The sequence below is a fragment of the Triticum aestivum genome, chromosome 3B (assembly GCF_018294505.1).
Source record: "Triticum aestivum cultivar Chinese Spring chromosome 3B, IWGSC CS RefSeq v2.1, whole genome shotgun sequence".
In the NCBI taxonomy this organism is placed as follows: Eukaryota; Viridiplantae; Streptophyta; class Magnoliopsida; order Poales; family Poaceae; genus Triticum; species Triticum aestivum.
Window position 1 is genome coordinate 686,216,537 of NC_057801.1, and position 72,089 is coordinate 686,288,625.

Here is a 72,089-nt window from a genome sequence, read left to right on the forward strand (position 1 = left end):
AAATTCTATAGTGCTCCCACTCACTTCTTTGGAAATACAAGTTTCTCATAAACTTTGTACAAACCCAAAATCTTTGATCATCATCAAAGCATACATTCCAACTCCGAGATGCTCACTCCAGTCCTTAGAAGGATCGCTGGAGCTAGCATACCTTTTAGCATCCTTAGGATCGACAAAAACTTTCTGATTGTATTACCTACAATCTTTCCTCACGAAAACTGGTAAGGAAACTCGTTTTGATATCCATCTGCCAGATTTCATAAATACAGCTAATGCTAACATGAATCCGACGGACTTTAAGCATCGCTACGGATGAGGAAATCTCATCGTAGTCAACTCCTTGAACTTGTGAAAAACTTTTCGCCACAAGTCGAGCTTCATGGACGGTGACATTACCATCCACGTCCGTCTTCTTCTTAAAGATCCACTTATCTTAATGGCTTGCCGATCATCGGGCAAGTCCACCAAAGTCCATGGATCCGTTCTCGGATTTTATGGCCTCGAGCCATTTATCGGAATCCGGGCCCACCAACGCTTCTCCATAGCTCGTAGGTTCATTGTTGTCCAGCAACATGACTTCCAAGACAGGATTACGTACCACTCTGAAGTAGTACGCATCCTTGTCATCCTACGAGGTTTGGGAGTGACTTGATCCGAAGTTTCATGATCAATATCATAAGCTTCCACTTCAATTGGTGTAGGTGCCACAGGAACAACTCCCTGTGCCCTGTCACACACTAGTTGAAGAGACGGTTCAATAACCTCATCAAGTCTCCACCACTCTCCCACTCAATTCTTTCGAGAGAAACCTTTCCTCGAGAAAGGACCCGATTCTAGAAACAATTCATATTGCTTTCGGATCTGAATTAGGAGGTATACCCAACTGTTTTGGGTGTCCTATGAAGATGCATTTTGTCCGCTTTGGGTTCGAGCTTATCAAGCTGAAACTTTTTCACATAAGCGTCGCAGCCCCAAACCTTTAAGAAACGACAACTTAGGTTTCTCTAAACCATAATTCATACGGTGTCATCTCAACGGAATTACGTGGTGCCCTCTTTAAAGTGAATGTGGTTGTCTCTAATGCCTAACCCATGGACAATAGTGGTAATTCGATAAGAGACATCATGGTACGCACCATATCCAATAGGGTGCAACTATGATGTTCGGACACACCATCATACTATGGTGTTCCAGGCGGTATTAATTGTGAAACAATTTCCACAATGTCTTAATTGTGTGCCAAAACTCGCAACTCAGATATTCATCTCTATGATCATATCATAGATATTTTTATCCTCTTATCACGATGATCTTCCAACTTCACACTGAAATTACTTGAACCTGTCAATAATTCAGACTCGTGATCCATCAAGTAAATATACTCAACATCTACTCAAATCATCTGTGAAGTAAGAACATAACGATATTCACTGCATGCCTCAGCACTCATTGGACTGCACACATCAAAATGTGTTACTTCCAACGAGTTGCTATCTTGTTCCACTTTACTAAAAGTGAGGCTTTTCAGTCATCTTGTCCATGTGGTATGATTTGCATATCTCAAGTGATTCAAAATCAAGTGAGTCCAAACGATCCATTTGCATGGAGTTTCTTCATGCATATATACCAATAGACATGGTTCGCATGTCTCAAACTCTTCAAAATGAGTGAGTCCAAAGATCCATCAACATGGAGCTTCTTCATGCGTTTTATACCATTATGACTTACATGGCAGTGCCACAAGTGGTACTATCATTACTATCTTATATCTTTTGGCATGAAAATGTGTATCCCTACGATCAAGATTCAATAAACCATTCCTTTAGGTGCAAGAGCACTTATTCAGGTTTAATACTAATCTTGATGGTAGAGGGAGCGTGCGATGTTAGATCACATCAAACTTGGAAACACTTCCAACACATATCGTCAGCTCACCTTTAGCTAGTCTCCGTTTTATTCCGTAGCTTTTATTTCGTGTTACTAACACTTAGCAACCGAACCGGTATCTAATACCCTGGTGCTACTAGGAGTACTAGTAAAGTACACATTAACATAATGTATATCCAATATACTTCTATCGACCTTGCCAGCCTTCTCATCTACCAAGTATCTAGGGTAATCTTGCTCCAGTGGTTGTTCCCCTTATTACAGAAGCACTTAGTCTCGGGTTTGGGTTCAACCTCGGGTTTCTTCATTGGCGCAGCAGCTGATTTGCCGTTTCATGAAGTATCCCTTCTTTCCCTTGCCCTTCTTGAAACTAGTGGTTTCATCAACCATCAACAATTGATGCTCCTTCTTGATTTCTACTTTCGTGATGTCAAACAACGCAAATACCTCAAGGATCATCATCTCTATCCTTGATATGTTATAGTTCATCACGAAGCTCTAGCAGCTTGGTGGCAATGACTTTGGGGAACATCACTATCTCATCTGGAAGATCAACTCCCACTCGATTCAAGTGATTGTTGTACTCAGACAATCTGAGCACAAGCTCAACGATTGAGCTTTTCTCCCTTAGTTTGCAGGCTAAGAAAATCGTCGGAGGTTTTATACCTCTTGACGTGGGCACGAGCCTGAAATCCCAATTTCAGCCCTCGAAACATCTCACATGTTCCGCGACGTTTCGAAAACGTCTTTGGTGCCTCTACTTAAATCATTTAACTGAACTATCACGTAGTTATCAAAACGTGTATGTTCGATGTTCGAAACATCCACAAACGACGTTTGGGGTTCAGCACACTAAGCAGTGCATTAAGGACATAAGCGTTCTAGTGTCCGCATAATCGCTACTGTCAACTTTCAACTATATTTTCTCTAGGAACATATCTAAAACAGTAGAACTAAAGCGCGAGCTACGATATAATTTGCAAAAGGTCTTTTGACTATGTTCAGGATAATTAAGTTCATCTTATGAACTCCCACTCAGATAGACATCCCTCCGGTCATCTAAGTGATTACATGATCCGAGTCAACTAGGCCGTGTCCGATCATCACGTGAGACGGACTAGTCATCATCGGTGAACATCTTCATGTTGATCGTATCTACTATACGACTCATGCTCGACCTTTCGGTCTCCGTGTTCCGAGGCCATGTCTGCACATGCTAGGCTCGTCAAGTTAACCCTAAGTGTTTTCGCTGTGTAAAACTGTCTTACACCCGTTGTATGTGAACGTAAGAATCCATCACACCCGATCATCACGTGGTGCTTAGAAGCGACGAACTGTAGCAACGGTGCACAGTTAGGGGAGAACACTTCTTGAAATTGTTGTAAGGGATCATCTTATTTACTACCGTCGTTCTAAGCAAACAAGATGCATAAACATGATAAACATCACATGCAATCAAATAGAGTAGTGACATGATATGGCCAATATCATATAGCTCCTTTGATATTCATCTTCGGGGCTCCATGATCATCTTGTCACCGGCATGACACCATGATCTCCATCATCATGATCTCCATCATCGTGTCTTCATGAAGTTGTCACGCCAACGACTACTTCTACTTCTATGACTAACGCGTTTAGCAATAAAGTAAAGTAGTTTACATGGCGTTCTTCAATGACACGCGGGTCATACAATAAATTAAGACAACTCCTATGGCTCCTGCCGGTTGTCATACTCATCGACATGCAAGTCGTGAATCCTATTACAAGAACATGATCAATCTCATACATCACATATATCATTCATCACATCCTTTTGGCCATATCACATCACATAGCATACCCTGCAAAAACAAGTTAGACGTCCTCTAATTGTTGTTTGCATGTTTTACGTGGCTGCTATGGGTTTCTAGCAAGAACGTTTCTTACCTACGCAAAATCACAACGTGATATGCCAATTGCTATTTACCCTTCATAAGGACCCTTTTCATCGAATCCGTTCCGACTAAAGTGGGAGAGACTGGCACCCGCTAGCCACCTTATGCACCAAGTGCATGTCAATCGGTGGAACCTGTCTCACGTAAGAGTACGTGTAAGGTCGGTCCGGGCCGCTTCATCCCACAATACCGTCGAAACAAGATTGGACTAGTAACGGTAAGCATATTGAACAACATCAACGCCCACAACTACTTTGTGTTCTACTCGTGCAAAGAATCTACGCAATAGACCTAGCTCATGATGCCACTGTTGGGGAACGTAGCAGAAATTCAAAATTTTCCTACGCGTCACCAAGATCTATCTATGGAGAAACCAGCTACGAGTAGAAGGAGAGTGCATCTACATACCCTTGTAGATCGCTAAGCGGAAGCGTTCAAGTGAACGGGGTTGATGGAGTCGTACTCGTCGTGATTCAGATCACCGATGATCCTAGTGCCGAACGGACGGCACCTTCGCGTTCAACACACGTACAGCTCGACGATGTCTCCCACGCCTTGATCCAGCAAGGAGAGAGGGAGAGGTTGAGGAAGACTCCATCCAGCAGCAGCACAACGGCGTGGTGGTGATGGAGGAGCGTGGCAATCCTGCAGGGCTTCGCCAAGCACCTACGGGAGAGGAGGAGGTGTCACGGGGGGAGGGAGGCGCCAAGGGCTCAGGTATGGATGCCCTCCCTTCCCTCCACTATATATAGGGGCAAGGGAGAGGGGGGAGGCGCAGCCTTGCCCGTTACTCCAAGAAAGGGGTGCGGCCAAGAGGGGGGGGGGAGGAGTCCATCGTCCCCAAGGCACCTCGGAGGTGCCTTCCCCCTTGAGGACTCTTCCCTCTAGGGTTCCCTAGGCGCATGGGCCTCTTGGGGCTGGTGCCCTTGGCCCATGTAGGCCAAGGCACACCCCCTACAGCCCATGTGGCCCCCCGGGGCAGGTGGCCCCACCCGGTGGGCCCCCGGGACCCTTCCGGTGGTCCCGGTACAATACCGATGACCCCGAAACTTGTCCCGATGGCCGAAACAGGACTTCCTATATATAAATCTTTACCTCCGGACCATTCCGGAACTCCTCGTGACGTCCGGGATCTCATCCGGGACTCCGAACAACATTCGGTAACCACATACAAGCTTCCTTTATAACCCTAGCGTCATCGAACCTTAAGTGTGTAGACCCTACGGGTTCGGGAGACATGCAGACATGACCGAGACATTCTCCGGTCAATAACCAACATCGGGATCTGGGTACCCTTGTTGGCTCCCACATGTTCCACGATGATCTCATCGGATGAACCACGATGTCAAGGACTCAATCGATCCCGTATACAATTCCCTTTGTCTAGCGGTATTTTACTTGCCCGAGATTCGATCGTCGGTATAACCGATACCTTGTTCAATCTCGTTACCGGCAAGTCTCTTTACTCGTTCCGTAACACATCATCCCGTGATCAACCCCTTGGTCACATTGTGCACATTATGATGATGTCCTATCGAGTGGGCCCAGAGATACCTCTCCGTTTACACGGAGTGACAAATCCCAGTCTCGATCCGCATAAAACAATAGATACTTTCGGAGATACCTGTAGTGCACCTTTATAGTCACCCAGTTATGTTGTGACGTTTGATACACCCAAAGCACTCCTACGGTATCCAGGAGTTACACGCTCTCATGGTCAAAGGAAGAGATACTTGACATTGGCAAAGCTCTAGCAAACGAACTACACGATCTTTGTGCTATGCTTAGGATTGGGTCTTGTCCATCACATCATTCTCCTAATGATGTGATCCCGTTATCAACGACATCCAATGTCCATAGCCAGGAAACCATGACTATCTGTTGATCACAACGAGCTAGTCAACTAGAGGCTCACTAGGGACATATTGTGGCTATGTATTCACACGTGTATTACGATTTCCGGATAATACAGTTATAGCATGAATAAAAGACAATTATCATGAACAAGGAAATATAATAATAACACTTTTATTATTTCCTCTAGGGCATATTTCCAACAAGTGGTGCTTAGGAGAAGCTCTGCGTCGGTAGCTTCATCAACATCGTCATCACGCTGTCGTGCTGAGGGAACTCTCCCTCGAAGCTCTACTGGATCGTGAGTTCGTGGGACGTTACCGAGCTGAACGTGTGCAGATCGCGGAGGTGCCGTACGTTCGGTACTAGGATCGGTCGATCGTGAAGACATACGACTACATCAACCGCGTTGTCATAACGCTTCCGCTTACGGTCTACGAGGGTACATGGACGACACTCTCCCCTCTCGTTGATATGCATCACCATGATCTTGCGTGTGCGTAGGATTTTTTTTTGAAATTACTATGCTCCCCAACAATTTTGTGTCCCAAGAAGTAACTAGCATGGTGGAGGAATTGATTTTATTGGCATATAGTTAACACTTTATTGTGTACCAACAAAATATGATGATCCAACATAATCATCTATTATTTTGTCAACAACACCTGACTCACTAACATCAAATACAACTGGTGGGTCCACTGTTAAATCTTCAATTATATCACCTGGGTCCACTTCTTCATGTTCTGCACTTTTTGTTAACCGGTGCTTGTTTTATATCTAATTCCCCCTCTTTAACATACAAACACAATGTCTGACTGCTTTTAAATTTCTTTATCATCTCATCCACTTCAGTGTTGTTTCTGATGATAGTAATCCCTTGCAGCCTTGTGCCATCCTTCCTCAAGTAGCAAATACTGTCATCACTTCCATATCCATTTCTGACCATCACATTAAGCAAACTGCCATAACTGATGTCTCTCTCATACATCTTCACAAGGGCATATTTTTTGGCAGCATCTTTAGAAGGAAACTGAAAATATAATGACCATGGCTCCTTGGGCCTACAGAACACAAAACTTATTAAGATTCACAAAATAACAACATTTTCAGTACAGTGGCACAACATTTTCAGGCCTATAGAACACAAATCAAATTAATGACCTTTACATTTTAAGTGGCACAATAAAAACTATGACATATTCACATATAAAACAAAGTAACAACAATAAGATCTATGCCACAAGAGCCAACAAATGCAGAAAAAACTATGATACATTTAGTAATTCGGAAAAAAACAAAGAAAAAACTGCATCTTCATCTAGGCATAGGAGCTTCCTCCCCAACGAAGCAGTATTGCTAGAACTAACCCTAAGTATCCTAACTAAGCAGTATTGCTAGAACCCTAACCCAAGGTTTTTTGCACTGAGATTTACCTAGGTGGAGATGGATACACCGGGGGGCGGGGGTACTTCCTCCCCCAACAAATCTGCCGCCGCCGACGCCTTCTCTGCCTCATCCGCATACTGGGACGGCGGCGGTAGGACAACTTTTCCCCAATCCGCTGTCGAGTGCGGATCACCATCGGGGTTGGGGCCCAACTTGCCAATGGGGTGGCATTGCGGGCGGCGGCCACCGGAAGAACGACCACCGCCGCCGGAGCCGTCGAGACCTTCTCCGCCATCGCCGCCGCCGAAGCTGGTCGCCATGAGTAGAGCGGGAGGAACGCGCGGGAGGGAAACTGAATCGGGGATTGGAGGAGGAAACGGTGGGCGCGTGACCTAATACACGTGCGCGGAAACGGCGGTCACCTGCCGTCTAACGTCGTCCGTCAGCCCGCGCCACGTCGACCCAACAAGTGGGCCCGACCTGTCGGTTTTGCTGTTTCCGCGGCTAAAACGGCCAGTCAGTGCTCCGCGTTACCAATTAGTCTCAGAGTTGGTGGTTTTTTGTGACATGGCTCAAATCTGGTACTGACGTATTACCCTAGCCCCAATTGGGGTGGTTTTGGTTAAATAACTCGATTTTGTTCCAGACTTTTTATATTTATATACTTTTATAGGTTGGTTCGACTTGGCTCTTGTATGCAGTTTCGTATTTATATGGAGGGAAAAGTCCAAAACAAACCTTGAATTTGTCGGCGAAAGCTAAATCAAACCCTGAACTCTCAATCCCTGAAATCAGCACACCAAACTCTCTTATCTCGGTCTATTTTAAACCTTGGGAGGACTTAACCGGTATTTGCTGAATTGGGCCGGCCCATTAGCGGCGTAGCTCCCGCGCGCGCACTGCTCTGGGTTTTCATCGTTTTTTTGTTTTCTTTTTTCTTTCTTACACATGTCTATTTTTTCTCCGTACCCAATGTTCACTATAACGCACACATAATTTTTTTTGATAAACTTTTGATAGTTTCAAATACATTATGTACATTTTTAAATTAAATGTTTTCAAAAAAAATTGAATACATGGTTATATTTTTTTCAGATACATGTTTACATTTTTTAGTGACAATAAACATTTTATAAAACTAAACGAACACTCTTTCACATAGTTCAACATTTTTGAACTTGTAGACACTTTTTTCAAACACATGCTAGGTATATTCTATTAAGTGTAAGACACAATTTTTACAACATGCAAACAATTTTTTTACATTGTACACACATTTTTGTTTGAAAACGTCACAAACACATTTTTTTGAAACTCATGAACATTATTGAAATGCTACATTTTTTGGAATGTATGAAACATTTTTTGAATCACAGAAATATTATTATACATTGCACAAACATTTGTTTGAATTGGTCCGTACATTTTTTTAAACTTGTGATATTTTTTAGATGTCACAAAATATTTTCTTAGAATTTGTTCAGATTTCGAATTTTTTTCCTATTTTGTAATTTTTTCAAAAAGCATTCACACTTTAAAATTATGTTCGGGTTTCAGAAAATGTTTATATTTCAAAAGTGTTCGCTCTTAAAATTTTTGTTCAGCTTTCAGAAAAGAAATGCTCGCTTCATGTTTGGTTGGCCGGCCCAGACGAGTCCTTAGGCAACGATCCGAAACATTTTCTAAAAACATTATTTACAACATTCTAAAAACATTATTTATAAAATGTGACACAATTTTTGAAAATTCGATACATTTTCATAGCATGTGAAAAACTGTTAAAATTCTGAACTTTTTTAGATTTTTTTTAAATCAGAAACAGTTTTAAAAATGCGAATAGAATTTCTAAATTCCAGAAAAAATTAAAAACACAAAAGGAATTGAATTTGTGCGATAAATAGAAAACAGGAATAATTTTTAACTTCTGAAAATTTTAGAATTGCGCGAATATATTTTAAAGTTCACGATTTCTTGCTGTGTTATAGTGAGCCGGCCCAATTTCTGAGTAGCAGGTTATCCCGGCCGGGATTTTCTTATTCCCAGTGTGCCAAACAGGTCTAGGGTCCAAAATAGATCGGGATTACAAGTTCAGAGTGCCAATTTCCGGGATTCAAAGTTCAGCGTTTGATTTAGCTTTTATCTACAACTTCGAGGTTTGTTTTGGACTTTTTTCTATATGGAGCCGGGGAGAGTCCCCTGTTTTTTTCTAAAAAGAATGACTTGCGAGCTATGACGTACACTTGATGGACCTGTGACGCCTAAACAAATGCGTGTGTTTACTCCTGCCATGGAATTTCGCACCACATATGTGTGGTGTGAAGCACGATTCGAAGGTCAAGACAAGACTTGAGGTGCTGCATGCTTGCGTGGCGCCACATGTCGTGTGGAACACCGCCAAACACACCCGCGTGGTTGCATGCCATCTACGACTAATTTTGCACGGAGAAGGAACAATATACAAGTCTGCGCGCACGGCCGGTGAGCGCGGCGCTGGCGTGTCAACCCGTCCGAGCTCCGGCTGCTCCGCGAGTTCATCATTCCTCCGACTTCCGAGCAGCACGGCGGCACCCACATGAGCTTCAGGCTTCCGAGGACCGAAAGGTGGCCGGCGCCGGTGCGCCTTCCACACCAGATCCCCTGCTGTCATGTCCATTTCCTCTGTTCCAGCACCAGCACAGCAGAGTCGGGCTCGGGCGGGCGGGTCAGCGTTTTTCCTCTGAGTTAATGCGGCGGCCGCTGCTCGTCCGTCCGTCCGTCCGTCCAAGCCTTGTTGACCGTTTCTTCCACGCGCCACGGCAGAAGGGACGGTCAGCGTTCCAGTCCAGCACGAGAATTTCCAACCTAGTTGGCCGCGAAGAACGGGGCACACGGACACGGTGTACCGGCCAGCTGCACGCCACCAGATTCCTCTCCATATATATACACACACTACACGAGTCACACAAGTGGCGGACCAGCACCAGCACCAGCACCAGACTGCAATCTCTACACTCAGAACCGGGCGGCTAGATATTCCGGGAGATACGTGCGTGCGTGCGTGCTCTGTGAAGTTTCCAGAGGATCTAGATCGCAGGGCACGTTCCTTTGCTTCTTGGAAGCCATGGATGCCCACCGTCACCGCAGCTTGTTCGTCGTCGTCGTCGTGGCTGTCGCTGCGATAATCTTCACCATGGGCTTCGTGCGGTGTGCCGATGCCGCACGACCCGTGCCACCGAGCCCGGCGTCGTCCTCAACGGCGTCCGCGCTGGTGTCGTCGTTGATGGAGATGCTACCCATGGGGCCGAGCGGAGGAGGCGCGGGGCACTGATCCGCTCAAGTTGATCGCTGGCGAGAAGCGTAGTGTAGACAGGTCTAGCTAGGGAACGGATGTAACGCTGCTGCTGGCAGTTCTTTGTTCTTGGTCCTCCTTCTCTACCTGGCCATCTTCACTTTTTTTTTGCCCTACACTTGCAAGAGGTCTAGGAAGTGTCTGACATTTTATCTAAATAGTACCGTTGACATGAGCAATAGCATGATGCAACACAAACCACTAGAAAGTTTCTCCTATCCAAATGCTAAGCGTCACACGTGTGGTATAAAATATTTAGACCAAACGTGCTCATCACTCATCACCGTTCAATTATTTTGAATGAATTAAAGAGCACAGAGCTGCCACGTCATGTTTTCCAAACGTTCGGGCTGGCCACGGTCTAAGAGCATCTACGACCCGGACTTTGCAAATCCGACCCCTCAAACGCCAGTGGACGCGCCCCGACGCGTCCGCGGGCACTGATCGAACACGTCTCAAATTAGTCACTTTGCATCCGCCTCTCTCATATTTCATCCCTAGATCCATATGAAGCATGCAAAAGGAATCCTACATACTACATCTACGTACTATCCTAGCTACTTTTCATCATCGGAGATGTCCACGACGACGGTGCCGGGCGCCGGCTGGACGGGCGGGTAGGAGGGCTCCGGCTCATCCTCCTTCTGCTCGACTTCATCCATGTAGGCGAACATCTCCTCCTCCTCCACGGTCTCGTACGCCTCCATCTCCTGCTGGTGACTGACGAGGACATGTATTAGGGGTAGGGTAACAGGCCTGACCTAAAGACCCTACTCATGGACACCGTACACTTTATACTGGGCCCCTGGGCCAGATCCCCGTCCAGATGTACTGCAACTTGAAAGTCACTCGGACGGCAACAACCACTCGGAGCACGGCACTCCATTCGACGAGCTCATTCCACTCGGCTATGTAACTCACTCGGATATGCGAAGACCAATAGTCAGCGGGGCGATTTTGTTGTGGGCAGGCATTATGGCATTGATGCTCCACTTTGAAACATAGGAGGGGGGGTGGCACATTGTATATAAGCCACCCCCACCACTAGACTGGGGGCTTCTTCCACCTCTCTCTCTTTTCACCATTAGTCTCCGGACTTAGCTCAGGCATGGGGATCCGTTTCTCTCTCACACACACACATTGTAATCTCCGGATATATGCTCAGATAAAACAAAGCCTCTCCGGAGCACGAGACGTAGGGTTGTTATCTCCACCATGAGAGTCCCGAACTCGCTAAAATCACCGTGTCACCCATTTGCATCTCGATAGATCATGCTCTGTTATCCTACCCCTCTCTTCTTGTCGGAATCGTTCCCACGACAGTTGGTGCCCACCGTGGGGCATGGCGTCTATCGAACCATGATGTGAACGGTTTGTAGCAATTCTTACATCTATTCCCTATTTTACTTATGATGTGTTTCACCTTTACCAAGAACAGGGTCGTCTTCGGCCTCGTATGCGAACGCCGTTGCCGCTCCTCGACGCATGGTCACCACACGTGCGGACGAAGATGCGAAGGGATCGATCCCGTCCAGCTCCCAGAGCGGTGACATGCTGCGCAGCGCTCGCCCGCCTGGTGACGCACTTGCCGGCCCCGCGCCGCGTTCGTCGGCCCAGCGCCGTACTCGCTCGTCCCGCCGCGCGCTCGCCGGCCCCACGCCATGCTGGCCGCCGAGCGACGAGCTCGCCGACCTCGTGTCGTGCTGGCCGCCCTGCGACAAGCTCGCCGGCCCTCTCCCACATCTCCAGCGGCATACGCTGCCTCATCGCATGCGCTTGTTTCACCTGCATCGTCTGCATGGAAGAAAAGGTAACCCTCTAACCCAAGTGCAGGTCATGGGTCAGTTACCATTTCATTAAGATAATTCCCTCATTAAGCAGCCAATTAGGAGAGGGTTTCGTTACCTAATTATGGTGATTGATACCCCCGCCTTTCCCGTAAATTAATGGCTTAATTGCCCACCATTCGGTTTCCACACCGATTAATCCATGCATGCATGCACAGCCATTTGTGGTCTTTAAGGACGAGACTTGCCTGCTCCCTGCGTGTGTGCCCATCCGTGCTCCCGCATATGTGGCATGATTTGATTGGAACAAAATAAGGTCCGGCCCTACCCCCTTAAAATCAGGGGGGAGATGATTAGATTAGAAAGGAAAAAAAAAGACAACCGTAGGATGAAGTGGAAGCACGGATGGGAGCATGGGAAGGAAGCAGGCAAGCCGAATCCGGTCTTTAATCCCTGCAAAATACTAACATCCATGCATGCATGCACGACCATATGTGGTCTTTAATCCTTGCAAAATAGCGTCCGTGCATGGACACTTTAGTCCAGCAAAAAATATTCGTGGATGTACTAACTTGCAGGCTCGTTGAGACGAACAACGTGGATTGACTAGCTCGCCATTTATTCCACTCGGATGATGGTGTGGCGACCGGATCGCAGCCCAACTGTGGTTCACTCGATCGATTCACTTCATCACCATTCGGCCGCCCCGTGCGCCGCCACTAGGTTGGTCACCTTATAACCACTCGGCCGCCCTATGCGTCGTCACTCGATTGGTCACCTCATCACCACTCAGCCGCCCCGCGCGCCGCCATCAGGTTGGTCACCTCATAACCACTCGGCCGCCCCGTGGGTCGCCACTCGGTTGGTCATCTCATCACCACTCGGACGCCCCGCGCGTCGTCATTGGCTGGTCACCTCATCACCACTCGACCGTCCCGCGCGTCGCCATCGTGTTGGTCACCTCATAACCACTCGGCCGCTCCGTGCGTCGCCACTCGGTTGGTCACCTCATCACCACTCGGCCGTCCCGCGCGTCGCCATCAGGTTGGTCACCTCATAACCACTCGGCCGCCCCGTGCGTCGCCACTCGGTTGGTCACCTCATCACCACACGGCCGCCCCGCACGTCGCCATCGGTTGGTCACCTCATCATCACTCGGCCGCCCCACGCGTCGCCATCGGTTGGTCACCTCATAACCACTCGGCCGCCCCGCGCGTCGCCATCGGTTGGTCACCTCATCATCACTCGGCCGCCCCGTGCGTTGCCACTCGGTTGGTCACCTCATCACCACTCGGCCGTCCCGCGCGTCGCCATCAGGTTGGTCACCTCATAACCACTCGGCCGCCCCATGCGTCGCCACTCGGTTGGTCACCTCATCACCACTCGGCCGCCCCGCGCGTCACCATCGGTTGGTCACCTCGTCACCACTCGGCCGCCCCGCGCGTCGCCATCGGTTGGTCACCTCATAACCACTCGGCCGCCCCGCGCGTCGCCATCGGTTGGTCACCTCATCATCACTCGGCCGCCCCGTGCGTCGCCACTCGGTTGGTCACCTCATCACCACTCGGCCGCCCCGCGCGTCGCCACTCGGTTGGTCACCTCATCACCACTCGACCGCCCCGCGCGCCTTCAGACAGCTAAGTCATTTTACATTTTGTTATTTTCGTCTTCCCGAGTATTCCGTAATTCACACATCACGTTCACTCGGAGGCCACGCCACCGAGTGTACCCCCACGCTCGGTTGCTTATTTTCACATACTTGCTTAGTACTGGTTATGTGACTCCCAAGTCCAACTTCCATTTTTTCGCATACATCATTCACGAACACCATGTGTTCTTTATTTCGAGTTTGCATCGGTCCTCCGGGGCTGCAACTCAGTCGAAATACTACACTTCCATTTTATTTGAGCCAGCACTTCGACGAGTTCGAACGGATCCTTCGCTCCTTCAGACTCTTGCTAGTTAACCAGCAAGCCCCTTGCACTCCCAGCGGGTGTCTATGGGTGTTATTCACACAATTTATTTCAGCACACATCGAATTTCCTCGAGAAATTATTTCGTTGGCTTGTGCCTTTTTACACAAGTTACGCGATCACTCGACGGCCCTATGCGCCAAATTCATCGCTGCTCGGACTCGGTCACCATACCGGTCCCAGCGCACCACAACATCGACCTTGTCGCTCTCTTGACTTCAAACACATCCAGCCAACCCCTCTGTGGAATCCTCTTCACCGTATCAATGATATAGACCTCGTCAGGCATGAGACAGATAAGTCCCTTTTATAATTAAACTTCACACTTCACTCTTTTGCGAGTTTGCCTCTTTAGAGCATCACTCGGAAGCTTTTCCTCATCTTTACCCGAGTCCGACTCAATGAATTGCAAATCATCCATTCAAAACTATATTTCTCGTATTCCGACATGTCCGTTGTCGAAGACTGTAGTATGCTCGGGGGCTACGCCGCACTCGGGAGCTGCATCTCATTTGGAATGACACTCTCCTGAGTGGCCGAGGACTTCATCACCAGTCAGATCCTTCACTTCAACAAGTGCATTCGATCCGCCACTTTGACAAGTTTTATAATCACCCAGACGCTCTGCACGCCATCTTCATTCCTACTCAGACTCAGTTGTCACGCCGGTCTTGTTGCGTCGCAACCACACTACACCAAACTCATCGATACAACATTTTTGAAAGCATCAGGCTAACTCCTTCGAAGACCATTTTAGTCACTTGGCTGGACACACAACCTGTCACTCGACCAGCCCGCGCATCACCACTTGGCTGGACATGTAGTTCTTCACTCGACCACTTCGCGCGTTGCCACTCAGTTGTGCACATCATGACTCGGTCGCCCCACGCGTCGCCACTCGGTTGGGCACGTCTTCACCACTCGGCCGCCCCACGCATTTCCACTCAGTTATGCACGTCTTCATCGTTCGGCCACCTCGCACATCATGACTCGGGCGCCCCGCGCGTCGCCACTCAGTTGGTGAAAGTGCAATCATGCCCTTAATCATATTTTGATGTTGATGACAACATATATGCTCGGGACTAATCATGTTTATCAAGTATATCTCAGGATTATGTTCCAAAGACCGTGTGCATGGATCATGACTAGGGACAAAAGCATATAACCCAAGAATGGAGATACAAGATGTTGACTTCATTTATGGTTTGTTCTTGAGTATAGGGATCCCGCACTATTAAGAGGGGATCGATGGATCTAGTGAAAAACTTGCTCAAAAGCTACTATCTCTATACCTTGCCTTCGAACGTCCTGTGTTCTACGGACGTCCGGTCCTTCCTGATTGCCCGGACGTCCGGACACTTCCGGACGTCCGACACTTCCACAACAGAAGCATTTACACGGATGTCCGGAACCCTCCGGACGTCCGACACTTCCACAACAGAAACATTTCTACGGATGTCCGGAACCCTCCGGACGTCCGCCACTTTCACAACAGAAGCATTCTTACGGATGTCCGGCCCCGCTCGGACGTCCGTATCCTGTACACTGGATTGTGGGTCACACTTTTCACAACGGCCGGTCGTCCGATGGCTGTCGGACGTCCGGACCCATTTGGGCCTCCAGACGTCCGATGTTCTACGGACGTCCGGCCATCCTGTACCCAAACGGTCACTTCTTCCCACCACCTATATATATACCCTTCCCCTCCACGGGATAGGGTAGGAGTGCTCCGGCGAGGAATTGACCATTGTGATTACCCCCGGAAAAGTTTGTGAGGGTTTGGAGACCACCCAAAGGTCTACCACTAGTGGTTGAGAAACGCCTCCGTGGTGTTGTCTCAAAGGGAGAATAGGGTGAGCCTTCGTGGCGTTGGTGTGCCTTCGTGGTAACATCCACCTCTCTAACGGTGACTAGCTTCCCTCCAAGGAAGTGAACATCGGCTTACATCCTCGTCTCCCGGAGCTGCCGTTATTCCTAACCTTAACTCTCTACTTGTGGTTACTTGTCTCTTTACACTTACGTACATTATATTGTGCTTGCCTACTTACATGTTTGTGTTATTTGCTTAGTACTTTGTGCTCATGTGCAATTGTTAGGCTCATCTTCATATTCCGCATTATTGCCTAAAAATTGCCAAGTAATAATTAAAATTTGTAATTGTACCTATTCACCCCCCTCTAGGTCCATCTCGATCCTTTCAATTGGTATCAGAGCCTCGTGCTCTATTCTTGTGGCTTAACCGCCCTAGAGCGAGATGAACCCAGATGGGACTCCCCTGGTTGTAGATCCTAAGGATAAAGGCGAGGCTTCTTCTGAAGTCAAGTCCTTTACGTCTCAGGATCTAGAACGGGCCCTTGCTAAGCAAAAAGAGGAGCATGATGCTTCTCTTGAGGCCTTGGTCCAACTGAGATTAGCCACGTTGTCTGCGGTGCCTGCACCACACTCAAGTGGTGTGGGTCCGAGGCCAACCGTGCCTACATCATCACTTGGTCAACAACCTCCTAGCAATGAACACGCCAGTGTTCCTTGGCTTTATGCAAGACCTCAGGTTGAGAAACCAAGATATAATCCTCAAGGCAAACCTCCTTTACTTACTGCTACTGCCGATTTTGCTTTGTGGAAAGTTGCTATGTAGGATCATCTTCGACATGGAAACGATGAGATGCTGGAGATTATAGAGTATGGCTATCATGTGGTTGATCCAAAGAAGCCCACACCAAGAGAAATATATGACAGGAACCTCAATGACACGACAATCATGTGTATAAGGAGAGGTATGGATGAAAAGCAAAGGAGACCGTTCATACACATCAAAAGTGCCAAGGAACTATGGGAAAGTATTATACGATCCAGGACTGGCACTTCTACCCTCCGGAGTGCTCAATATGAAATTGCCAAGGGGCAATTGAAAATTTTTTGTATGGAAAAAGGTGAAAACCCCAATCAACTCCTTGAGCGTCTCATGACTCTCATTGCGGATATTGAGTCATGTGAGTGTGACAAGACACAAGATGGATTCAATATGACTAAGAGGTTTCTTGTGGATAAGTTGCTTCATGCTCTTGCTCCATATCATCATCAAATGGTGTGGGACATAAGACAACACCATACCTTCAAGGAAATGACTACAGATGACATCATATCCACCTTCCAACTATTTGAAGAGTCAAAGGCCAATGCCACAAAACATCTTGCCATGCATGGTTCCCCATCATCAAAAATCAATCTTGCATTGAAGGCCAAGCAAGTATGTGAAGATGAGCAAAGTGAAGAAGAAGAAGAAGAAGAAGATGATGAAGATGGTAATGAGATTGACTCCGACGAGGGCCCTTCGTATGAAGACATGGCTCTTTTTGTCAAGAAGTTTAGCGCCAGAAAATTCAAGGGAAGATTTCAAAAGAAGAAAGTAAGAAAATGCTACAACTGTGAAGAAACCAGTCACTTCTCCAACGAGTGCCCTTATGAGAAGAGAGAAGATAAACCAAGGTTTCCCAAGAAGAAGTTGCCAAATCCTTTGAACTCCGAGCTCAAGAAGAGAGATGGAATGGCAATGGTTGCTCAAGAAGAATCTGATCCGGATGATGTTAGTGGTGTTGCCGGAGTTGCTCAAGACTCTCAAAACACGTTGAGGTTAGTAAACAAGAGTGGTGACGTGGTCACCTACAACTACATGAAAGATTACAAGGGCAATGCTCACAAGTGCCTAATGGCAAAGGCCATGGTTGAAGAAGGAGAGGACCAAAGCTCTTCTGACAAGGTCAAGGTAACTCCATGATCAAATCCTCCCCTTTTCACACCTTCTACTCCTAGTGATGAGTACCTTGATGCGGAGGATAGCTATGAGGATGATGATCTAGATGATCCTATGATTGCTAAACTTAATAAGTTCATGTGCTCCCTCAAAGGAAATAAACTCACTATGTTTCGTATGCTTATGGAGATGGTGAGTAAGCACACCATCACCATTAAGGAACTCGAAACCCTCGTCACCGAGGAAAAGGAAAAGTGTGAAATCCTTGAGCGGAAAGTCCAATATGAGGAAGCACGAAATGATGAACTATGCTTAAAAATTGGTGCAAATATTGATGTTCACACTAATGATCTTGCCTCCTTGAAAAAGGCTATTGACTCTTGCGAAGAGTTAATGAATGATAAAAGCAAGCTTGTGAAGTCTCATGCTTCTCTATCTAAGGATTGTGAGCTTCTATCCGTGTCTCTCAAGACTAAGGAAGGAGAGCTCACCGTTCTTAGAAAGAGTTTTGAGACGCTCAAACTTACTCATCTTGAAACTTTAGCCAAGGCTTACTCTTCCCCTATTATAAATGTTGATGCTTGTGCTACTAACTCTAGTAGTGATCTAGCATCTATTCTTGAGGAAAATCATTTTCTCAAGGCTCAAATTGAGAAAGGTCTCATGACATGTGCTCAAGGGCAAAAGAATCTTGATGAGATTTTGAGCCAACACAATGAAGTGTTTGCCAAAGAGGGACTTGGGTTTGACCCTAGCACAAGCAAGAAGAAGACGTCCTCCCAAAAGTGCACAACTCCTCTAAACGAAACCTTTGTAAGAGAAGGGCACAAGGAGAAAGTTAAGGTTGTGAGTGGGAAGGCCACAAGGGGCATGCCCACTCTCAACAAGCCTAAAGAGTTCATGCTTCCTTCCTATGTACTTCGTAAGACTAAGGATGGAGAAGTCTTTGCAAAATTTGTTGGTCCTCGAAATGCATTCCGATTCTATGCTATTTGGGTCCCTAAGACCCTTGTAACTAACTTGAGAGGTCCCATTGCAAAATGGGTGCCTCTAACCAAGTCCTAATTGTGTGTAGGTAAGCTTCTCCGGTGGAGTGAAATGGGTGATTGATAGTGGATGTACAAATCATATGACCGGAGATAGCAAATTGCTCTACGATTTCATGGAAGCTATTCAACCATTCATGAGCATTATGTTTGGTGGAGGTTCAAAAGGACAGGTACTCGGGTTGGGCAAGGTGGCTATCACCAACGACATGTCTCTTGCAAATGTTATGCTTTGTCCAATCCCTTTAATACCACTTGCTTTCTGTTCACTAATTGGCTTCTGTTGGTCATGATACACTCTTTGGACTAACGGATGTGAAAGTCTTTAAGAGAGATACTCTCGAAGTGGCCTTTGTTGGAGAGTTGGATGGCAACCTTTACACGGTTGATTTCTCGAAAGAGAGCACATTCCATGCAACTTGTCTAATGGCCAAGGCTGACAAGGGGTGGCTATGGCATCGCCGGCTAGCCCATGTCGGCATGAGAAATCTTCAAGATCTCTTAAAGGGGAATCACATCCTTGGACTAACGAATGTCTCTTTTGAGAAAGATCGTGTGTGTAGTGCATGCATAGCCGGGAAGCAACATCAATCAAAGCACCCACCCAAGAACATAGTATCTACTTCAAGGCCCCTGGAGCTCCTTCATGTGGATCTTTTTGGGCCTCCTTCATGGGATAGTCTTGGTGGGAAAAAGTTTGGGCTTGTCATTGTTGATGATTACTCAAGATATACATGGGTGTTCTTCCTCAAGTCCAAGGACGAAACGAAGATCACCTTCATTGATTTTGCCAAGCAAGCCCAACGCAAGTTTGACAAAGAAATCCGAGCAATAAGGAGTGACAATGGCTCTGAGTTCAAGAACTATACTTTGGAAGAATTTATTAGTGATGAAGGGATTGAGCATCAATATTCATCTCCATACACTCCTCAGCAAAATGGTGTAGCCGAACAGAAGAACCGTACACTTGTAGAGTTGGCAAGGTCCATGTTGGATGAATACAAGTCACCACATAGTTTTTGGGCTGAAGCTGTCAATACCGCATGCCATGCATCAAACGGACTCTTCCTCCGCACTATATTGGAAAAGACTCCATATGAGCTTCTAACTGGAAACAAGCCAAATGTCAAGTACTTTCATGTATTTGGGTGCAAATGTTTCATTCTCAACAAAAGAGAACGGTTAGGAAAATTTCAATCCAAAATAATTGAGGGTATATTTGTTGGTTATGGATCAAACTCTCACGCCTATAGAGTCTACAACAAATCCAATGGATGTGTTGTAGAAACTTGTGATGTGGTGTTTGATGAATTTAATGGCTCCCATGGGGAGCAAGTTGATCTAAGTGATGTAGGTGAAGAAGATTCTTCTCAAGACATTTTGAACATGGGTGTTGGTGCACTTCTTCCTATGGAACAAGAACCTCATGATGATGAAGAAGAAGATGGAGGTCTCACACATCATCAAACTACTTCAACATCCATACCAACACAAGTTCCTAGTGTCCAACCTATACTCTTAGCCCAAGTTGATGAGGTTGATCAAGTCTCTCTTAATGATAATCATCAAGAACAAGATCATCATCAAGAGCAAGAACAAGAAAGTCCAATCATGGATGACGAACCTCAACAAATGCAACATGAACAAGAAGATCTTCCTCCACACGTGAATGATCCATATGTTGAAGATGTGGATGATGGACATGAAGTTGAACCTCGTGAAACCCTCACCTCCATCATGCCTCGAGTGGCCGGTCGTGTTGATGTTGACAAAATCCTCACCGGCATCTCGGAAGGTAGAGTCACTCGTAAACATTTGACAAACTTTTGTGCTCACTTCTCGTTTGTGTCTAGTATTGAGCCACTCAAGGTACAAGAGGCATTGATGGACAACGATTGGCTTGTTGCTATGCAATAAGAGTTGAACAGTTTTGAACGCAACCAAGTGTGGTCACTAGTCAAGAGGCCATCCACCGAGCACAATGTCATTGGAACAAAATGGATTTTCAAGAACAAGCAAGATGAAAATGGTGTAATCATCCGCAACAAGGCAAGGTTAGTGGCACAAGGGTACTCACAAGTTGAAGGTTTGGACTTTGGTGAGACCTTTGCCCCCGTTGCCCGTCTTGAATCCATTCGCATTTTACTTGCTTATGCCGCTTTCAATGGTTTTACATTACATCAAATGGATGTGAAGAGTGCTTTCCTTAACGGTCCTCTACAAGAAGAAGTATATGTGTCACAACCACCCGGGTTCGTTGATCCCTTTCACAAAGACTATGTGTATAAACTTCATAAGGCTTTGTATGGCCTCAAACAAGCACCTCATGCTTGGTATGATCATTTGAAGAAGTTTTTACTCGATGATGGTTTTGTGAGAGGGGTGATCGATCCCACTCTTTTTACTAAGAGGGACAAGGGTGATTTGATTCTATGCCAAATCTATGTAGATGATATCATTTTTGGTTCTCCTAACATTCATTTGTGCAAGAAGTTTGCGGATTCAATGACCAAGAATTTTGAAATGTCACTCAATACGGATTTGAAGTTCTTTCTCGGATTTCAAATTCAACAATTTCAAGAAGGAATTTTCTTATCTCAAGCAAAGTACCTCAAGGATATTCTAGAAAAGTTTGGTATGTCTGACGCTAGTCCATGCAAGACACCAATGCCAACCAAAATTACTCTCACTGAAGACACAAATGGTACTCCTTTCGACCCATCTACTTACCGCTCTATGATTGGTTCATTGCTTTATCTTTGTGCATCTAGACCAGACATCATGTTCAGTGTATGCATGTGTGCTAGATTTCAAGCTTTCCCTATGGAAAGTCATCATAAGGCGGTTAAGCATATTCTTAGATACCTTGTTCACACCCCAAAGTTGGGCCTCTGGTACCCCAAGGATGCTAAGTTTGATCTCATTGGGTACACGGATGCGGATTGGGCTGGAGACAAAGTGGATCGTAAGTCCACATCCGGTGCATGTCAGTTTCTTGGACGATCCTTGGTGAGTTGGTCCTCGAAGAAACAAAATTGTATTGCTCTCTCTACCGCAGAAGCTGAATACATTGCTGCCGCTAGTTGTGCAACTCAGTTGTTATGGATGAGGCAAACTTTGAAGGATTACGGTATCACCTATAGAAATGTGCCTCTTTTGTGTGCTAATGAAAGTGCCATCAATATTGCTGAGAACCCCAAAGATCATCTCCGCACCAAACACATTGATATTAGGTATCAATTCTTGAGAGATCATGTTGAAAAGGGTGATATTCACATTGATCACATTGGTACAGATTTTCAACTAGCAGATATCTTCACCAAACCTTTAGATGAAGCAAGGTTCTGTCGACTTAGGCGTGAACTTGGTATCTTGGAGCTTGACAACATTATGTGAAATCTAGTACCCATTCATGCCTGAATCTAATGCCTTGTCATGATGTAGGCATATACTTAGGGGGAGACATTCAATTCATGAATGTTCTCGCCCTACTCAATGCATAAAAAGAACCAACACTCTCAAAGTATCCATGGGTCTAGACCTATGGTGCTTTAACATGACGGAGTAGTGATTATGCACTCAAAGTTCAAGTCTTTCCGTGTCATGTCATGTCTACTCAGACATTGTGGCATTAGCCACCACTTGTAGTATATGGCTATGATTGAGTAAGGTAGGGTATGAGTTACTACATAAATAAGTTTTACTGTGAAAAAAAATTGCCTTTCTCCTCATCATGATCAGCACTTGCATTCTTGCCTCCTGTCAAAACTTCTGGCGTCGGACGTCCGTAAAATCCACTCTGGTTCCCTTAAGTTGGCCGTGGCACCGAAAATCCGGATGTCCGTAAGACTCCGAACGTCCGTCAAAAACTTTCTGTTACAATCTGTCCGGTCGTCCGAAGCCGTCGGTCGTCCCTAGAATCATCTCTGTCATCCTCTACCTTCTGTTGGTCCCGACTCCGGTCGTCCGTACTCTCCCAGACGTCCGGACCCATATTCGACTCCGGTCGTCCGTAGGCTCCGGACGTCCGGACGTTTTTACTGGCCACTATATAAACTACGCCGTAGGGTTTCTAAACTAACCACATCCTATCCACTACTTTCCCCACCGCCGCCACCGTTCCTGCCGAGCGACCACTCCCCGCAGCCGCCCGCCACCGTGCCCCTCGCCGGGGTTTCTCTCCGCCGCGGATCTGCGGCTCGCCGTTCGGACCGTCCAGCCCATTCAGCCCGGAGCTTCTCTCCCCGGCCAGCCCGTCGACCCCCTGCTCCAGCACGCCGCTCGGCTCCTCCGTGTTCTTCCTCTCAAGGTAGGGCACAACCTCCCCCCCTCATGTTCACCCTGATCTATGGAGGGGTGTTGACATGTGCCTTCCTTCTCCCCTAGGTCACGATGCCTCGGACCAAGCACTCCGCTTGCAAGCAAGTCGCCGGAGGGCCGGCTCGTTCGTCTCGTTGTGGTGGCTCCGACGACTCCCAGAAGGAAGATCGCCCTCGGAAACGTGCCGCTCGTCCTCCTAGCTCGTCCAGTGATTCCTCTTCGGAGGGGTTGGATTTTGAGGATGAGCTTGAGGAGGTGGATCCGTCCCCAATGGTTGGCGTCCGCGCCGCTGCCCCCAAGCCACGCACTCGTCGTCCAACCTTTCAACCTCCTCCTCCTCCGGTGCAACCCCACGGTGATGCCCGTCACATCTCAATTGAGCCTCCACTGTCACTAGGCCATCATGTTAAGCGTTTCAACGAGGTCCCTAAAGCTTCATATCTTAAATTGCATCGTGATGTAGATCAATTTACAGTTGTTAGGGATTCTCAAGATAGTCGCTTTCGCACAAATGTCCAAGCCGGCATCTTCACCACGATTGTCATCCCTAAAGGCTTGTCACTTCATGTTTGCATTGATCTTGAGCACATTTGCACTCATCCGGAGAAATATCCGGGAGCCATTGAGCTCATTGAGTCGTCAAATCTAGCTGCTCCATTTGCTTTTCAACACAATTTTAACCACGCTGCCATCCATCAGTTTTATGCCACATGTTACTTTGCTCCTGATAACACTGTCACATGGATGACCTCCGACACTGCACTCACAGCATCTTATGCTCAGTTTGTCACTGCACTTGGATTTCCCGACACTGGGTTCAAAATCCACAAGGATGACCCCAACCATAAGCCCAAAGGCATTGCGGTCTGTGTAGATCTCCTTAGACCCATACCATCTTTGTCTAACACTGAAAAACAAAAGGGTCTCAATCAAGTCTCCATTTGGCATTTTCCATTCAACATCATTTATCAGTGTGTCATCTGCACCATTTATCCCAAGATGGGTGACAAGGGCTCCTGCAGCAACTACTGCATTGATCTCATGCATCGACTCTTCACATCCCCTAAAGGGAAGATCAATGTTCCACACTTTCTATGGCATGAGATCCGCCTTGCTAGCTTCCAGCACAAGCGGGCTTTTCCTCATGCACCTTTTATTCAGGCTTTTATCGAGAGTGTAGCTCCCTTTCCCATTGCACGCACTCATATACATGAGAGATGGGTCATTCCATCTCACATGGCGGCTGACCATGTTCCTCTTCCTCCCGCTACTGCTAGTCGCACTGCCGCTAGTTTTCCTTCTCACGCTACTCATCCTCCTTCCAGTGCTGCCCCCTTTGGGCGCATTGCTCGTTTTCTTGGGAAGGCTCATTCAGCCATGATGAAGATGTTCACCTACCATTGCTCCCAACACCATGATGTGGTCACTCGCATGGTCACTTCCAAGAACGCTCTGAAGGCTCGTCTGAGAGACTCGGGCGTATATGATGTGAGTGACGATGAGCGTCTTCCTGCAGACCCCCCTTCTGATTTTGGTTTTCCCTCCGGTCCTAAGTGGGCTGATTTCTTCGACGAGGCTGGTGGCAGTGGTGTTCATGATGATGATGATGATGAGGATGATCTCTAATGCTGTTATGTCATTCCCCCTAGTTCTTTTCTTTGGATACTTGATGCCAAAGGGGGAGTAGGCTCCATATGCATGTTACTCTAGCTCATTATGTAATCGAACCTATGTTATGAGTAGTTTGTTGAACTATTTTATGAGTTTGTTGAACTATGTTATGAGTTTGTTGAATCTGAGATTTGGTGAATCTATATGAAGTGTAACTCTTGATTATCGTATGTTATACTGGAGGCATTAGTTTGAGGGGGAGCCCTCATCATTTTTTGTTTTAGTAGTATCTGTGGTATCACTTTGAGGGGGAGCTCGCTCGCTACTCATTCTTATTATGGTTATTGAGCTCCACAACAAATACTTCCGATTACTATTATGAGTATGCATATGAGTTGTCATCAACTACCAAAAAGGGGGAGATTGAAAGTGCAATCATGCCCTTAATCATATTTTGATGTTGATGACAACACATATGCTCGGGACTAATCATGTTTATGAAGTATATCTCAGGATTATGTTCCAAAGACCGTGTGCATGGATCATGACTAGGGACAAAAGCATATAAACTCAAGAATAGAGATACAAGATGTTGACTTCATTTATGGTTTGTTCTTAAGTATAGGGATCCCGCACTATTAAGAGGGGATCGATGGATCTAGTGAAAAACTTGCTCAAAAGCTACTATCTCTATACCTTGCCTTCGGACGTCCAGTGTTCTACGGACGTCCGGTCCTTCCTGATTGCCCGGACGTCCGGACACTTCCGGACGTCCGACACTTCCACAACAGAAGCATTTACACGGATGTTCGGAACCCTCCGGACGTCCGACACTTCCACAACAGAAACATTTCTACGGATGTCCGGAACCCTCCGGACGTCCGACACTTTCACAACAGAAGCATTCTTACAGATGTCCGGCCCCGCTCGTACGTCCGTATCCTGTACACTGGATTGTGGGTCACACTTTTCACAGCGGCCGGCCGTCCGATGGCTGTCGGACGTCCGGACCCATTTGGGCCTCCAGACGTCCGATGTTCTACGGACGTCCGGCCATCCTGTACCCCAAACGGTCACTTCTTCCCACCACCTATATATATACCCTCCCCCTCCACGGGATAGGGTTGACCATTCACTTTGAGCCTCACAAGAACACTCCTCACTCTCTCTCTCTCTCATTCATCCACACTAAATCCTAGATTCCCAAGTGTTCTAGGAGCATTTGAGAGAAGTTCTCCAATCAAGTGATAGATCCACTTCTTCCCCTTCTTTGCACCAAAGGAATTTGTGACTTGAGCAAGTTTTGAGCATTTCCCCATCGTTCTTGTTACTCTTGGAGGTTGGAGACTCCTAGGCGGTAGGAGTCATTCGGAGAGGAATCGAACTTTGTGATTACCCTCGGAAAAGTTTGTGAGGGTTTGGAGACCACCCCAAGGTCTACCACTAGTGGTTGAGAAACGTCTCCGTGGTGTTGTCTCAAAGGGAGAATAGGGTGAGCCTTCGTGGCGTTGGTGTGCCTTCGTGGTAACATCCACCTCTCTAACGGTGACTAGCTTCCCTCCAAGGAAGTGAACATCGGCTCACATCCTCGTCTCCCGGAGTTGCCGTTATTCCTAACCTTAACTCTCTACTTGTGGTTACTTGTCTCTTTACACTTACGTACATTATATTGTGCTTGCCTACTTACGTGTTTGTGTTATTTGCTTAGTACTTTGTGCTCACGTGCAACTGTTAGGCTCATCTTCATACTCCGCATTATTGCCTAAAAATTGCCAAGTAATAATTAAAATTTGTAATTGTACCTATTCACCCCCCCTCTAGGTCCATCTCGATCCTTTCAGTTGGGTATGTCTTCACCACTCAGCCACTCCGCGCGTCGCCACTCTGTTGTGCACGTCTTCACCACTCGGCCACCCCGCGCGTCGTCACTCGGTTGTACACATCATTGCCCCTCGGCCGCCTCGCGCGTCACCATCAGTTGGACATGTCTTCACCTCTACACCCCCAGCATGGGAACGACTAAGTTACTCATACGATCAAACCTCATATCACGCTCTATAGCAAGCTTACCTCTTTCGATCATCACTCGAGGGCTACGCACACCCGTTGGCCATGCTGCCCTCAAGGGTTATGCCCATTCAATCAACCCATTGATCGCATCAGGAATATCTTTCTGATCATACTTGCTCGGTCTGCCGAAAATCTATAAGGGTAGTACTGTCCACTCAGACGATCGCCCAAATCATTACCTAAAGTCATCTTCAGGACTGCAAAAGGGTGAAAACAACACTCCTCTACGGATACACTTGGCCCTATCCTAGGCTCCAAGATGTTAGTTTCACAAACTTGGACTCAGAGATGGCATGTGCTGGTTTCCCCCCGGGATAATGAGTGGCCTCTCTTTGGAGAGTCAGTCCACACACTAGCCTCGTCACTCGGGTTTCATGGCACGTCCATGTCTGACCACTAGTCTATCTCCTCCGGGAGACATACAAGTGCCACCAAGTTTTTCCTTGCAGTCAACATGCCCCGATCAGTCGGGAAGCACGTCCACTTGGATAAATACCCCTTTCATGCAAAAGGGTAAAAATGAAGCGCCCTCGCTGAATCGTACCGGCGACCTTACTCGTCGAACGTCGTTCATACAACCACCTCGTTACGCATCCATCCGATTGATTCAATTCCAGACAAAGATATTTACCGTGCCAACTGCATGGAGGTTTACCAAGAGACTTAAACCCTCTGCCAGACTCATCTAGTCCGACAGAGGCTCGGGGACTACACCCAGTGGGTGCACTCAGCGTGCCCCCACTAGAAGAGAACTCAGAAAGAAACATTTTGCTCGATGCAAACCCATCTCCACAATTACTCAACCTCCGAGTCAGAGAAGAACAAGTTCGATCAGTACCAGCTAAGAAGAGTTTTAGTTCTTGCATACCCCCGCCGACTGCTTCTCGCATACCCCCGCCGACTGCCCGCAGTCGACGGTGGTCTCGGGGACTACACCCATTGGGTGCACTCAGCGTGCCCCCACTGGAGTAATCTCCACTCGGTACGGCCTGACCAGTTCGAGTGATGAACAATAACAAAAAAGACAGGCTCTAAGACTCCCGCCGACTGTTAGTATCCACTCGGAATGGTCAGCCCGGTCCGAGTGACGGCCAAACAACAACAAAAAGACAGGCTCTAAGACTCCCGCCGACTGCCCGCAGTCGTCGGCAGTCTCGGGGACTACACGCAGTGGGTGCACTCAGTGTGCCCCCACTGGAATGGTATCCACTCGGAACGGTCCGCCCGGCCCGAGTGACGGCCAAACAACAACAAAAAAAAGACACGTTCCAGGCGTGAAGAAATTCCGAGTAATCAGTTACTCGATGCAGGACCAGCTCCAAATCACTCCAAAAAAATTGCTATAAGGTGAGTTCAAAGCTCCTCCGCGGACCCGTTTGAGCTCATTTCACTCGGACACCATGCAGTCTGGAATCCGTCAAGGCAACACGCAGAGATAAGACCGCCGAGTGACCAGAGCAAGTTCATAAGTGCCTCCGTAGCACTCGACTCATCTGGGAATACACCTCGACTCGACCCGCTCAACCTCGACCGATTCGGGGGCTAATGGCGAGGATATGTATTAGGGGTAGGGTAACAGGCCTGACCTAAAGACCCTACCCATGGACACCGTACACTTTGTACTGGGCCCCTGGGCCAGATCCCCGTCCAGATGTACTGCAACTTGAAAGTCACTCGGACGGCAACAACTACTCGGAGCACGACACTCCACTCGACGAGCTCATTCCACTCGGCCATGTAACTCACTCGAATATGCGAAGACCAATAGTCAGCAGTGCGGTTTTGTTGTGGGCAGGCATTAGGCATTGATGCTCCACTTTGTAACATAGGAGGTGAGGGGGTGGCACACTCTATATAAGCCAACCCCCACCACTAGACTGGGGGGCTTCTTCCACCTCTCTCTCTTTTCACCATTAGTCTCAGGACTTAGCTCAGACATGGGGATCCGTTCCTCTCTCTCTCACACACATTGTAATCTCCGGATATATACTCAGATAAAACAAAGCCTCTCCGGAGCACGAGACGTAGGGTTGTTATCTCCACCGTGAGAGGCTCGAACTCGCTAAAATCACCGTGTCACCCATTTGCATCTCGATAGATCATGCTCCGTTATCCTACCCCTCTCTTATTGTCGGAATCGTTCCCATGACAGTGACGGCGTCTTGCCTCCGCAGCCAACTCCAACCAGAGGGAATCAAGGATGGCCTGCTGCTCCGCTTGCAGATCCCCGTCACCAGCGTCCCCCACATCCTCCTCCTCCTCTGGCTCATCCTCCTCCTCAAAGTCCTTCTCCTCGTCGTCGTCCTCCTCTTCCAACTCCTCCTCCGGATCCACTACATCCGGAGGTAGTCCCGCGGCTATCTGGACTTCGCGCCTAGCCCGGATCTGCTCAAGGAGCTCGAGCCGGCGCTCCGGCGCCAGCGCTCACTCCTCACCCGGCGGCGTGGGGACATGGCTACTAGGCGGACAGGTGGAGTGAAAAGTGGCGGCTGCGGTGGACAGAAGGAGGAAAATGTGGATGGATGGTAGGGTCTCAGTGCCGCTGGTCATCTTAAATAGGTCGGCAATGCACTACGCGGCCAGCTGCGCCACGCGGCGCCACCGGTCCGACGGAGGAGACGAGTTTCGGACCGACGTGTTTGAGGGCGTTTCTGGCTAGGGCCCCCTCGTCAGTCCGACGTGGCGGGCGCACCCAGGCGCCCCATATCCGCCCCATATTTGAGTTGGATATGAGGGGTGCCGGTCAGTCCGGACGTTTGAGGGTCGTTTGAAAGGCCCGTCTGGGTCAAAAAATCATGACTGGAGAGTGACCAGCGGTCCGTCTGAATGTATGAAACGGGTTTGAGAAGTCCGGTTGTGGATGCTCTAACGAACGACCACGTGGCCTTATCCATTCATGTCGAGCACACTTGCACCACTCACCCACAACACCATACACACCCAGGAGTTGTCGGGCGGAGGAGTAGCGGGCCCGATGTTACTTTGCTTTGTTTATGAGAGAGTGCGGTAGGTTCTGGACAAAATGTGCAATTTATACTTTTCTTTGTTTATGAACATGCTTAGCATTTTTTAGTGGTTGTTTCGATATTGAAGAATTACCCTCAGTTTTTAAAAAACCCGTTTTAAAAATATTTTTATCAAAAAACAGCTTTTGCGAACAATCTGTTAAGAACTCACTTGTAGAAAATTTCTTTTGGATTTACAAATCCTTAAACGGCGCATGTAGAGAACCACATTTGCCTACCTTCACGGAAAAACTGGGTGAATGTGATTGCGTTTGCATGCAGGTGGGGCACATTAGGAACTAGGTTGTTGGAGTTAGGATAAACACGATTGAACTAATTTTGACAAAACCAAACAGAGTTTTAGTTTGTTACACTGCTTGACGAGTTTAAGAAAAACTAGATTTCTAAATACTCGTTAACCAAACAACCCCTTAGAGGAAAAAATTGGCTATGTTACAAGGAAAATGGGCTTAGCAGGGAATCTGACTCCTGTACAAAAATAATTACTACGTTACAAGATCTTTTGGGCCTCAGTGTAGTTGCTCGCTTAAGAAATATAAATATACTTTTTCATATGGTTTATTTGTTTAACCGTTTGGCTTTTTGGTATATACAAAAGAAAAGCAAAATCCAAAACGCTAAGGAAATTTCATACCATACCAAAAATCAAAAACCATAAAAATGATTTGGTTTGACTTATTTTGGCATGGTTTTTCAGTTTGGTTTTAAGATGCATAGTGACATGAATTCTAAAGCCAACTGGTCCATTTATTTTACAGAATAAGGTCCGAAATGTGCCCAGTATTGATATAACAAATCCATTAACCGGCTAGGGTTGCCTCAGAAAAAAATTAACAAGGCAAATAGTTTACAATCCCTGCAAAAAAAAAAAAAAGATGCAAAAAAGAAGAGAGACTAGGACTACGAGCAAGAGAGACAAGCAGAGCTAGGTGAACAGCATGCACCAGATCTGCTACGACCAGGCAAAACAACGCAAAGCTCTAAACATTGCTTGATCAACGTGAGGGCGGAAGCTGCTCTTGGAATCACTAATCACCAAGAATAACGAAGGGATCCATATCCAATCAACAGCTTATCGAAACCCCACTCGCTCAGCAGCCCCATGTCAAAAAATAGATGAACAATACCGTTGCCTAAATTTTTCCATCATTTCCTCCCAAAGCCTCCTATTCCTAAGTAAGAAGCGTCGTGAAGCCACATGCTTCTTAGTTACATGTTCTTCCGCCATTTTTTCTTTTCACATCTGCTACCACTTCACTAAGCCATTTTCTATCCTCTCGTTGCTTTGCCATAGTTATCAATCCATCGATCTATGTGGTGTGATGACATACCCAACATGAGGTGGTATAAAAAGATGACAAAAAGTACATTCAAGGTTGAGGACGTATTCATAAATGTGCAATGAAAGGCCCACATGTATATTTATTTTGTGAGACTCTTCAAGATATTTGGAGTTCTCTTGCAAAGTAGCAACCTACCATCGCCAAAAATATATCTATTCGGTTTAGGGTCACTCTGACCGGCATAATTGTTTGAATGTGCCTTGTACTCTTTTATTTATTTATAAAAGGATGCCCATTAATTTAAAGCACACCTAGATGTGCCTTAGTATTGCACATCTAGGTCATATGCCATTGATTTTACACGGCGATTTGTGCGTTTTTTTTTCATTTTTATGTTAGATTGAGCCACTTAGATGTGCAATAACTAGGGCAGATGTACATGTGCCCTAGACTTAAACTATATAAATTTGAAAAGAAATACCACAAAGATACCACCAGTATTTCGATGACACCAGTTGTTCTGTTCCACGGTGTGGAATAAGCCAGAAAATTGAAACCCCTGCCATGTGTATCGATCAACTTTGTGGCCTCAAAGATAAAATTTTATACATGCAATTTTTTGGTTGTGGTGCTAAAAAAGATTTTGAAGCCCAATATACAGAAGCATTTCCTTTGCGCTATCGATCCCAAGTCACTAAAGAAAGTTGTGAAACAATGAGTGGAAGCCATAAACGAGGCTTGACAAAAAAACTACTTTATAGGGCCTCTTTGATTCATATGAAAAGAGGATAATAACATAGGAATAGGGAATTTTCACTTAAGTGACATTGTAATCCATTTGGTTCAAAGGAACAGAGCAATTTTTTATCTCAGTTTCGAATAAAGAAACAAATCAACTTTCCTTTTAATAGTCCATGCGGACCTCTTTTTAGTCAATGTATTATTCACCCAGTGCATAATTATTGTCAAACAACAGTTTCCTAGTCATGTAGGAAGAATCATAGTGTTAACTAAACTACAAAATTATTTATGATACTTACAAGGGGTGGTCTTGATAAGAGACAACATTAGAAAATAAAGTATATGATTACCAAAACTTGTTGTTTCCCTCACAAAGAATATATTGATTCATGTATTTGCCAGGCTAGATTTTCAAGATCTCTTTTGCATTTTTTTAAAGATATTTGGATTTTACACATTCGCCTAGACTATGAGTATCCGAAACTTTTGTTGTTGTGTATATAGTCCTCATTCTTATGAAAATGATTCAGATCTATTATAAAAGTACACCGAAAGCTCAAAGCACCTCAAACACAATTAAAATTACACCGAGATACTGAGACCATCGAACGACCACTTCCACTGCTAGAACGAGCCGCCAACGTGCCGCTGTCGCCGCTCCCCTACCACAGCCAACTTGACCTTGTCAACGACACACTGTCAGCCGCCCGAGCGCCGCACCTGTGAGGACTATAAAAACCCTAACCTAAATTACTAGCCGAAGAGGAGGCACGTGGATACTGCTCCCTACCACCGGCCCCCGGAGCGGCGGGTAGAGGGGATGCGAATCCACGGGCTCGCCGGCGAAATCCGGAGGGGAGAATTTGCCCTTGCACTAGTGTGTATATGTAGTCCTTGTTGGATTTCAATTCAAACAGCAAAATTACATACTTTAAACATAGTTTGCTAGATTTATTGAATTCATGCACCGACCAACTCACCCAAAAGTCCGAACTGATGGAGGGAGGCGGGCAATATATTTCAACACTCCCCCTCACGTCTAGACTATTTTAGTCCTTAGACGTGGGATCGTTGTAGGCCGCAGAATCGTTTTATTTTAATACTGCGCTAGCAGGGTCTTGAACTCAAGATCTCTTGGCTCTGATACCATATTGAATTCATGCACCGACCAACTCATCCAAAAGTCCGAACTGATGGAGGAAGGCGGGCAATATATTTCAACAAGATTAAATATGGATTGTTATATAACAAGATTGGCCATATGCGATCAATGACATATTTTCCGCCCTGCATGAAAGAAAGTGTTTGATTGCCTCTTATTTTAGTAATATAACAATATTTAGACAACAAGACTATTCAATATATTTCTTTCTTTACTACCTGTATAAGAAAATGGGTCTATTTCTCACTTAACCTAGAAATACTTATTTGTTTCAAAGCTGACACTCTCTTTCTTATGTCTTTGTACTTGCGTGCAGTTTTAGTGTTTGGACCTTTACTGTGGATTCTTACGTCAACTTAGATATTGTTATTTTCCACTCGCTTAAGAAATAGCGAAACCAAAAGATTGTAATTCTTTTTTGTTTTAATTTGTTTTCATTTCTTGGTTTTTATGCATGCCCTTATTTATTTTCATAGGTGAACTCATGACACAATTTAAGGGATTTGTTATGATGTACTATGAATGATACGTGTATGATTATTGCCGTCTACTTGTACGAGGAATGTGTTCTCTCTCTTTTCTTTTGCGGTGAAGAGCAATGTGTTCTCATAAGTATCCACTTCATTATTAGAAAAAAAAAACACTCCAAAACTTCATTTGAATATGGTTAAAATCTGAAGTACGTCAAGACAAGACTTGTTGTAGAATCTTTCGAAGTTGCGAACCAACCTGTGCTTGGATGGTTAGGAGGACAGTGGTACCTTAAGTCTATCAGCGTTCAAGTCCTGGTGATGTGCATTCAATGAAAGGAAACGTTTTTATCGACTACGATGCGCCTGTGGTGGCTTCGTCAATCTCAAAATGATATATCAGCTCAATCTCTTGAAGATGCTTATAAAGATAGATGTGAGTGTTTATAGGACGAGTGTACGTGCGCATGTACGTGTGAGTCTGAGAAATCCTTCGAAGTTACATAGGCGGTGCACCAGTGGCGTACATGAACTACCGATCCAAATATACTTGCATGAGGCTCTGCCGTACCACAACACCTGCTTCAGGTCAAAAGATGGCCGGTGCCCGATGCACACCACCCACACCAAATCCCTGCAAAACAATAAAATCCGGTGTTGTACGGTATCATTTCCTCGTTTCCAGCACGAGCGGCCGGCTCAGCGTTTCCGTCTGAGCAATCCATCCGTCTCGAAAAACTTGTCTTACCTTTGTTAAGCAAAAATGCACTAAACCAATCACAACAGCCGCTGCAGTTCCCAGGGCACCGACACGTGCCGTGTCAGCTTTCTTGAGCGTATCTTTCATGCGCCACAATAGAACGGACGGTCAGTTCCCCGCAAAAAAAGAAAAAGAAAAAAAAAGAATGGTCAGTGTTCCATTCCAGCTCGAGAATTTCCAACCTAGTCGGTTGCAAAGAGGAACGGGGCACACGGTGAACCAGGCCGTTGTGCTACCACCAATCAATCTCTCCATACTGAGATTGGAGAGCACTTTGTTTGACTCTTCGAAGCAATGGACACTAACCGCCACCACGGCTTCTTCATCATCGTCATCGTGGCTCTCGTTGCGATCTTGGCCTTGAGCTCCATGTGCCACGAGGCGCCACCCTGGTGTCCACGATATTTTTTTAAAAACGAAGGTAAAAGATTTGCCTCTTCAATTAAATAAGGAAGAGAATAGTTTAGAATTTTTTACAACGCACTCATAGATGCGGCATGGCAACTACTCGTACACTATGATGTTTCCTAGTTTCTTTGCACCGGCGGTCACCCAAAGTTTTGCATCTTTAAAAATGTTGGTAAGAAGAATGTCGGCGGTGCGCTTTTGTGGCGGAAAACGCGGGCGTTTCTCTCGTTCCAAATTACCTAAGAAACGAGCATGGTGAAGGAGGCCATTGAGTTTCGGTTAGAAATATTATTGTCGGTTCTACTTTGCCACTACGCGTTGACGGTTTCATACAAGTGCCACTCTGGAGGTGTCCATGTGTGCAAGTCCAAACTTCTCTATGATCAATCTCTCCAAAGCCTAAGCATATTTTTTTTGAAACAGAGGCAAAAGTTTTGCCTCATCGATTAATTAAGAAGAAGAGAATTGCCTAGTTAACTTATGAAAAACCGGGCGAAAACCAATACAAACAAAGCACGAACAAACTACTCCCACGACATGAAACCCCACAACCACACAGGCGGCTTGCCAAACTCTCCAAATACACAATATCCACAAACCCCTTCACTGCTACTACGCCGAGTGACTCCCCACAAGAACACCTCGACACAAGACATCAAGCACCTCACAACCCACAATGACAACCCAAAAAAAGAGGACAAGCCGAGAGACCGAAGATCATCCATCAAGCAGCGATAGACACCTTGCTTTTGGCATCATATTTGCCTTTGCCCACCTTTTTTTGATTGCCCCTTATTGGTGTCCCCGTCAGGAGGCAAGCAATCGACCTGGCCAAACCAGGTCTAGCAACCTCCACGCTGGCTAGCAAATCACAAAGTTCCTTCGCGAAAAGAGCATATGGATTTGGAATAGGTGCCAACACAAGTGGCTCAATGATCATCCCACTCACAGGCATCACCTGCCCGACGGTTGCAGACGAGGAAAGGGCAGCAACATCTAAAACTCCATGCTCCAAGACGCTGAGAGGTAGGTTGTCTGACCCCTGACAAGGATCCACTGGTGGTGGTGAGGGCACCAGGTCCACCTCCAAAGCCTGACAAAGCTCCACGGGGGGTGGTGAGGACACACGGTCCACCTTCGAAGCCTGGAGAGAGTACAACTTGAGCTGCTCCATCAACACAGGCGAAACACGGTCCACCTCCGGAGCCTAAGCATGTAGCGACACTTGAAGAAGAGATGTGCCCCTGTTTCGATGTCCACGATAATGGAGATGTTTATTTTCGCCAAAAAAAGAGATAATGGAGATGTTTCCCATGGGGCCTGGCTAGCGGACTGGCGGAGGAGGCGCGGGGCGCTGATCAGCTCAAGCTGATCCTACCTAAACAAAAATGCAAGTTGATCCTTTTATTTTAATGTTAATAAGATGATCATTAGCGAGCAACGTAGTATAGAGAGGTCTAACTAGATAGGGCACAAATTTTCCTTTTCCGCCGGCAGTTATTTTTCCAGGTAATCCGTTTTTAGTGCCATCTTCACCTTTGCCTTGCACTTCCAAGAAGTGTACGAAGTAACAATGTAACATGATACACTTATACAAACCACTACAAAGTTGTACTTAAATGCATCAGTTTTGAGTTCTATTTTCTCACATTTTGTGAACTTCTTTTAGAAACGGTCAAGTAAAACATACACCCACGCACGCTAGCACATGCACACAATAACACGCCTTCAACCGAATACCAGGAAAAAATCACGGCATGCTAACCTTTTTTACCGCCCCGTTCAAATTGTCGACGTTCTTCCAAAACAGAGGCAAATTATCTCATGTATTTGTTAAACAGAAGAACATTGCCCAATTATTTAACAGAAAATTGGGCATAAAATAATACAAACAAGCGACATCGTCGGCGCTTGAGCACGAAAAAGGTTTTGAGAAAGAGTTATGAGAAAACCAAACCAAATGTATATGTGATAAGTGGTTATCAATTATCACCATAAAATGGTGATAGGAGTTTCAAAGTTGCTTGGTCCAGTTGTTCTATCGGAACAAGGAAGAATTGTTTCATGTTTGGTAGGTTTAGACTTTGGTGGCAAAGCGTGGTACTATATGTCGATGCATCGGCCTTTGTCTGAGTTTGCACTTACATTTATGCTTCATGACATACCGTGCTTGGGTATTAGTTAGTTATGTGAGTTTGCTTGCTCAGAGGTGAAGCTATCCTAGTGTTTGTTCTATTGTTTTGGGGAATATTATTTGTGTCTCATTCTTGTAATATGTTCTAGTGTTTTGAATGTGTGTGCGGTTGTGCACCAAAGAACTAATATCAATATGGAGTGAAGTTTTTGTAACTCATCTTACGTTTTCCCATATTTTTTTCTAGTATCAAATGTTTTCCTAGTATTTCTGACTTACATCAGGAACTATTAAGCCATGAAACAAAAGAGGCTTGTGTTTGTGTGGTATCCATCTTTTTTTGGCTTGTATTTTGCACTTATAAAAACTCAAATGGTGCATGGCTTCATACAATTAATCTAGCGTTTTAATGTACATATGATCTTTGGTGGGCTCATATCCCACTAGTGGTACCCAACGGTCAAGATAATATGCTCATTGCGCATATGATTATTGAATACTTTCCTTGGATTTGGAAGCAGAGAGCTAGCGGTCATCTTCAACCTCTAGACAGAGCCAATCACTTCCATCTCTCTAGTTGAACTCTTGGGAGGGAAATTACAATGATAATAACACAAGGACGGAGAATGAGCACACCGCATGGAGGGGTACGGTGTGCTCGTTGGGGAGGATCAATAGTTCTTGGGTACCTGGTTGCTGAAGGAATGTGATGTCCAAAGGAAGATGAGGACCAAGTTGTTGGAGGGTGAGGTGCAAGCGATCACTAGATGTAGTGGGAGCAGTCTTGAGCTTGAGAACATTACCATTTTCTACCCTATTCTTGTCAATTTTCTTCAACGCTTCCTATTCCTAGGTAAGACACATACACAACCAAACTATATGGTTCTTAGTTACATGTTCTTCTTTCATTTTGGCTTCTCGGCTCTTGACACGACTACTATGTAACACTCCACTAGACCATTTCTCTCTCTTCCTTGCGTGCTTTGGTTGTTACCACTTTGTTATACTAGTGCACCCATCACATAACTGCCATGCGTTGCTTAATCTTCAGCTTGTATGTCGCACACAATTTAATTATTGATCTTTTAACTTTGCTATGTATGGATTGTGTTTGTGTGTGTGTGAGAGAGAGAGGATAGAGAGAGATCATTGAAAAACCGACCATATTTGGGTTTACAACACATCTGTAGGAGCACGAATTATCATCTCTTCGAAAACTAGAGATTTCACTAGCGTTAGCCAGGAAACAATGTTTTACTTCTTCCATTTTAGGCTTTGAGGTTTGGTTTTGGTGCTAGCCAAATGTGTGTGTGTGGGGGGGGGGGGGGGGGGAGGGAGGGAGAGATCAAGTATCATTACAAAATGACCATATTTGTGTTTATTAGTACTACACCTCCTTTGTGCAAGTTTTGAAATGGTGGTCTTTCTAGTAAGATGCATGGTGATATACTGTGATGTGGAACAAAAGATTAGTATGATTATCCAAATTTGAGTTCTTTTTCATTGAAGATGGTAGAAATAATAATTTAGGGAGACTTTGCCTGCACGTACTCCCTTTGTAGTACATTTCCTTACAATGTTTTGCAAGCGCACAATTTCTCATTTTTAAATTAATGTCTGCTTCATGGGAATGTGAATGAATAAGTTGACTAGTATTGTCTCGTTGCGGCTCTCTTCAATTTTCCTAAGCTTGTTACTCCTTTTTAAATATACTGAAGGCACAAACAACTTGTCTGATTTTCTATTTCTTTGTTTTCTCTTTCCTTCATTTTCTTAGTACTGATTTCGTTGTTCAACAAATGACCCTATGCCCAAACTAGTTCTATTTATGGAGGGGCAATTGATTGGCTTTGACTTATTTTTAACCGTTGACAGCAACAACTACTTTGGAGCAGATGTTTCATATATAGCCTTGTATTGGACAAGCCAATTAGTGTATTGTGGTCTAACCGAGATCCTGATGCCAGGAGAAGTGGCGTTGGAAATGTGTTTGTTAAGGTAAAAAGATAAATATGTTCTTCATGTTAATATTTCTCACTCTGCATTGCCATATGTAAGTACTAACTCGATATGGTATTTATTGACAGAACTTTGGTGAGCACATTGACAATGTAATTCTTCAAGAACTATTCTCCAAGTTTGGAGAGAAATTATCTTGTAAAGTTGTTAGAAATGAGGATGGCACAAGTAGAGGCTATGGTTTTGTTCAATTTGCAGCGCAAGAGCCGGCAGACATCGCAATAGAGACTCTTGACAACTCTTACTTTGAGGGCAGAGAATTGTAAGTTAATGTTTAAGTAATACAACTAGTACATGACTTAATTTTATATTGACTATTTCTATTTTTTAACATTGCTACTTACATGATTTTGTTTTACAACGATCAATCTTGTGTAGGCTTGTAGCTCATTTCGTTAAGAAGAGCGAACGATCAGCCAATAATGATGAAAAATACACTAACTTGTATATGAAGAATATAGATGACGACATGATAGAATAACTCATTAAATTGAAGTTTTCTCAGCATGGCCAAGTAACTAGTGTGAAGATAATGAAGAGAGATGATGGGACATCCAAGGGTTTTGGGTTTGTCAGTTTCAAAAACCCGAAAAGTGCCAAGAAAGCAAAAGAGGCCATGAATGGGATGGCTCTTGGTAATATTACTGCCATGCATTTCATTTCACAAATAACTTCTAATGGTCCATGCATTTTTACTTAACAATGTTAATCTTATTTTATTATTAGGAGCGAAAACTTTGTATGTGGCAAGGGCTCAGAAAAAGGCTGAAAGAAAGCAATATTTGCAGCTCTTACATGAGGAAAAGCAGAATGAAATAATCACTAAGAGCAATGCAAGTTCCATCATTGTCTCTTTTATTTATATTCACAATAGCATTCACATCTTTCATTTACAAATGTGTATTTAATTCTGATAGGGGTCCAACGTGTATATCAAAAATATTAGTGATGAAGTTGATGATGACACTCTTCGCGAGCGCGCTTTGCTGATTTTGGAAACATTGCATTAGTCAGGATTATGCATGATGACAAGGGCATTAGCAAAGGATTCAGATTTGTATCTTACAGCACACCTAATGAAGCAAAGTGTGCCGTAAGCAGCATGCATGGTAATCCTCTATTTATTTTTGCACCAACTTCATAGTTATACATTGACATCACGATACTGAGAATGTTTTGTTTTGTTTGAAATAAATAGGTGTCATGTTTTACGGCAAACCATTGTATGTTGCTATTGCTCAAAGGAAAGAGGACAGAAAAGCTAGGTTGGAGCAATGTTTTGCTGAACTTGCTACGATGGTAGGAACTGCAAGCCCTGTGATCCCCACAAGTTATCCTCATGTGTATTTTGCCAATCCCAGTACACACTTTCCTCAGGGTCCTTCAAGGTAAGGATTCATGTATCCACCCATTGGGCTCGGCCAAGAATGGAGGCAGAATGTGTACCCTTCGCCGCATAGTATCCAACGAATTCATCCACCACTCGTATGTTATTGACTTGTTCTACTTAAATTTCATTTTTAAGTGCAAAAACTTGGTCAAAACTTGTTTAATTTTTGCATAGATGCCAAATACTCCAAGGTAGTACAGAAACAACAGGGGACGCATGACCGGGAATATGATGAATTTTCCCCACGCCGTTAATTATGTGTCACATGCTCAGACAACTAAAGATTTCATGTCCATGTCCCGGCAGGTATTAACAAATTTTAAACTGTTTTTTATATTGAGAAAACAAATGTTTCATGTTTGTCCCTATTTAAATAGTGGCTAGGGCTAACAATCTTATTGCAAAGTTTTTTTTACACCGGCATGGATTACTCTGACCACTAATTTTCATTACAGTATAATTCAGCAAAACTATATGGTCTGAACATTATTTTTTAGACAAACACATGTGTATAATTCCAAGTATCTAAGTAAAATTGAGAGATGATAGTAGTCATGATTAGAAAGAAACATATGAGCATAACAGCTTTTAAGGAATAGTAGGATAATATTTTGTTTTGTAGCTTTTTTTAAAACGTATATCCTTGTTCCTTTAGTTACTCCTCCTCCCCAATTACTATTGTCAATTAAATCATACTAAGTAGACGTTGTCTTGTGACATAACTTCACTAACAAGGAGTGCTAAGCTACCACTTAGCACTTTATTAATTAATAGTATTTGACATTTCTTTCCTCCTGAAGAGTTAAGTTGCTACATCTTACGCTGTCTTGTGACATAACTTCACTAGCATGGATTGCTAGGCAGGAACTACCTTGCACATAGTTAACATTATCTGATCCAGTTATGCTTAGTTTATTTTCCTTCTGGAGAGTTTAAATCGCTACCTGTAATGCAACAATTCGGCCATGCAAAGTACATAACACCCGATGTTATGAGCAATGGCCCGGCCATCCATCACGGCGGCCCTATTTCATCGGTGAACGATTCTTTCGCCAGCTTGCTAGCTGCTGCTCCACCTGATCAACAAAGAGATATGCTCGGGAATAGGATATATCCGCTGGTCGAGAGATATCATGTAATTCCTCATCTACTTTGGTCCCTTATTTTGCTTCTTTCAAACTAACAAGGACCTAGCAGTTGCACTAACTTGGTATGTCCTGTCTGTTGCAGCCTGATCTGGCCAGTAAGATCACTGGAATGTTGCTGGAGGTGGATAATTCCTATCTGCTCCCGATGCTGAATTGGCAGGATCCTTGTCTGCAAAAGTTATCGAGTTTGTGCAAGCTCTGCAAGGGCAGCAAGCGGCAAAATGACTCTACCGGTGTAAACGCCAACTAAGAGGGTTCACAACCAGGCCAAGAACCTACCGTTATCCTTTCTGGACAGGGATTTTTGGGAACTAGATAGCCGTTCTTTCTTATTATAGTTTGTGAATTTTTACCTATTGGACTTATGAGTTACTTGTTACTACAAAATAAAATATATTAGATTTAGCTAGTACCTTGTGAGTTATTATTATGACATTATATGAATGAATCCTATAGAGAATAATGACTTCTGGTGACTTTACTATGTTGCTCTTCCTCTCCCGTTATGGACATTTCTGCCTTACTAATTTTGTTGCTTTATTATTGCTTCTGTTTATGGATGATTCACTGAAAGTTCGCAAGGTTTCTTCATATATTTTAATTTCTTGTGGAGTCTATATATAGAGATTAAAGTGTAGACCTGGTGTCATAGACTCGTCATATACTCATATCAGACTATATCTCTGAAACCATGTAGATCATCTGAAGTCCAAGCTGTTCAGGCCACTTTACAAGATGTGTTATTTCTGATTTTGTCTCCTACAGATTTTGTGGACGTGTTCTCACTATTGAGGAGGCCACCACCGCTATGTTGTTACGATACTACTAGTGGACCCGTTGCGCCAAATGACGCAGAGACCTGCTGATTCCATGTTAGTGATGAAAAGAAATCCAGGTTTAGTTGATTTAGTTACGGGTACTATGACAATACATTTAATTTTTTTAGTTGGGAAAAACATAGATTATTATCTATGAGATGTATATACATAACTAAATTTGATAGCATAGGCTTCTATTTGAAACAAAAATGTATGTAACAAATCTAATCCTCTTTAGTAGAAAAAAATGGTATTTTGTTGTCTATAATGAGATGTATATACAAATTCTAATTTGGCAGCACAAAGGTATATATATTCTATAAGATGTGAACGACGGACACCACAACCAGAGATATTCACATTAGCAACAAAGTTATCTACAATCCATGTGAATGATGTTGTTTGCTGAGGCGCCCGTTTCGGGGGCGTTAATTTCTATTTGGCAATGATGATGACGTCAAGAGGAGCTTGGGTCGCGGCTCGGGCTTCAGTAGTTAGATCTTACAGGCATGTCTGAGGTGCTCTTTCATTGGTTGCTGAGTGGTTTTCAAGTCAATGCTACGGTGGAGCGAGTCCAGGTGTGACGATAATAGACACTCGGTTGTCGTTTGCGGAGGGCATGGTCAGCACAAGTCCTGCATATTTCCCTTGCAAAGCTCGTCTTCAAAGTCAGAGCTGTCGGTTGTTCGCGTGTGTGGCCATCTGTTGGCATGTGCCAGGTTGGCCGATGGTACCCATGTTGCATGGGTTGAGTTGTATTGGTTTTAGCTTGATTTTCCTCAATTAACCGGGCAATTATCACTATCTTCTTAACTCAATGAAAATGGCAAGTCGTTTGCCTCGTTTCAGAAAAAAAGCATCAGTGACAAATAACATCCTTGGGCTGGCACTTGACAAAGTTGAAACGACATTGTTCCATGCCTTCCAAATATGGGAAGGATATTACCGATGCTGTCCTAGGTTTGCAACCCTCTGGGTGGCATCAGTTGCCAAACAAAGGAGAGATTAGTAGGAATCGAAACGCCAAGGATTGACCAAATCATAGTAGCAAAATTGCGGTCATTTTTCATGTATACATGGAGTGTCAGGTCATAGCATTGCAGAAGCGGACTAAAACTCAGAAGAATGGATGAGAATAGAAATGATGTAAAGTCAAGTCTCGGTTTAAAATGGGCATAAGAAAGTAGTATTTTAGTAGAGCTGTATCGGAATGCACAACGGCTTAGTAACTGCAATACTAATTTACTCAAGGAAGAGATGCACAATTTACTCACGTAAGAGCTGCTCAATTTTGTCAATAGAACAAACTGTAACATGATGGTGGAATTATATGTTGATGTGTGCACACCTTCACAATTATAACTCTATGTAACAATGCACAAAGGAGTAGAAGCTACAATATTAATTTACTCCAGGAAGAACTGGTCAATTCTGTCATCAGAACAAACTGTAATAGGATGGTGCAAATTCTGTAAACCTTGAACGGGGTGCATAGTACCTTTCAAAGCCTATTAACATCAACATGTAATAAGGCAAGAGAAAAATGATTGTAACTATCATCTAATTGTTCAAATAGTTGAGAAAGCTTAGAGAATCTGTCCTGCTACCTTTTCCTCCAATGTTTTCTTTTCCTTCTTTTACCTACAAAAATGAAGCATGTTCCACAAACTGGAAAAATCAGTGTTGTTACCAACAGACATCCATATTATAAGAGGTATTCTGGAAGTATTTATGCTAACTAAATTCAATAAAGACCAAAAGCATAATAATTTTGGCAGCCCTGTATAAGACTCGTTCCAATCCTCATAGTGCATCTCCAAGCCTTGCAATCGAAACTAAAACATCACTCTGCACTGAAATCTCTAAACACCACTTCATCTAACTAATCGAGCAAGTAGCAGTCCTGCACTGAAACCCCCAAACACCAGTTCAGTTATCCATATTATACACATCCCTGCTACTACAAAATCTGAAAAATGAGAAACTGGACCCTCAGCAACAACTGACATAAAGGCTAATCCAGAGCAATCAACCATACTTCTGCCGTGGCACAAAATTTCTAGTAGAATCACATCTAAGAATATTAATTGGAAGGAGAGAAAGGAACTCTAGGAATTCATGGTGGCAGATAAAGCAAATAAAATAATATTATTCAGGAAACAAGACAATATTGGGGACACAAAAGGTTGTTCCGAGATGTTCCAGACAATCTAACAGTTAGACAACACACACAAAAAAGGTTGAATCAAAGACAAACTAAAAACCAGACTACAATATAAACTGGTTACCTTTTTTTTCCTTAGGCAAAGGCCAATATGAACATTAGAAACCAAATTGAACTTATCTTTTTCCGTGTAGTAAAAAACTGAACAAGTGTTTGTGTTTTTTATCGAAAGGAAAAAATGCTAGGAGAGTAATATGCTTATGGCAGAATTAACACTGATAACAGAAGAAGATACATAGTGGAAATGTTGGACTAAATTTAGCCATGGGAGATACTCAAAAATTGGTGAGCATTGACAGCCAACCAAGCAAATGAAGGAATATCCCCGACAAAATCAAGAACGGTAAATTAGCATCTAGAAGTATATAGAAACAAACATTCCGCTTTAGAGTGTTATCTCAGTATGATATCAATAACTGGGACTAAAGAAGGTAACCATGTAGAGTGTCACACCTAAGGGCATTTTCTTAAGTACGTCTCTAGTAATACGACTCACTATTGATTGATTTTACTAAGGTATTCTACAGTTGGGTATTTATAAAGGAAAATCATTATGCTTTTTTACTAGCGAATGGAGAGCAATTGAAAGACTTGTGTTTTTAATTGCAAGAACTAACCACATCAGGCTGCTGTGCAGACTTATTGTCAGTGGAAGATGCTACAGCTGAGCAAAATTGGCTTTGGATTTCTTCTGCCTGCTGCTCCCTCCTGCAACAATTATTTAGAACAACAAATAAGATATAAGATAACTATAAGATGAGAGAAGGGCACACTAAAAAAGCACGTACGTAGGAATGTATCTAATAATATAGACACTACAAATCAATAGAACTAAAATACTATAGCATTTCTATTAATAGATGATACGCACACTCGTGCGTATTCCAGAAAAAATACTATAACATTTGGGATCAGCTAGATCTGTGTGTACATCACCAAATTGGAAGTTTAGTTACTTGTGGTTCGCTTGATAGTAGTTGCCGGTTTTCATGCGTTGAAGTCAAGAACAGACCAGCAATGACTAAATTTGAGCGCACTGTCCCCTGCAATTCGAGTTCTACCCCGGCAAGTACAGAAACATCCTCTGCAAACTCACACATATACGAAAGTGCCATAAAGCACACTGCGCTACGCCACTACCACGGCTTCCAAAACATGTATAAAGACTAAAATAAGCGGACACATCCTGCTCACATGCAAGCATGAAATATAGGCAACATAAAGCCGAACAATACACGACGCCCTGCCAGATCCGGAAAAGCATTTTAGCTAGACAGAAAGCAAGCAAACCTCGAGGAGCAGAACAAAGATGAACAAAGCAGGAGATAGAGATGCATCAACAATGCAATGCAAGAGATCGTAGAACCTGCTAAATACATGGATATGAAGTGGTCAAAGCACCAGCATGCTATTGAACAGAGAACAGACATGTAAAAGAAGAGTTGTTCCGTAGACAAATAAAAGAACAGTCCATTTACGTGAGTTGGAGAGGAGAAGCAGGCTAGCAAAGCAGCCAAGATGGAAGAGCATACCAAGGACGAGCAGAACCGCATGCAAAAATGGAATGCATAAACCAATCAAGATCAATTTTCACCTGTACCAGTAGATACACTCCTAAAGGTATGCATCCTAGTAGGTCCTATAAAAATCACAAGAAATCAGAGGATGGAACTCGACTGCCTTCTATATCATTTGGAGCTAGAAAATTGCGACGAACCACTAATCCCTGCTAAAACTAACTATCATTCCCCTGTGATATATGGATATATTAGAAAGTGGAGCAAAGCACGTGTCAGTTTTGTTTCATCATGGGAAAGTTGTTATCCATGCGCATCAGTGATTTCTCGCGTGTTTTGCAAAATGAAAACATATACATATAAGTATATAAGATCACCATCAGTCCTCATGTAAGGCACTTTTCAGGTTACCACTGTAAGGCAATAGAAGCTATTCTCTTAATGTTCATGCAAATAATTAATCGTCCAAAATGGAAGTAGCTGACTAACATCATACATCATATAGCTGACCAATTACAAATAGCTGAAAAATAGTACTAACTCAGCACATTTAGCTACCACATGGTATGGTAAGAACAGGATAACATGATAAAGATAAACTGCTAAATGTGTATAAGTTGAACCAGAGAGCAACATAATACATGAGCATTCAAAAACAAAAGGTAAATTCTACAATGAGATTCTGTCATGGAGACTGATCAAATTTATAATATGGGCTTCCAAGGTATCACATGATATGTATGAAGCTAAATTCAAGTGTCTTATTATAAATTCAAATGAAAAAATTCATGTGGTGTCTAGCCTTAAGTTTCTTCCATTATTTAGTTATTTTGTCACTGTGGTCATGCAGTTCAAAGCTTAGAAACATTTAGTAAACTGATGTACTAAAATGAAGTGACTGCCATCTTTTCCTTACCTAATTCAGAATCTTCAACCTTAGGTACAGATCATGCCATCAGTCCACATAGCAAAGATAATGATGCAGCCCATGCCAACAATATTCAGAATCTTCAACCTTAGGTACAGATCATGCCATCAGTCCACGTAGCAAAGATAATGATGCAACCCATGCCAACAATAGAGCTCTATCCTCATATCCCTAAAGAAATGAAAAACAAGCAAATGATTGTCATCCTTTTCTTACCTAATTCAGAATCTCCAAAGTTAGGTACAAATCATGCCATCCGTCCACATAACAAAGATCAACCATATCACTTTGTGGAAATGATGCAGTCACTGCCAACAGTAGAGTTCTCTCCTCATATCCCTAAAAATGAAAAACAAACAAATCAAAATTTATGTCTAAAAGCACACTCAAATAAGAAAATCCGAGGCAATATGCACCATGGATTGATCAAAGTGCAAGAAATCAGAGGCAATATGCAGCATGGCTTGATCAGAGTGCAAGCCAACATGAGGAGAAGAGAAAGGCCAGAACATGCAAGCTGAAGAAGCAGAGCATGTCGTTGAGGCAAGGAAGGAGAGAAATCTGAATCGTCCGGTCGCGTCGTCTCCGAAGGCGATGACCGCAGGCATATCCTCTTCCACCCCCGCGTCTTTGCCCTCTTCCTTGACCTTCATCTCCTCCTGTGCTGCTACTCTGGTGTGTCTCCTCCCACGACAGCACCCGACGAAATTGGCCAGTTGGCATCGACGGCTCTGTCTTCCCCATTTTCCTCATCGTTGACCACTCAGCTAGCTCCAGAGAAGAGGGGATGTAGAATCAAAGGGGAGGAAGAGGGCCACGGTGGTGGTCGAGAGCAGGAGAGGAGGAGATATGTGAATGTCCGGCACTGGCCGGAGACCCTCTCCCATCCACCGTCACACCTCCCTCTCCTCTTTCCTCTCTGTTTCTCCCTCCTCTCCTTCCTTTCTCTCTCTCCCTCATCTTTTCTCTCTCCTACAGGGACTTGTCCATGGAACTAGATCGAATCGAGTGCCCCGACCATCATCTTTTGCCTGCAGGTCGCCGCCACTGCTAGAGATGCCCGCCGCCACGCCCGCATGCCTCGGATGCAGCCGGATCCGCTACTCCTCCACACCAGCGAGATGAACCAGTGGCGGCTGACGAGGGAGGAGGGAGTGGTGCTGCGCTGCACTGTGGGGGTCCGAGGGGAAAGAGGGCAGGGTTTGTGGAGTGGCGGCTGGGATGGAACCATGCCGAGGCGGGGCAGCAAATGTGTGAGGCGCACGCGGCGAGCGAGGAAAGGGCAGTTTCACCCAGTAAAGTTTCACCCAACCAATCGGGAGGGACCCCAAGCGCACCAGTCATGGACCTCGAAAATCAATCACGAGGTGAAACCAGCAGTAAGAATCAGACGGACCTGCTTGCTCGGTTGATCAAATTCAACGCGATCGAATAGCCAGGAACATCCCAATCCGGGGGAGCCCCGTGTAGGAGGGTTGACTAGCATCCTTATAGGTTTAAATATGCTTTAATGAATCAGTAGTAGGTATGGAAAACTCAAACATGGGTGGTACAAAATGATGGCAAAAGTGCAATCGTGGTTGAAGAAGTACTGATAGATGTGCAATAAAAAGGACAGTGGAGCATTTCATTTGGTCAGTCTCTTCAAGACAACTAAGAGTGATTCTGCACTAACTTTGTGCACATGAGCAGAGCATATACAAAATGCTATCATCCTATTTATCCTTTAGGTATGGAGTTACTCCTAGTAGATATCGCAACATGCCTTGTACTATTTCAAACATTACACTGAGATTTCCAGCTGACCACGAACCTAAGATTGCACAAAAATATGTTAGCAATAGAGTAAGGCCCGGAATGCGATACTATTCCAAATATTGACCCGAGGGATCCATTTCTAGAATAGAAACGCATACAAAGCCGCCGTAAACATATGACTTCATATGATACATGCACTGCCATATGCCACAGACTTTACAAATTGAATATCACAACAATTTCACTAGCAAAGGTACATGTCAAATATATATATACATATGAATATGGCATATAAGTCTCAAGATCCAAATTATTACACGCGGAGACCAACACAGTCCAACATACATCATCACAGCGAAAGACTCAAATGGTCTGAATACAGACAAGATCCAATGACGCAAAAGAGGCAGGAAACATAAAAAGCAACAATCCATAACCTGTTGGTTCCTGGATCCCACTAAACTAGTCGACGTAGTCATCAAAGAAGAACTCCACGTAGTGACGATCCTGTCTCAAGATCCCTATCGAAGTAGTAACTCGTACCTATGGTTATTGTGGCAAGGGTGAGTACTTTGGGGGTACTCAGCATGTGTCATTACCAATGATACTAGAACTAACAATACTTATAGGCGTGGTAGAGGTAAAGTGGTGAGGTTGCACCAAGCAGCTAAGCAGTATTCCACACTTACATCTATTAGAATCAAGATGAGACAACATCTGTTGCTGCCTTCGTGCACCTCCGTCACTGTCACACAGCCAAGGCTGGACCATCAAGTACCAAGACAACAAGTGTACCACCTACCGTCGCCGTGTACCACTACTTCCCTCGATAAACTTGATCCGCCCTGAAACGCGCATACACAATGGTACTTACGCCTTAGTGTTTTGTTCCACCACATAGTTGATTTATACAATGGTACAAAATTGATTTATACTTAGCCCCGCATAAGAAGTTCCACACAAATTGGAAAATTTAAATTCAAATGTAGTTCAATTTTATTTCAAATAGGTTTGAACTAGAGGTATGAGCTAGGAGGGTACAAAAATTATGAAACTTTTGATGGAGCTTGGGAAAGTGAGTAGAAAATTATGGGCAAAGTTTCGAAGCTCAAGCTTGGGCAGAAAATGAACAGGATTTGAAGAAGGTTGATAAGGAATTTGGAAAGCATTTAAATAAAATATAAAAAAGGCTCAAAAGATTTTCTGAAAAAATTTAAAGGATTTAGTTTGATGTGAAAAATTTAATGACGTGTTAAAGCAAAATAACTTACTACGGCCTTAATATTGCAATGTAATGGGTTTAAAACTCTGGGATGTTACAAGTAGCATTCTAGTTGCACGAAATTTTCAACCTAGTTGGCTGCCAAGCACGAGACATTTGCGGCTTCAAATAATCTAAGGTCGAGAGACACTGCCAAGTAACACCCGCGTGGTTGCATGCCATGCGCAACTAATTTTGTCCAGAGAAGGACGAATAAAAGCCCGCCTTGACGGCTGGTAAGCATGGCGCCGTCGTGTCAACCCGTCCGAGTTAAGGCTGCTTTGCGAATTCATTCGTCTGGCCTCCAAAGTCCAAACAGCTGCAGGGAGGCCGACCACACACGAGCTTCAGGTTTCCAAGAACCAAAAGGTGGCCGGCGCGGCGCCGATGCACCTCCCACACCATCTCCTCTGTGTCCAGCATGAGCACAACAGACTCGCCGGGTCAGCGTTTCTCAGGTGATGCGGCCGCCGCTGCTCCCGGTGCACCGTCTCAGCGTTCTTGACCATTTCATTCGGATCCAACACGAGAACTTCCTACCTACCTACTTCTTTCGTCTCATAATGTAAGACGATTTTTTGACATAGAAACGAGGGAGTAGTTGGCTGCGACGAACGGACCGCACGGTGAGCCGGCCAGCTGCACGCCACCCCCATCCTTCTCCCTATATATACACACACACACGTCACACACGACACATGCACCAAACAATCTCTGTATGTACATAGGGCTGGCTACAGATTCAGGGAGCAACGAGAGCGCGTTCGTGCTCCGTAGGGTTTTCAGAGAGATCAAAGAGCACGTTCGTTTGTTTCCTGGAAAAGCCATGGACGCTCGCCGCCACCGCAGCTTGTCCGTCATCGTCATGGCTCTCATCGCCATCTTCGTCGTCAGCTTCGCGCCGTGCGCCGATGCCGCGAGGCCCATGCCGCCGAGCCCGGCGTCCGCGCTGCTGTCCACGTTGATGGAGATGCTGCCCATGGGGCCGAGCAGAGGAGGGGCGGAGCACTGATGATGGAGATTTTTGTTGATGGAGATACCACGTTGATGGAGATTTTTGTTGCCGCTGGCAGTCCTTTGTTCTTGATGTGTTTCTTTTTAGCGCCGTCTTAACCTTTGCTCTTTCCCTTGCAAGAGGTGTGCGAGTGTGTAAACATTCACACCGCATGTCTCGCGATGATTCGTGCAACTTCAATACGCGCTTGCTTTATAATGATTTCAACCCCTAATATAACACTCTGTATAGTGGTGTATTTTTGCCACTGACATGCGCAGTAGCTGGCCTGCAAGGCTCGAGCGGGGCATTGAACCGAGGTGTGGGCCGCTCTCATCTCAGTCATGTATCTCAACCACCCAGCACTACTTATCTGCAGCCCTCTCCATCCCTTGCTTATCTTGCATTGATTCTTGCAATCTCTTCCTTTCGTATGTCTCGCATTAGTTCATAAGCTCTACCTCATGGACAGCTGCTGTTGTAAGGGCATATTTATCCCCAAGGTGTTTTGGTGATTGATGACAATGCTTGTGCAGACTAATCATGTGCGTTAAGTTCTTTCAGAGATTCATCCATTGGCACGAGACGTTTTCCTCCCCTCGGTGTTGTATTCAAGACGGTGTAGCTCCTTCGTTTCGTTGTTGGTGGACTAGTTTCGTAGGAGTCACCATACTATCAAGAGGGGATCCGCTTTGGTAAGACTTGGGTGGAATCACACGTACACATCCTTATCACACCCGTCGTCTTTCCTTCCGCCTCATTGGAGCTGCCTTTCTTCCCCTGAGTATGCCTTATCCTGCCCCAGCGGTAGTACCGCAGTTCGCAGCGGTAGTACCGCCGAAGCACCAGCGTTAGTACCGCTCCCAGAGCGGTAGTACCGCTCCCGAGCGGTAGTACCGCTGTGCGTCTGGGCTACTACCGCCTCGATTCTCGAACGAAGTTTTTCGTGTCGGGTTTTGCGGTTCTAAGGGCGGTAGTAGTGGCGGTAGTACCGCCCTAAGCGGTAGCACCGCCCTTCCCTAGCGGTAGTACGGCCCTGGCTGCGCGGCAGTACCGCTAGGTTGAGCGGTAGTACCGCCCGGAGCGGTAGTACCGCTCTGTGCGGGGCTGCTTAGTGGGATCACGGTTGGATTGTTCCCCCCACTATATAAAGGGGTCTTCTTTCCCAAAGTTGACCTACCTCTTTCCCCCAAAGCTTCATTGTTGCTCCAAGCTCCATTTTCGCCCGATCTCTCTCCCTAGCCAATCAAACTTGTTGATTTGCTCGGGATTGGTTGAGAAGGCCCAGATCTACACTTCCACCAAGAGAAATTTGATTCCCCCCACTTATCCCTAGCGGATCTTGTTACTCTTGGGTGTTGAGCATCCTAGACGGTTGAGGTCACCTCGAAGCCATACTCCATTGTGGTGAAGCTTCGTGGTGTTGTTGGGAGCCTCCAAGTGTTGTGGAGATAGCCCCAATCTTGTTTGTAAAGGTCCGGTTGCCGCCTTCAAGGGCTCCAATAGTGGAATCACGGCATCTCGCATTGTGTGAGGGCGTGAGGAGATTACGGTGGCCCTAGTGGCTTCTTGGGGAGCATTGTGCCTCCACACCGCTCTAACGGAGACGTACTTCCCCTTAAAAGGAAGGAACTTCGGTAACACATCCTCGTCTCCACTGGCTCCACTCTTGGTTATCTTGTCCCTTTACTTTTGCAAGCTTACTTGAGTTATATCCATTGCTTGCTTGTGTGCTTATTGTCTTTGCATCATATAGGTTGTCCACGTAGTTGCACATATAGGGAAAAGTCTAGTCAACCATATCGATCCTTTCAGCTGCCAACGGTAATATGCACCAAACTCTCTACTTTTACTCATCCTCACACCAGCCAGCACTCATTCCCTCACATTCATCCTTCTCCAAAACTCTGATTGTTCAACTGCTGGTCTTCCTTCTATGTGTATCATATGCTCCACTGCCCCCAAAGTTCAAGTATACTTCATTATCTCCTTCAACGAGTATCCATTCACATTTAGAGCAGGTAGCTCTCCTTCCGCTCATTCGATGGCCTGAATGGATTAGTTCTTCAGCTCCCTCCAACACACCTTCTTATGATCTAATCCATCGTGGGTATATAACCTGTGCATATTGCAAGCTCCTGTACTAGGTTACCAACGAGCCTTGGAAATCAATAACAAAAACTCATCTGAGAACATATTTTGAGCGTAGGAAAGGTCTTGCTATAGTAGTGCACATGAACCAATGGCTAACCTTCCACCGTAGCTTGAGCTTGACGCCATGGTCACCTTCTCGGCGGGTAGGTTGAAGAAGGTTGTAAAGTGTAGGAGTTTTACTATTACCTTCCCGTGAAATTTGTTATAACCGCAACGCTTTATGTTATATACATTCATTCTTAGAGGGATATCCTGTCATCCACGAAGCATTAAAATGAGCGCAGAGCTCTGATCAACCGATACAGCAGTACCCTCAACAATACACGAGCAAAATGAACTTGGGAAAAATAGACAAAAACAAAAACGGCAGGCCCAGAGTTGTTAACTGCCGTTCAAGGCATACAGTCTTGAGACAGGCATATTTAATCGGTGTTGACCAGCGTTTTAAATGGGTTGCATCACATTAACATGCCAGAACGGTAAGGACCGTATTTTGCATCGCGTCTATTCAACTCCATTTAAGATGGCTAGCCGCCAAACCATGTACACGTATTCGCTAAATTAACCTGGCGTATTGTTTGGGTATTGGTTCAGTCACTATATTAGTTGCTAATCTCATAGCATGGATGGACTGCCCAGCTTTCATCCTCCCGCGCCACCATGTCCCAAAAATTCGCGTCCAGTATATACGGATCAAATAACATGACACAAACCACTAGAAAGTCACTTAAATACATCACTTTTGTTTTTTTTATGATTCTTAGCTTTTTTCTTTCTTTTAGAGACGAGGGCATCTCTGATCGATTGCTTAAAAGGCTTTAACTAGTTATATTTTTCATTTTGATGAGTAAAACCACACCTAGGTGAACTCTTATTCGGCTTATCTCCTTATAATTTGTAAGCGCCGGTTCTTCCGACCATCAAATGTACTCGACCAACACCACCTTTCTCAGTATAAATTTTGGCTCCCCCCTCTCTCACATCATTGTTACCGGGGTTGCCTCCGGCGTCACCCGCCATCGCCGGCCTGCCGACACCCCACAGGCTCTGCCATCCTCCTGCCCCACTTTGATCCGCTCGCTGATCGTTGCTGTCGTTGGAATCGAACAACACATATTTCTGTCGGTGCCACCTTGATCCCGTGGACAAAAATACCACCAGATGTGTTTGTTCCAACACGAAGCCGGCAGGCAACGAAGATGACGTAGAGCACCCACCGATGAGAGCTGTGGTGCCGTTATCACAACAAGGCCGGCGATCTTTGTCGGTGACTACCGAACTTTTTCGTCGATCTGGGAGTTCAGTTTGAGACGCATCATCTACCGTCGGTCGTGTACCGTGGCGCCATCTACTGCCCCGCCCCGCCCGTCGTCCATGCCTAGCTTTGGGTTTGGCTCAACCGCTGATCGATCCTCTCACCTCTTCCTCCCGCAAAGTTCTTGACAAATTGCTTAGATGTGTTCTTCAGATAATTTCATTATGTTTTGATGTTTCTGCAATCAAATACAACCTAGAATATTGCATAGCGTAGATGAATAGGTTGAGGGAAATGGTTTCGACGACTCTTCGTCAGATAAGGAGGAAGAAGACGAAGAAGATTTTGAATGGAAATTGTCATGATCGTTAACATTTCATCCGCTTGTACATCAATCGAGATAGAGCAAAGGGCCAGAAGCTTATGAAGGATTATTTCAATCCTAATGCAACATATATGGAGAATTATTTTTGTCGGCGCTTTCAGATATACTGAAGTCTCTTCCTGACCATTGCAAGAGTTGTGGATAAGCATGATGAATGGTTTAAACTATGGAGTGCATCAGGGGGAGATAAGTGAGAGCCCATTGATGAAGTGTGCCATGGTTGTTCGAGTGGTTGCCTATGGTTGTTCGGCTGACGCCATTGGTAACTATGCCCGCACCGTGGAAGATTCAATCCCGGAGGTCGTTCAAAGATACACACAAGCCGCTTGTGACTGCGATCTATGGGGCAGAGTACTTGAGGGCGCCCAATGTCAATTGATTGCATGCACTAGACATGGAAGAACTGTCGTGCGTCATAGAAAGTTCAGTACAGAGGGCACTCAAAAGATCCAATATTCGTTCTTCAGGCGGTTGCATCGGAGTATCTATGGATTTGGCATTAATACTTTGGATTGTCTGGCTCTCATAATTATACGAATATGTTGTTGATATTACCATTGTTCGAAAGGCTTGTTGATGGAGATACTCTTCCTTGCAACTATATTGTCAATGGCCGTCAATACACGATGGGTTACTACCTCGTAGATGAAATCTATCCTGCATGATCCACATTTATGAAGACAATCCCGCATCATCAAGGCAACAAAAGATCTCACTTTGCAATGCGTCAAGAGTCGACAAGGTAGGATGTTGAGAGAGAGAGAGAGAGAGAGCTTTCGGTGTGCTTCAGAAGCTCTTTGCCATTTTTTGTAGCCCTGTCGAGTATTAGGACCCACAGATTTTATGGCAAATAATGACATGTTGCATCATCTTGCATAACATGATCATTGAATATGAGAGAGGCATGCCAGAGAGCTTTTGGTACATAAAAAATGAGGAGCATTTTGAGCCGGAACACGATGCAAACATGATACAAAGATTCCTTGCTGCGCATCGCGGCATAGAGAACCAAGAAGTAATACACAGCTCCAAGATGATCTTGTTGAGCATCAGTGGCTACTCCATAGCACCCGTTGATTGTTGTGCTTCTACCATGCTCTTTACTTTATTTGGGCCCTTTCATGTGTTTGGATTTGAATAATTTGATTTATAACCTTTAATTTTTGTAATATTCGTGAATTGTGTGAACTTTTATTATTAAGTTTGGATTTAATATGTGTGCAAATATATTGCTGAAAGGTACTCCCTCTCTAAAGAAATATAAGATCATCTAGATCTCTAAAGTAGTGATCTAAATGATCTTATATTTCTTTACAAAGGGAGTAGTACGTACACAAAAACTTAGAAGAATTGGCGAATAATTTTTTTAGGGAGTTAAGTTTTAAGGGTTTGGCTAGGAACCACTTCTTCTTTTAGGAATCAAATTTAATGAGTTAAGATATAAGGGGCCGTTTGAGGGGCTAAAATATAAGTGATCGGCTAGAGATGCCCCGAGGAAGACATCAAATATAAATAATCACACACCATGTACTGAAGATTGAAACCACCTAGCTCCAAAATCGACGAATCCATGCTAGTTTGTATCCGTTGACGCACGAGTTCAGAACGTTCTAAAAAGAATCATGAGCAAACCATAGAATGGGTATGTGTGACTGAGCCTTGACAGTAGGTTTAGACTTTGGTGGCAACATGTCAGCAAATATTGATGTGCCAACCTTTTCGAGTTTGTATTCATATTTATCACTAATACTCTCTTCAACCTCTAGCCACGATCCACTAGCTTTCATCTCTCTTCGAACTCGGAGGGAAGAGTATGACCATAAGGATAACACACGACGGGAGGAGCGAGCGCAGAACATTGGGAGAGTTGCCACAGGGGAAAATTTGGTAGGTCGTTGAAGGAAGAGGTATAGATGATCCATGAGGGTAATGGCAAGAGGCCGGGACACAAGAACATCGTTTTCTAGCTTTCCCGGTAATTTTTTTCCCAATGCCTCCCATTCTTAAGACACACAACCAAACTCTGGTTCTTGGTTACATGTTCTTATTTCACCTTTGGCTCCTCATTTGTTGACACGAATGCCACATATCACTTCATTAGACCATTTTCTCTCCTCCTTGCTTGTTTTGGCTGCTACCACTTTGCTACTATATATGGTTTGATGCAATAGTATGCAGCGAAGACTCAAATATGGGTGGTATAAAAAAGACGGCAAAGTACATTCGTGGTTGAAAGGGTACTCATAGATTGTGCAGTAAAAAGGTAGACCAGGAGCATTTCGTATTGTCAGTCTCTTCAAGATAATGAAGAGTACTTTTGCATTAACTTGTGCACATGAGCAGAGCACATGCAAAAGATCACCCTATGATTATTGATAAATATGCGTTATGTACTTATGTGTCGAGTTACTTTAGTAAATTTTGCAAAAAGCCTTATAATATTTTCAATATTGCACTGAAATCTACTCGTATTTATGACTGCACAACAAACGGGTTGGCAATCGAGTGAGGGCTTTTGGCAGGCGATCTCCATGGAGGTGGATATTTTGAAAATTTCAACAATTACATTTAAAAAAGTTCTGAAAAAAATTCTACACATTCATATGGATGTATTTTACATGTGTATAAAACCTGACAATGAAATACATTATGATGAGAGCTACACAAAAAAATCCTGAATTTCTAATAGTGAACAGTGTTTGCACTGTTAATCAGTTTGAAAATCGTGATTTGTTTTTTGTGTAGCTCTTACCATAATGTATTTCATCTTCAAAATTTACACACATGTAGAATACATTCATGTAAACATGTATGATTTTTTTTCAGAATTTTTTGAAACATTAAAAATATGTTTTTTGGTTTATTTTTTAATCCATGAAGGTCGCCCGCCATTGGCATTTTGCAGTTGGCAATAGCATTTCAATTGCACGAAGTTTTCAACCTAGCTAGTTGTGTGCGAAGTACTAGCACGAAGCAATAGCAACGGACAGTTTCACTGTTGGCTCACCCTGGTTCATTGGGCTAGCTCCGCTGTACCGACAAGCAGTTGCTAGACTAGCACAAAATCACCTTCATTCTCAGAGACTGTTGGAGGTTCGGGCTCGACATACATGATGATGTTATGTATCTAGGGTAGGGTCATGGACCTATTTAGGATACTATACCCAAGGACATTCTTAGACGAAGCTACCTTTCAGTCGACCAAGAAGGACTCCACTCGACCGGCTAGAAGACACTCGACGCACCTAAAGACACTCGACCATGAAGACTCACTCGACCACCAGGAGTTCAGAATCTACTCTGTATCCAAACGGTCTGTAATTAAGTAGTCTTAATGGTCATGATGACACTTTATGTAGGGTGTTACCAGTAACGCCCAGCCTTAATGTACTTTAACCCTCTGCTACATGGGTTGGCTGGGGTCCTGGCGTCCTCTATATAAGCCACCCCCTCCACTGGTAGAAGGGTTCGCACCCCTGTAACTCATATACACATAAACCAGTCGACCGCCTCCGGGCTCCGAGACATAGGGCTGTTACTTCCTCCGAGAAGGGCCTGAACTCGCTAAACACTCGTGTGTACAACTACTCCATAGCTAGGATCTTGCCTCTCCATACCTACCCCCATTCTACTGTCAGACTTAGAACCACGATAGTTGGCGCCCACCGTGGGGCAGGTGTCTTAGCGACTTTTTGGAGAAGTTGCAATTTGTCCGATGGCCTTCATCATGGTTTCTAGCGGAGCTCTGGTTGAGGGCCACGAGATCCGTCTCGGTGTGCTTGCTTTCATCGCCGACGACTCCGCTTGGCTCCAGGAGGCACCACTCGACATCGACGCGCTCCCCGTCCGCGGGGCGACGCACTTTCGGGCGTGTGTCCACGGCGTCCTGCTGCAGCAGCCGTCGACCCCGTATCGGTCGACTCCTGTGCCGTCCTCCCTCCATGTCTCCCGCCAGCGCAAGCGCTCCGGTCGGTCGAGACTTCAGCGATGGGTGAGACACGCAGTGGCTTGCCAATCGGCCACCACCCAAGTCGCGGCAATAGAGCCCGACGAGTCTCTCTACGGCCTGTTTGATCTGTCGACTGGCTCCGTGGAGACTGCATCCGAGTGCGACAACAGTGATCCAGCGGCGGAGGTCCTGATGGTAACGGGCTTCGTAGCCCTCCCCGGTTTCCCCCCGCAATGACGGGATGGACGATGGGGGCGACCCCGCTCAGGCCCACGAAGAGTATCAGCCCAAGCCGCTCACTTCTCAGTAGAGGGAAGAACTTCGCCGCCGGAACATGGATGCCCTGCATACTCCCATTGTGGAAGAAACTCCTGAGGCTCGAGCCCTAGAAGAGGCACGTTTGGCCAACTTGGCTGAATGCACTCGACTGGAGAACCTCCAGCGAGCACTCGACGAGCGTGCGCGTTAACGAGTACCCGACTCCAGCCGACGTCAGCTCTTTCCACAATCGACTGTTGTCGCACTCGACGAGCGTGCGCGTTAACGAGTACCCGACTCCAGCCGACTCCAGACGCGAGATCCATCATCGTGCAAGGTTTGGTCGACCGGAACAGAGCTCATAGAGGTGGCCACGACAGGGATGTGCCCACAAGCAGCCGAGTCCACGTTTCAGGTCCATAATGCTTTAGCAGAGCCATCAGAGCCGCAGTGATACCCCCCAACTTCAGGTTGGCGACTGGAGTAAGTAAGTTCACCGGAGAGTCTAAGCCTGAAACTTGGCTTGAAGACTATCAAGTGGCTGTTCAAATTGGTGGCGGTAATGATGAGGTGGCCATGAAGCATTTGCCACTTATGCTAGAGGGTTCGGCCAGGGCGTGGTTGAATCAGTTAGCTCCAAGCAGCATTTACACCTGGGAAGATCTTTCCCGAGTGTTCGTCAGGACGTTCGAGGGAACTTGCAAGCGACCGGCCGGATTGACAGAGCTGCAAGTTTGCGTACAAAAGTCGAGTGAAACATTGAGAGATTACATCCAGAGATGGATCACTTTGCATCATACTGTAGAGAATGTGTCAGACCATCAAGCGGTCTGCGCCTTCAAGGATGGTGTCAAGAATAGAGAGTTGAGCCTGAAGTTTGGTCGAACTGGAGATATGACCCTGAGTCGGATGATGGAAATAGCCACCAAGTACGCCAATGGCGAAGAAGAGGACTGACTCCGGAGTGGCAAGTACAAGCCGAGTCAGTCGAAGAAAGGAAACTCCAGTCGGAAGTAGAAGCGAAAGGCCGAGCCGGCTGCTCCTGGTGAGGCTCTGGCCGTGACTCAGGGCAAATTCAAAGGGAAGCCCGAAGGATCTTGGAACCGCAAGAAGGTAAAGGATAAGGAAGGTAATGACGTGATGGATCTACCGTGTCATATCCACACGAAGAAAGACGAAGAGGGTAACTTCATCTACCCAAAGCATACCACTCGCCAGTGCCGGCTCTTAATCCAGCAGTTTCAAGGAAAACAGCTGAAGGACAAGGAGAAGGAGTCGGACAAGGCCGAGGACAAGGAGGACAGTGATGGAGAGTACCCTCATGTCAACTCCACTCTGATGATTTTTGCTGATGTAGAGAGCAAAAGTCGACTGAAAGTGATCAACCGTGAGGTCAATATGGTCGCCCCGGCGACACCAAGCTATCTGAGATGGTCGCAAACTCCCATTACTTTCGACCAGTCTGATCACCCTACTCACATTGCCACCCCTAGGAGGCAAGCGCTGGTGGTCGACCCAGTCGTCGAAGGCACTCGACTGGCGAAGGTATTGATGGATGGCGGCAGTGGATTGAATATACTGTATGCAGAGACACTCAAGGGAATGGGCATTCTGATGTCCAGGCTCAGTTCCAGCAACATGAGTTTTCACGGAGTCATCCCGGGAAAGAAGGCTGAGTCACTCGGCCAAATAGCTCTGGATGTAGTGTTCGGCGACTCGAAGCATTTCCGCAAAGAGAAGCTGACATTTGAAGTCATGAATTTCTGAAGCGCCTACCACGCTATTTTGGGAAGTCCAGCCTATGCCCGCTTCATGGCTCGACCATGTTATGTGTACCTCAAATTAAAGATGCCTGGCCCCAAAGGAGTGATCACTATCACTGGCAGCCGGAAGAAGGTAGAAGAGTGTTTCCAGAAAGGCTCAAAGATTGCAGATGACTAGATAACAGTGGTAGAGCTGGAGGAATACAAGAAGAATGCAGATCCGAGTGATTTGCTGCGGGCCAAGAAGCCCGCCACAGAGTCAGCATTTCAGTCGTCTGGGGAGACGAAGCCAGTTCATATCCACCCGACTGACCCCAATGCAGCTCGGACCCATATTTCCACAACACTCGACTCTAAATAGGAAGAAGCGCTCATCCAGTTCCTCCGTGAGAACTGGGACATCTTTGCATGGAAGCCAGCTGACATGCCGGGTGTTCCCAGGGGGCTGGCTGAGCATCGCCTTAGAGTCGACTCAAAAGCGAAACATGTTAAAGAACATCTTCGACGGTCCGCCGTTCAGAAGAAAAAAGCCATTGGCGAGGAGGTGGCTTGACTCCTTGCAGCAGAGTTTATCCGAGAGATATACCACTCCGAGTGGCTTGCCAATGTCGTCATGGTTCCCAAGAAGGACGACTCACTTTGCATGTGCATTGATTTCAAACATATCAATCGGGCCTGCCCGAAAGATCATTTTCCTCTCCCTCACATCGACCAAATTGTCGACTCGACCGCAGGGTGCGAGAGATTGTCTTTTTTAGACGCTTATTCCGGGTATCATCAGATCCGTCTGTATGGACCTGACGAAATCAAAACAGCTTTCATCACTCCATTCGGGTGCTTCTGCTATATCACCATGCCATTCGGCCTCAAGAATGCCGGAGCCATGTTCATGAGAATGATTCAAAAGTGTTTACTCACTCAAATTAGTCGGAATGTGGAAGCGTACATGGATGATATCGTGGTCAAGTCGCGAAAGGGTTCCGACCTATTAACTGATCTAGCTGAAACATTTGCCAATCTCAGAAGCTATGATATCAATCTTAATCCATCGAAGTGCACATTCGGAGTACCTGGCGGAAAGTTACTCGGTTTTCTCGTTTCAGAACAAGGAATCGATGCTAACCCAGAAAAAGTTGGCACCATACTCCGAATGAAACGCCCTGTGCGTGTGCACGACGTCCAGAAGCTTACTGGATGCTTGGCCACGTTAAGTCGATTCATCTCTCGCCTCGGTGAAAAGGCATTGCCCCTTTACCGACTGATGAAGAAGGCAGACAAGTTCGAGTGGACTCCAGAAGCTGATGCAGCATTTGCCGAGTTAAAAACTCTACTCTCCACCCAGCCGGTGCTTGCTGCTCCAATCAACAAAGAGCCTCTGTTGCTTTATATTGCAGCCACAGGACAAGTCGTCAGCACAGTACTTACGGTCGAGCGGGAAGAAGAAGGGAAAGCCTTCAAAGTTCAGCGCCCAGTGTATTATCTCTCTGAAGTTTTGACCCCATCGAAGCAAAGATATCCTCATTATCAGAAGCTTGTATATGGGATCTACATGACCATGAAGAAGGTTGCTCATTATTTCTCTGATCATGACATTACAGTCGTCAGCGACGCACCATTGTTAGAGATTCTGCACAACAGAGATGCAACTGGTCGAGTGGCTAAATGGGCGATTGAACTCCTTCCCCTTGATGTCAAATTCGAGGCAAAGAAAGTCATTAAGTCCCAAGCTATAGCAGATTTCCTTGCCGAGTGGATTGAACAACAGCAGCCAACTCAAGTTCACTCGGAGCATTGGACCATGTTCTTTGATGGCTCTAAGATGTTAAATGGTTCTGGTGCTGGGGTTGTTTTGGTTTCCCCCCGAGGAGACAAGCTCAGATATGTGCTCCAGATCCACTTTGATTCCTCCAACAATGAAGAAGAATATGAAGCACTCTTGTATGGGTTGCGCATGGCCATTTCACTCGGCGTCCGTTGCCTTATGGTCTATGGCGATTCAGATTTGGTGGTCAATCAGGTGATGAAGGAGTGGGACGTTAGAAACCCAGCCATGACTGGATACTGCAATGCAGTGAGGAAGCTCGAAAAGAAGTTCGAAGGGTTAGAGCTCGACCATATACCCCGACTGAAAAATCAAGCAGCTGACGGTCTGGCTAAGATAGGATCCAAGAGAGAAGCCATCCCCAGTGATGTGTTCTTGGAGCATATCCACGCTCCGTCAGTCGTAGAAGATCCTTTTACCGATGAAGCTCCGCAACCTAAGAGTGTTACGGATCCGACTGAGGTTGAAGTCCCAGCAGTGGTTGACCTGATCATGGAAGTTTTAGTGATCACTCCCGATTGGACAGTACCATATATCGCGTATATCTTGAGGAAAGAACTCCCGGAGGACGAAGAAGAGGCTTGACAGATCGTCCGCCGATCTAAGGCCTTTACCGTGATAAGGGGACAGCTGTACAGAGAAAGCGCGACTGGGGTTGGTCAGAAATGCATAACACCGGAGGAAGGTCGAATAATCCTTGATGACATCCACTCGGGGACCTGTGGTCATCATGCGTCCTCTCGGACCATTGTGGCCAAAGCATACCGAGCCGGATTTTATTGGCCAAGAGCGAATGAAATGGCGAAGGAGATAGTCGACAAGTGCGAGGGATGTCAATTTTACTCCAATATGTCACACAAGCCCGCGTCAGCTTTGAAGACCATACCACTCGTCTGGCCCTTTGCAAGGGTTTGGATATGGTCGGTCCTTTGAGAACAGGCAGAAGCGGTTTTACCCATGTGCTGGTAGCAGTCGACAAGTTCACCAAGTGGATCGAAGCCAAACCCATCAAGAACCTTGATGCCGGTACTGCTGTCAGCTTCATCAGAGAATTGATATTCAGATATGGAGTCCCGCACAGCATCATCACTGACAACGGGTCAAACTTCGATTCTGAAGAGTTCAGAGCTTTCTGCATGTCTCAAGGCACACGAGTCGACTATGCTTCAGTCGCTCATCCACAGTCGAATGGACAGGCAGAACAAGCCAACGGTTTGATCCTCAAAGGGTTGAAACCCCGTTTGATGCGTGATCTTAAGCATGCGGTTGGTGCATGGGTCGACGAACTTCCCTCGGTGCTTTGGGGGTTAAGGACCATGCCCAACTGGTCGACTGGAAGAACTCCATTCTTCTTGGTCTACGGACCTGAAGCAGTCTTACCGAGTGACCTTCTCCACAATGCTCCCCGGGTCGAGCTCTACACCGAAGCTGAAGCAGAACAAGCGCGGCAGGATGCAGTCGACCTTTTAGAGGAAGAAAGGGAGATGGCTCTGATCAGATCGACCATTTACCAACAAGACTTGCATCGCTTTCACGCCAAAAACGTGAAGAGTCGAGCTTTCCAGGAAGGAGATTTAGTCCTCCGAGTGGATCAGCAGAAACCACACAAGCTTGCTCCTTCTTGGCAAGGTCCCTTCATCGTCACCAAGGTTCTCCACAATGGAGCGTACCGTCTTTACAATGTCGAGCATCAGATCGACGAGCCCCGAGCTTGGAACGCGGAGCTCCTCCGCCCCTTTTACACTTAAGTATTCACTCGGATGAGTTGTAATAAAAGTACTTCTGTAGTTTATTTATCAAAGACAAGAGCTTTATAATTTTCCCAGTAATTGTTATTTCTTTTGTCCACACAAAACAATCCCCTAGTGGGTGGCTTGGCTGCGAATCTGATTCGCCCAAGTCTGTAAAAAAATCCTAACCAAGTGGTGAGCCAGTCTCCCACACGAAGCCTTAGCTGCAAAATCCGTTTCGCCTAAGATAAACAAAATCCTACCGAGTGGTAAGCCAGCCTTCCACTCGGAGGCTTAGCTGCAGTCCAAGTACTCGCCGAAGATAAACAAAATCCTACCGAGTGGTAAGCCAGCCTTCCACTCGGAGGCTTAGCTGCAGTCCAAGTACTCGCCTAAGATAAACAAAATCCTACCGAGTGGTAAGCCAGCCTTCCACTCGGAGGCTTAGCTACAGTCCGAGTACTCGCCTAAGATAAACAAAATCCTACCGAGTGGTAAGCCAGCCTTCCACTCGGAGGCTTAGCTGCAGTCCAAGTACTCACCTAAGATAAACAAAATCCTACCGAGTGGTAAGCCAGCCTTCCACTCGGAGGCTTAGCTGCAGTCCAAGTACTCGCCTAAGATAAACAAAAATCCTACCGAGTGGTAAGCCAGCCTTCCACTCGGAGGCTTAGCTGCAGTCCAAGTACTCGCCTAAGATAAACAAAATCCTACCAAGTGGTAAGCCAGCCTTCCACTCGGAGGCTTAGCTGCAGTCCAAGTACTCGCCTAAGATAAACAAAATCCTACCGAGTGGTAAGCCAGCCTTCCACTCGGAGGCTTAGCTGCAGTCCAAGTACTCGCCTAAGATAAATAAAAATCCTACTGAGTGGTAAGCCAGCCTTTCACCCGGAGGCTTAGCTGCAGCATTGCGCCCGCCTAAGTACAAATACAACATGCGCTCTACGAGGAGGACGAGGTGCAGGTCGACTGCTACCCTCTCCTTCCGAGCTACGCCACAAGTACAACGTGCGCTCTGCAAGGAGGACGAGGTGCAGGTAGACTGCTACCCTCTCCTTCCGAGCGACGCCACAAATACAACGTGCGCCCTGCAAGGAGGACGAGGTACAGGTCGACGGCTACCCTCTGCTTCCGAGCTACGCGACAAGTACAACGTGCGCTCTGCAAGGAGGACGAGGTGCAGGTCGACTGCTACCCTCTCCTTTCGAGCTATGCCACAAGTACAACGTGCGCTCTGCAAGGAGGACGAGGTGCAGGTGAACTGCTACCCTCTCCTTCCGAGCTACACCACAAACACAACGTGTGCTTTGCAAGGAAGACGAGGTGCAGGTCGACTGTTACCCTCTCCTTCCGAGCTACGCCACCAATACAAAATCCTACCGAGTGGAGAGCAGACCTCCCACTCGGGGGCTTAGCTGCAGCCCAGTGCTCGCCTAAGTATCTGAAATCCTACCGAGTGGAGAGCAGACCTCCCACTCGGGGGCTTAGCTGCAGTCCAGTGCTCGCCTAAGCATCTGAAATCCTACCGAGTGGAGAGCAGACCTCCCACTCGGGGGCTTAGCTGCAGCCTAGTGCTCGCCTAAGTATCTGAAATCCTATCGAGTGGAGAGCAGACCCCCCACTCTGGGGCTTAGCTGCAGCCAGTGCTCGCCTAAGTATCTGAAATCCTACTGAGTGGAGAGCATACCTCCCACTCGGGGGCTTGGCTGCAGCCCAGTGCTCGCCTAAGTATCTGAAATCCTACCAAGTGGAGAGCAGACCTCCCACTCGGGGGCTTAGCTGCAGCCCAGTGCTCGCCTAAGTATCTGAAATCCTACCAAGTGGAGAGCAGACCTCCCACTCGGGGGCTTAGCTGCAGCCCAGTGCTCGCCTAAGTGTATTGGGGAACAAGTCGATTGCAATGAGCGCTTCGCTTTAACCTGCAAAAGACACCTCAAACCAAATGCAAACATATTCAACGTTGAATCCAAGTTCGGATAACACCTAACGGAACCGAAAGTGCTCAGGCGCTAGGCCTGTTAAGGTTTGTCGGTTACAAAACTCACTCGGCATACCGAGGCAAATTTAAAGTATCAAGCTCAGAAGTTTTTTACCCCTCCTGTGGAGGGCTGGAAGGTGCAACAAACTTGTCCAGGTCGATTCCATCTGCAATCCGAGTGGCGGCAGCGATGAAGGTCTCCATGAAGGATCGGAAATCGTGCTTCTTGGTGTTAGCCACCCTAAGGGCCACCAGCTTGTCCTCTCGCGCATCCTTGCAATGAACGCGGACCAGAGACAGAGCAACATCCGCACCACACCTGGCCGAAGACTTCTTCCACTCCTGCAGTCGACTTGGGACCTCGTTTAGTCGAGTCATCAGAGACTCGAGGTCATTCTGGAGTGTCTCTCTTGGCCAGAGTGTTGTGTCAATGCGAGAAGTTGCGACTTTCAGCCTTGCGAGATAGTCGATGACAGCAGCAACACGAGATTCAAGCCGGAGCACATTCATGGCGACTTCATCTTTCACGGGAGAGTTGATGGGGTCCAAGTTTACTTCCAGTCGACCAGTCTCCTCTTCAAAGTTCTGGCAAAATTCTGCAAGCACAACCACCGAGTCAAGACAACAGTCGGAGATTACAGTTAAAATATTTGTTTGATACAAAAGATCAGCTTCAAGCATGAGGAACAACTTCTTGGCGAGTCCACCCAGATAAGCCTCCAGATCGTTCTTCTTTCACATCAACTCACTAGCCTTGTCGTTCAGGGTGGTCTTGTCACTTTTTAGTCGACTGACCTCCTGGTTGGCAGCATCAAGAGCAGCTTTCAGATTGGTCTTTTCTTCTTCAAGCTTGGTCACTGAAGCTAGATTCTCATCTGCAAGCTTGGTCTTCTCTAAAGCAGTTTTTGCATCTCAGCCAAGTCAAGGTCTTGCTTCTTCAGGGCATCCCTCACTTTGTCTGCAAAGTTACAGTGAGATTAGATTCAGAAATAATTGAGAGGCAAAGGCAGTCGTCAAAGGCCTCACCAAGCATACCTTTAGCTTCCTCCTTCGCCTTCGTCAAGTTCTCTTGGGCCAGTTTCAGATCGAGCTCGAGCTCAATGTGTTTGTTCTCCAACTCAGTATAACGAGCCGCAAGGTCACAGGATTTCTATGAAGAACCAATCGACAGATGTCAAAGACAATTCACTTCTGAGTGAGTAAGGAAAAATCATAGTGTTTCTAAGACTACGGCCGAATACAAACATTCGACCATAGTCTCGGGGACTACACCCAGTGGGTGCACTCAGCGTGCCCCCACCAGGGTCGACCAGTCGACCAACAAAAAAAAACGGCAGATGTTCTTCAGACTATAGTCGACTGCCAGCAGTCGACCACAGTCTCGGGGACTACACCCAGTGGGTGCACTCAGCGTGCCCCACCGGTCTATGAATCTATTCGACCTAGTCGAGTAAGGAAAAAACTTAAGACATAAAGCCTATGGTCGACTGCCAGCAGTCGACCATAGCCTTGGGGACTACACCCAGTGGGTGCACTCAGCGTGCCCCCACTAATCCGGAATTTCAATCGACACACCCAGTGGGTGTAGGACAAACTCTAAGAATTTCAGAAGGAAGAGTTTTCAGATATCATATCCTAACAGAACAGGCAGTGACCGACTGACCTGAACATTACTCTGAAGAGCCGAACTGGCGTCATAGGCTGCCTGGCTGGCTTCTCGTATTGCCTTCACTTGCTCCATCATGACCCCCGCTTGGCGTATTGCTTCTTTAGCAGCACCAGCTTGGTCTTCAGGAACGGGGTAGGTTGAGAAAAGCGAGGGTTGAGCAGCACTCGACGACGAAGGACGAGCACTCGTCAACGGCACCGCAAAGGTTACGGTAGGCCAAGTGACATTGTCTCCCTCCACGACCAACGTCTCGGGTACTGGCACATCCTGAGTCGCCTTGCCAGTAGACGCCTTCTTGCTCCTCCTCTGCCTTGGTGGTTCCTCGTCATCGTCATCGGGAAGATCGTTAACGACGTTAGATGAAGCTGCAGAAAGAATCAAAATTAGAGACAATAAGTCAATCGACTGAAAATGGCATCACAAGAGTCATACCAGGTTTTGAGGAAACAGCATCCTCCATCTCGTGGTCTTCAGCCCTGGCCGAAGTATTAGAAGTGGCAGCACTGCAGTTCCAGAAGTCAGTCGATTGGCCCATGAGTCAACCAAGAACAAGTTCATGAAACAGGGAAAACTCAAGACTACCATTACCCTGAGATAGTGGGGATCACCATCTTCATCTTCGGCAAGACCTTCGCGGGTTTCGACGGTGCCACTCGAGATTGCTTCGGAGCCTTCTCAGTCGGCGCCGGAGAAGTAGTCCGAGGGCGCTTGGTTGACTGTGTAGCGGTTGCGACCCCCTTACCACGCTCAGTCGCGGGATCATGGACAAGCTTCGAGCGTCTTTCCGAGAGGGGAGGTGCAACTTCCTCCTCCTCCTCCTCCTCCTCCTCCTCCTCTTCCTCCTCATCAGAGTTATCACCCTCGTTGAGGGAGTCCTGGATTAGGGGGTGTCCGGATAGCCGGACTACCATCATCGGCCGAACTATCATCGGCCGTACTATCATCATCGAGCGGACTCCAAGACTATAAAGATACAAGATTGAAGACTTCGCCCCGTGTCCGGATGGGACTTTCCTTGGCATGGAAGGCAAGCTTGGCGATACGGATACGTAGATCTCCTACCATTGTAACCGACTCTATGTAACCCTAGCCCTCTCCGGTGTCTATATAAACCGGATGGCTCTAGTCCATAGGACAACAACAACCATTACAATCATACCATAGGCTAGCTTCTAGGGTTTAGCCTCCTTGATCTCGTGGTAGGTCCACTCTTGTAAACATCCACAATATCAATATCAATCAAGCAGGACGTAGGGTTTTACCTCCATCAAGAGGGCCCGAACCTGGGTAAAACATCGTGTCCCTTATCTCCTGTTACCATCCGCCTAGATGCACAGTTCGGGACCCCCTACCCGAGATCCGCCGGTTTTGACACCGACATTGGTGCTTTCATTGAGAGTTCCTCTGTGCCGTCACCGATAGAAAGGATGCCTCCTCCCGTCTTCAAGGACGGTATTTTCGCCAAAGGAGCCTTGGCCGCCGGCCAAACTATCTGGCTAGGTGGTTTTCTTATGACCGCCTGTCTGGCCACCGCTTCGACAATGACCTCTCAAGTCGTCAAAAGCAATCTTCACGTCAGCTCGGAATTCGCCGAGCGGCTGGACCCAATAGAGCTCTCGTCCGTAAACGAGCTCTTGGATCGCATCGCCGCCCTGGGAGTCGTTACAGACTACAATCAGTTGGGCTTAAAACCGATCTAAGAGAGATTAACTCTCCCTAGGTCACCCACCATGTTGCAGTGGTAGAGGAACAATGCGGCGACTCTTCTCCTGTATTGAAAACTAGTCATGTCCGGGCTCCCGCACCCCCCATGCCGGATTCCCGCGGAGGGACGGACTTTGATCAAGCACTAAACTTAAAGTCAGGCATCAGACCAGACTCATTGGACAACGTCCAGCAATCCAAGCTTCCAAATTTGGAAACTTCTCGGCCTTCGAGCCTTGGGATGGGTAGGGTTCCGGACTTAATTCCACCCACCCGCCCAGACATATGCGATCTATCTCTAATCCGGCGAGAGCCTGCTGAGACAGTACATCACTACTGGGCCAGATTCCTCCTGGTTATGGACAGGATAAAGGACTGCCGAGAGGAAAACGCAATCTCAATTTTTTGCAATAATTGCACGGACGAGGGAATCTTGAACGCCGTCAGCCGTCGTGAAATTACACGCTTCGCCGACCTGGCGTCCATAGTACGAAAGTACTATGTGATGGAGAGTTTCCGGACAACCGAAAATAAGTTTTGGGACAATCCGGCCCCGAATACAACCCTAGTCCGCAACAAAAGGGTGCATTACACTCAGGCACCAGATACAAAAACCAAAAAGCAAAAACCCCCCTAAAGGGCATGGAACCATACTGGAGGGATGGCTTAGCGGACCCTGTAAAATTCACGGTACAGAAGGCGCCATCCCAACACATAGCCTTCGAGCATGTTGGATATTACGGCAGGTGGCCAAAAGTGGCGAGGAGCTTCTAGCCCCGGAAAACCACTCCAACAACATCGCTACGGTATCCACAGTCTTCGAGACTTTCACATCAAATAATATGCGGAAACGAACAATCCGCAGCCTCGCTGAAGTCTACCAAGTAGCAACAACCAATCCATGGAGCGACACAACCATCACCTTCAACGCCAGTGACGAACCTAAATTCCGAACAGCCTGAGCTCCAGCCGCACTGGTACTTAGTCCAATAGTGGACGGCTTTCGACTTACAAAAGTCCTCATGGATGGCGGCAGCGGATTAAACCTCATCTACGAGGAAACCCTTCAAAAAATGGAAATAGACTGGAGCCGCATTGAGCGAAGCAGCACAACCTTTAGAGGAATAATCCCTAGCCGGGAGGCGCGCTGCACAGGAAAAATCAGACTCGATGTGGTATTCGGCTCGCCGGATAATTACAGATCCGAAGAAGTCACGTTCCAAGTGGCCCCGTTCAACAACGGATATCACGCTATATTAGGACGAGAGGCATTCACAATTTTTCAAGCCGTGCCCCATTACGGGTACATGAAGCTCAAAATGCCTGGGCCCGGCAGAATAATCACTCTCGTTAGTGATCCGGACATAGCACTCCGCGCCGAAAACAAGACAGCCGCATTAGCCTTAGAGGCACTATCCGAAGCCCTAGCGGCAGAGGAACTCACCGCGCTGCGCTCTACGGTGAATAGGGACGATGTGATACTCGATAAGAGATCCAAGTCCACCTCCTTTAAACCAGCAGATGAAATAGTAAAATTCCAGGTCCACCCAACGGACCCGACAAAGACGGCCTCCATCGGGGCACAATTGAACCCTGATGTAGACGCCGCACTGCGAGAATTCCTTCGGGAAAATTGGGACATTTTTGCCTGGCACCCCTCGGATATGCCCGGAATCCCATGCAGATTGGCAGAACACAGCCTAAACATCCTAAAAGGATTCAAGCCAGTCAAACAGGCTCTTCGACGATTTTCCGAACCCAAAAGAGAGGCAATGGGAGAAGAGCTAGCCAAACTATTGGAAGCCGGATTCATCAGAGACATCAAACATCCGGATTGGCTAGCAAACCTGGTAATGGCACCAAAGAAGGACAAATCCTGGCGCCTATGTGTCGATTTCAAAGACCTAAATAAAGCCTGCCCAAAGGATCCCTTCCCCCTCCCCGCATCGACCAAATCATCGATGCCACTGCAGGGCACGATTCATTGTGCTTCCTGGACGCATACTCCGGCTATCATCAAATCAAGATGGCAGAAGCGGACCAAGCCGCAACGGCATTCATTACTCCATATGGACCATTCTACTTCAACACGATGCCCTTCGGACTTAAAAACGCCGGCGCAACATATCGGCGCATGATTCAGACATGTCTGGCTACCCAGATCGGCAAAACAGTAGAGGCATACGTAGATGACGTAGTCGTCAAAACTAAACACGTCGAAACTCTAGTAGACGACTTGAGCCTCACATTCGACAACCTCAGAGCATATGACATCAAGCTGAATCCGGAAAAATGCGTTTTCGGCGTACCAGCTGGAAAGCTGCTGGGCTTCATCGTATCCGATAGAGGAATTGAAGCAAACCCAGCCAAGATCCGAGCTCTGTCACAGCTAGATATCCCAAAAGACCTCAAGCAAATACAAAAATTG

The 72,089-nt window shown here is 45.9% G+C and overlaps 1 pseudogene; it reads left to right on the plus strand.

Moving 5' to 3' along the window:
* Positions 1–11,880: 11,880 nt before the first annotated feature.
* Positions 11,881–41,744, plus strand: LOC123067697 (polyadenylate-binding protein 7-like; annotated as a pseudogene).
* The last annotated feature ends 30,345 nt before the right edge of the window (positions 41,745–72,089 follow it).